We start from the raw sequence: 72089 nt of genomic DNA, 5'->3' as shown, positions 1-72089 counted from the left end.
ATATGTTAAAGCATCATTACATAGTGTAGATTCAAATTTGTTCAAATCATGACTCCCAGTTGTAGGATGGGGTTACAACAGGGGGTCAAAGTTATACATAGACATCTATAGAAAATGTCTTTAAAATTTTTCCTCTTAAAAAGAGAAAAGCCATGATCAGTCATACTAATAGAGGAGCATCCCCAAATAGTTTAGATTCCACTTTGTTCAAATCATGATCCGCAGAGGTACTGTGGGTCACAACAGGGGATCAAAGTTATACATAGGACAAGAAACCTTGTTGTAATGACATTCTAGGGATATAACCAGGTTTTCCCACTTTAAAATCCAACATGCTCACCAGTATGCTAGCAGAACCATCACTTCAAATTAAAAAAATGACAAATATCTAGATCTAGAGTTTGCAATTGGATTAATCAATTTTGAAAAAAGATATATGTATAATTAGAATTCTAATAAGAGTCTTTATTTACACTACTAATATCAAATTTAAGAAAAAAAGAAGTTGAAAATTTCAACTTTTAAAATTCACCTCCTTTGAGGACTGAAAGTAGTAACTACACAATAAAAGGTTATGACTGCACATCTACATGTAATGACCTACCATGTCATTGAGTTTCATACGTATATATTTTGCTAATCTTAAGAAATATCACTGAAGAAAATTAATCTAAAAATTAGAAAATTGTCAATAACATTGAACTAGGATTGAATTTTTCATTTTTTTTTTATTATAGAGGATGCATCAATTTAATGTTTGTGATATCAACATATTTGTTGTATTACTTGGTCTACAGTATATGATTTTGTATTAAAACTACTCTTAAATAATGTTAGGGTCATACTTGGACATTGTTGCTCAGGTGAGCAGATGTGTCCAATGGGCTTCATGTAACTGTACTTTAATGTATATTATGTGTTTTCAGGTAAGATTTACATACCTTGAGGTTCCAAAAACAACCATGAAGAAAATTAAAGAAACACCTGCAAATAGACCTGGCTCTCTGAAGGTAGAGGAAGATGAACGTCCCTTATTTTTCTACAGTGAACCCTACAATTATCTGAGTAGAGAAGATAGAAAGATTATATTCAAAGCACTCATGCTTATAAAGAAGATGCAGTGTGGTTATGAGAAGATACAATGAATTGAGGCAAACAAGTTATGCCTTGACAGGTCCTAATTTTAATTTGAGTGAACTGTATATGTTGAGTACAAGTTGATGTTTACTCCTATGGCATATTAAGTACTGGTTCTTCCTATGTAAGTTTTTTTTTTTAATTTAAGAAAAATTGAAATTAAAATATGTTTTTCAGTTATATTTGTGTTATAATATTCCTGATATGAATTAAGGTTGAGAATCACAGCAATGCTAAATGCAGATATAACATCTTTTTATCTATAAAATCAGAAAAATGCTTGATATTAATGGGGGGAAAACATGCAGTGTCACAGAATCATGAAACTGGATTTAAATCAAAAATGTTTTGAATTTTGATTCATTCATATCCAGTTCACTTTATCAATTTGATATCATTGATATCGGAATGTTAATTGATACAATATCTTATGAACATTGTCTGCATCTTTTTCATTTCTGTGTATACATCTTCGACATCGCAATGTCAACAATGTTGATACAATATATATGTATATTTCTTTGTCATGGCAAAAATACAGGATATCGTGTTTATCATTATCATGTCTAAATTGTCAACATTACAATGTTGACAAAGTTGATACAATATCAAGTTCAAAGCATATGTATTTCTGTGTCAAAATATTTTGAACGTTGGTAACCAAACCAACAAAGAGGACAATGCAATGTTGATAATTTAAAAGTGTAAACTCATTTTCGTCGAACATTGTGATGCCGATAACGTAAATAATGTTAACATGATAAGATTTACTGCTGACATGATGTCAACTTGATGCAGTCCAACATTGTGATGTAGATGATGTGAAAGGTGTAAACAGAATAAGACACTTCAAAGTTGACACAATGTCAACTCGATGCTGACAAACATTGTGATGTTGCTAAAGTGAACTATCTAGATGAGATGAAACAGCTAGTTCAAGGTTGACATGATGTCGTCTATCAAAGAGTTACCAATGATGTTAACAGGAAACATGTAATAAGAGTGCCATATTCATAAAATTGTGTTGTAAAGTATGTGAGTGATGCTAGCAGGTTGAGATACCGCAATATTGACGATGTCTACTTGATATCCTAAAGCATGGCTAAGTTTTGGGGGTTATATAGGAATTGTCATGTCAATTTGTCTGTCCACCTGTATTTCTCTTATCTTTGGTCCCACACTCTACTAAACTCAAAATTGATTAATGAGTCATCAATATCAAATCATACAATAAAGTTCAGATCAAAAGATATGAAGTCGTTTTTAATGCAACATACATGATGATATCAAACAAATTGTAAATTGCTAATTAAAATATTGGAACTTTTCATTTCCTACACCTCATTTGATTTAATTAAATCTGGGAAAGGGCTTGAGAAATTTTAATAATTCAGACGATTTTATTGAATTTGCCATCGTGTTGAATTCCACACAAATACATGCAGAAAGGAGTTATCGAATACCCCCGGTATCTTGATGTCGACAGCTTTAATTTTGGAAAGATAAACGTCAAAACGTTTTGAAAATAAATACATTTTTTCTGGTGTTGATTGCATTGGGATTTGGATTCGGAAAAATTTTATAGAACAATTCTGATTTAAGGATAATAACACAAAACAAATAATTGATGCATGGATTGATATATATTTTTGAATGATTTTGGATAGAAGTTACATAAATAATAAATCCCTAAGATCTGAAGAAATCGTAAGTTTTCTTTGGTGCTTAAATATGCCACTTAGTGTCGTTTCTTTATAATTCTATACAAAACACTTATATTTTTAACATTATGAAAATCTTACAAAATTCTCCCACCTTACCTGGCAAACATTATTCAGGTTACCTATTTCAATATAAATCTATGAGAAACATTGCTGATTATGAAAAAAAATGTGTTATATATCCTTAAGGACAGATGATACAAAAAATAAAAATGGATAAAAATTGATCTGTCCTTAAATGATAATTTATTGTGGTATTTTATAACGATTGCTTGTTTGAACCCCCTAACCAACACCCTAAATTTTATCGAAGTATAAATAATCTTGTGGCATTTAATATAATGAATAAAATACCAACCAAAAACCACGGGCACTGGAAGTTAATGTAAATGTATATTGAGTTTGTGCATGTATAAAAAGGTCCTTTTTTATACATGCACATACTCAATATTTACATTAACTTCCAGTCTGAGCGGTGCACACAAATCTATTGTCGAATTTCGCCACTCATGGATAACACAGCGATAACAGAATCTTTCAGCACTTAAATTGCAGTTTAGGCAGTCTAACTTCTTGACAGTCCTTCATTCTTTTACTTTCAACCCAATACATCTCTGTTGTAGGAAAGGTAAGGACTCTGTCCATTTTTAAAGTGGATACCACACATGTTCCAGGGTTTTCAGAAAGCCCCCGAAAAGAAGCAAACTTAATAATTATCGGCAGTTTGACATTGTTAATATGTAAATTATCGGATACATATATCAATGATAACTGCCATTATTGTTCAGGTGTATGCAAGCTACCTGATCAATTGAACATGTAAAAATCGTGCATAATACATAAACCTGAACAGATACAAAGACACAGATGGTATAAATTCTATAACAGAGATCTTATAGGGGAAAAAATGAAATTCTCGGAGTAAAGAGAAATATCAAGCAGAAACTCGCAAAATTAGATGGCATCTAACCTTGCTTTATTGTCTGATTGGACGTCTCGTAACCACCCTTTTGCTATATATCCTGGGTGTTTTCAAAATTTATAAAATTCACTGGGATCTGTCCTTCTAGGCTAATCAGTATGTTTTGATAGTGTGGTTTTTACAGTTTGACTAGTCAATTTATACTTATTAGTCTATTTTTCGATAAAATCCCAGACTATTAATGATATAAATTCAAGTAATTTTCAAAGTTAATTTCTGGTTAAATGTTACTTTCAATATTGATGACAATTTCACATAATTGGAGTTTTAATAAATGACAATTTCACATAATTTGAGCACCAAGTCTTCAAAAGTTATGACCAAGGTTAAAGTTTTTTCAAAAGTAGGCAAAACTCCTAGGACAAGGACAAAGGGTCAAAATTGTTGGTACCCAAGGAAAAGTCTTGCACATATAAAATACTGTATGAAAGCCCTGGTACCAACCGTTCAAAAGTTATGGACAAAGGTTAAAGTTTATGTAAAGTGGGTTAAACTCCAAGGTCAAGGCAAGAGGTAAAAATATTTTAACGCAATGGAAGATCTTGTCACATGTGAAATATGAAAGCCATAGCTCCAACCAATCAAAAGTTATGACCAAAGTTAAAATTTAAAAACTCATGAATCAAGTTTTCTTGTAGAATATATTAATTATAACATAAAATCTTGAACAAGTAATCATTTACCTCTTGTGTAGTCTTTTGACATATCTAACCTCTAAATAAACTGCTAATGCTTTTAAGTCTAAACATGTGCTATGCGTCCGAAAATAGAAACATACTTCCTATATGTTTACTTTTGCTACAGAATAAAGTGGGATGAACAATTTAAATGTCCTACCATACCTATAATATAAAATAAAAATGTCGATAACTGCTTATTCAAATTGTCACATTCTGTATACACGGATATTGTCAAGGTCTCTCATAACTGTTTTTGTTCTGAATGTTTAATTCTGCCAGTCATCGCGATTACAAGAAAAATGTAAGCGATCGGAACATGCTTTCCTGGAAAATCCATTTCTTGTGTATGAGTTTCTTGTTTCAGTGTCGGATGTACATTTTCCCCTACTTTCATATCTCCACTTCAGATATATCTTTTACCTCAAATAACGATAAGTGAAATATGTTCTATGATGCTTTATAAAAAGAATTTCTTTTTGTAATTGTACACTCTAAGCTGCTTTACGATCATAATCAGATTTTTAGCTCAAATTGAAGAAAATGGAGGGAGAAGTTTTCCGAGATTGCTTTGCCCTACATAGATTATTAACAATACATCCTTAGTACTTTAGCAAATTATCAGAATACAGAATAAGTATTCTGTAACTACCTTGCATGAAAGATTTGTCCTAACACGCCGATGATAAAAAAAAAAATGAGGTAATACTCGATCACTTACAGGTGTAAAATGTGTATCTCATATCAAAGGTCAAATTACTGTTTAATTTAGAATAGTTCCTTGCCAGTCTAATTAATGAACATTTTTAAATTATCGTAGATAAAAGCATAGACGGAATTTCTGAAATAGATTTCTTATTTTGTTATGTAAACTAATATATCCAAAACTAAAAAAAAAAAAAAAATAAATTCTTGGAATACAAGAAATAGACTCAATAATTGCATTGTTATTTGTACCATGTACAGTATCAAAAGGTTATCATAAATAGGATGGCTATTTTTTAACTGATTTTGAAAATAATATGACTTATTATGATTCTTTCATCATCATCCAAGTGTTTCTAAGTTGATTTATATAGTAAAAGTGATACATGTAATATAATCAAGCCTGAATCTATTCTAGCAAACATGTCAATGGCTCTTTAAATGTTGAAATTGTTCTTACATTTTGTTCTGATGAAATCCTAATTTTGAAAAGAACCGCCCTACAACTTTTTTTAGCCAATGAAAAGTCATGATCAAAAGTAGAAATAACGATTTGGGGGAAAATACACAAGGAAGCTTAAATGCAGTTCGGCCTTTTATCTAAAAATCTGCACATTGAGTGGGTGCTAGTGCAGATGACCTCTGTCCTGAAAAGAAAAAAAAATGGAAACTATTCAATTCATGAAGTAGGTGTAAATTCTGTGAAAATATATTTAATCTATGACTGTATATTCAGGGTCATATAGTTTAATGTTCACATAGGATGTATTTATTGAAATAGAAGAGCATATAAGTTAAAAGGGGAAGATAACAAACAGTGATCGATGTAATGGTTAAATATACTGAAACGCAAAAGAAACGCAACAAGCAATAATCTACAAATATTTGAATGTTTTATCTAATGATTTTTAAAAATGAATACAGTAAGGTAAAACTCGATTTAAAAGCATCAAAGATTTGATAAAATGTTAAATGATTGTCTTTTAACTTTAGAAAGTAACAAATGACTGTTAAAACACCCCCCCCCCCCCGGCCATTTAATTACAGCGTGCAAGACTGTCATGCACAGCAATTGCAACTTGATTTCTACGATGTAATAGGTTCATCAATCTCGAGATCTGAGCGAAAGAAACATTCTTTGCCATTTTTAAATGCCTGTTTTTCAGATGATGAGTTCGAATTTTCTCTAGCCTAGCGCAGTAAAGTAACACTTGGACTTCCGGTCCAAGGACTTTCATTCATGCTAATGATACGGAAGAGCCTCTTGAAGCGTGATGTGGGTCATATTTGCATCTGCTACTCTCCATCACCTTTATTTTGAGATTTTCCAGCTAGAGCAATGGAAATACGTACTTTAGTCATTTTCAGGAAGCCTTGGCATCGCTTACGGAAAAGAAAGAAGAAAATTATTTTTCGGAATATTGCTGCATTACTTATGCTGAACAGATACAAACCCTTAAAGCACCATATTATTGCCAAATGTTTTGTTAAAAATACAATTTTTGATTTCTGTTAAGCAGACTCAGACTTAACTTCTGGTAATGGTATGAAAATCATTCAAGCGTCAAATTTCCGATATTTACAAAGTTGAAGATATCCTTACTTTTATATACAAAATTATATCCTGTTTATAATATTTCCCCCTAAAATAGGATGTTGCGTTTCTTTTGCGTTTCAGTATATAACGAACAGTGATCAATCTATTTAAAAAGTAAACAACACGAATCCTGAGAAGGGCAAAAACGCAGACCTCTGGACACATCAAAGGTGGGATCAGGTGCTTAGGAGGAGTAAGCATCCTCTCATGAGTACTGTAAACATTACTTACACAGCTGAATTTAGCTTAAATTGATTAACTATAAATCATTTTCTTTATAATCAACATTTGTCAATGAAGATTGTCTAAAAATAAAACAAGCTTTGTTTTCCACTTAGTCGAGGCTAAGGTTAAGGGGCAATAGGGATATACATGTATTAAACAAAGGCCCCATGGACCCTGATCACCACATGATTATCACGAGTTTATTCAGGCAACGACAGCATGGAGCTGGTCTGGCACAAATTGTATAATTTTGAAGGACACTTTAATCATTATCATATAATCTCTGACCCTTTTATATCAAAAGTTTAAGCCAAATATATATATATATATATATATATATATATATATATATATATATATATATATATATATATATATATATATATATATATATATATATATATGCTTTATATTAAATTTCAATACATGACAAACGTAGCTCCCCATTCCGATCCCAGTTCCCGATGGACATTGATTTTAAAATAACTGTACAGGACTTTGCGGTCTTTGTAATCACACATACAATTTACCTATATACTACATGACCTTGATTAGTGAAAAAAAAGATTTTTTTCAATATTGATCATATTTGTCTTATTTCTGGTACCTGAACTATGAAGATTGAAGATATTTTGAACAAATGACGAACTTGGCCCAATCCTTTAATTTTAATCACCGGAAAAAGAGGACATCAATTCTATAATTTTGGTTAAGGGTATGTAAAAGCATGAAACCATTTTAACTGGTATTAAACCTTCAATTTGTAATGTATTCTTCAACATATGACCTACTTATCGGTATCCAGGGACCAGGCACATGATTATCACGAGTTTATTCAGGCAACGACAGCATGGAGTTGGTCTGGCACAAATTGTATAATTTTGAAGGACACTTTAATCATTATCATATAATCTCTGACCCTTTTATATCAAAAGTTTAAGCCAAATATATATATATATATATATATATATATATATATATATATATATATATATATATATATATATATATATATATATATATATATGCTTTATATTAAATTTCAATACATGACAAACGTAGCTCCCCATTCCGATCCCAGTTCCCGATGGACATTGATTTTAAAATAACTGTACAGGACTTTGCGGTCTTTGTAATCACACATACAATTTACCTATATACTACATGACCTTGATTAGTGAAAAAAAAAGATTTTTTTCAATATTGATCATATTTGTCTTATTTCTGGTACCTGAACTATGAAGATTGAAGATATTTTGAACAAATGACGAACTTGGCCCAATCCTTTAGGTTTAATCACCGGAAAAAGAGGACATCAATTCTATAATTTTGGTTAAGGGTATGTAAAAGCATGAAACCATTTTAACTGGTATTAAACCTTCAATTTGTAATGTATTCTTCAACATATGACCTACTTATCGGTACCCAGGGACCTGACGGTGATGGATTTTCAATTCCTGTAAAGATCTGATAGTCATGATAGAGATTTTTGCTGAAAGTCCTTTGAGTAAAAAAAAGACAATTTTCAAATGTGTCATGTATAACTCAAACAAAAAAAATGCTTTATTTTGATATCCAGTAAATTCTAATACAGTGAAACTAAAAAATCACATTGACCCATAATTGAAACAACCTACGATTTTAAAAAGTCGAATATTTTAGCACCCCTAATGAGAAGCCCAAGCATGCAATTGAAAAAGTTTCTTTAATCTTGTAAAACTGGTCATCAATCTGGGCAAACAGAAAAATGCCTGCATTATAATTTAGATAGGTCGTCAGGGAGGCCTTCCCCTATATGTCTGCCGAAGAATTCTCAGAATGGTGGGTCCTAGCATATGAGAATTTCGGATGTTGCATGCTCGTCAATTTTATCTCCACAAACAAGTGTGTACAGATTGATTAATAGTAACAAGATAGTTCGTTGTAGACTGTCCCAGAACGGAGAGACCTAGGGATATTTATCCTAATTTCAAGAATAATTACTATAATAATCCAAGAGTTGCAGATATTTCGGCAGGTTGTGATCAATAAGCATGAAGACTTCCAAACATGTGTTGATGCATACATGTTTTATGGTTGTTTTTGTAATTCATATTCCATCAAATGATGCGGATATATTTGTCATTTTGATTATTTTATTTTTTGAATATTTTAAAATATTTATTCAATTAAAAAGCTGGTGTATTACAGCAATCAATCACAGATAGTTTTGATTGATGTTTATTGTTTTAGGCTTGTCTACGTTATTCAGATGTTAGGGGTCGACTTGAAATGGTTGTATTTTACATTTTGATAAGCTTTATGGTGCAAATAGAAGTTCCACACAATGTGTTTATCATAACTTAATAATTTCCGTTTGATATGAAATAAATTTATATAATTTTATAATCGACTTAACCAATTGGGTGATGTACCTTTGTAGAATAAATATGAGTCTTTTATGAAAGCCAGGAAAAAATGAGAGGTTTGAGTAAGATTATAATGTGTTTAATCAATTCAAGAATTGAAATTACTTATCCATATTTGGAAGGTATATGATTTTATTGTAAAACGCTGTTTTCACAGATAACATACTTGATGATATCGATACTTGTGTCGTGACAATTATGCCATTTAAAAGCTACAATGTACGTTAGAAATCGGAGGTTATTTTAAATTCAAAGATTTTCAATTTATAATTACTAAGCTTAAATTTTCCCCAAAAATATTTCATAAATATTTAACCCCAAAAGGAATTCGGGACGACATGTTGTTCTTGATTCAACCATAACTTGTCTACAAACGTTTTTGCAGATGTTTGGTAAGAATATTAGTAGTGAGTTAATACATGTAAGTTGAGGTTTGCTTTTCGTAAGAGTAATTATTAAAAAGTTACTGTCACGTGTCTTTGGTCTGTTGACATTCTTCAGGTACATGTTCTTTTGAAATATTTTAAAAACGTGGGTAAGGAAGTGGAGAAATTGATGTGGTATTTTAATTCAACCTTTTGTTTGCTAATTGAATGCTACAATACTAGCTACCCATCCTTATTCTAATGATATCTTTACTGCTTCAAAACCACAAAGGATCAAATCACGGCATTTGGACAGACCAACGTGGGGATAAACCTATCTGAATTAGCTCAGATTTCTTGTTCATTCTTCTCAAGTGCATTAAATTGCCCCTTATCTAATTTTAGAAGTATTCAATAATTCCTTTTATAACTCAATAAACTGTTTATTATTTTGTGTTTTTTTTTATTTTTTTTGCATGACAGAAGCCTTTGAAAGCACTGTTGTTTTAAAATGTATCTAAATCTATTCACAAGATTTCTTATTTAAAGAGAATAGGTGTTAAATTTATCTACCAAAAAATATGTCATAAAGCTATGAATAATGTTTACCATGAGATTCAAGGAAAGATCAAATGTGGTTTTCAACGGAAAAAAGAGTTAAACATCGAAAAGGTGTATTAAAAGAAGTTTCATATATGTGGGTGGTTTTTGTATCCCTATTTGCCAAACCTTTGCATTCCAAAAATAATAATATATAAGGCGATATTATACGTTACCTGTGGTACTTTTGTTAAAGACTTAAACAGGTGATGTATAAGTCAAGTAAAAGTTAAGATATGGAATGAAGCTTTTAAGGATTCCGTCTTATAACTTTTTCGAACTTTTACAATGTAATTCACATTCACAATTCTCATAGGCCAAATTTAATAGATGTTAGATAGCTTATACCTTAAACATTCGTATCTTCATAATAACTAAATATAAAGCTTTTAAAATAAAGCATGTACATCATGATAGAATAAAGGTATAAATGAAATTCAAATTGTTCAGAATTTAAAGGCAGGATTTTATATCAAATAAACAAGCGTTAAAGCTATACAAGGAAGTTTTTCTCATAGCCGCTTTATGTTTCATTACCCCTACGCATTAATTATCATTATTATTTCTCTAACTTTTAGAGAAAAAAAAACAACACCGACTGATTGATTGGTTGTCACGATCCTTGCAGCATTTCATTGGATGCCGAAATCACTAAGGTAAAGATCATTCACGAACTTCAAAGTAATTCCGCTTTGTTGAGGGAGGAAATTGCTATACGATACATAGATATACTCTCTAATTTAGGTTTTTTCCCTCTTACTTGAAATTGAAAATTAAATAACTTTAAATTGTCTAAAACACTTGGAAATCCTTGACTCTAGCCAATCTATATTTTAAGGGATTCGAGTTCGGGAAAACTCATTTGGACACGGTTATGGATCCTATATAAATTTTGTCGGTGGAGAACAGATATAAATGAATAATCATTTTTGATTTTCAAGGAAACCTATTAGACTTCGGACCATAAATATAGCTGTTAAAGCGTAACATCACACTTTTATGTAATATTTCGCAAAAAAAGAAGAATATTATTTAAAGGTATAAATTTAAAGACCTGAGCTATTCTCCCTTTTTTTCCAAAATGACAATTTATTGATCATTTAAGATGAGTAATGTAAAATTCTAGGAAGAGATCTCTTAAAAGAAATCTAAGACATCATTAGACACAATTTGACTGATTTTGTTTATAGAAGTACCAGTAGATGGTAGTACACCGAAATTCTTAAGCCATATCACCAACATTATTACAATACCAATGTTTTGTACTGAGATGATAGTTTCCTTCCCATTTCAAATTATAAACACGGAAGTTTTATGACGACTTTTTCTGGAAAGACTGATATGCTGAAACATTCCTTTTCTTTAAAATGCTGTTTTATGATGATCTACTGTCTACAATATTCAGAGGCTAGCTGTGATGGGTGAGTTAATGTTTGTTGTTTAATTTCATTTTTTTTTCCAAGTATTTTTTGGCTACAGAATTGATAAAAAAAAATGACATAACGACATGCAACACGTACATTTTGTATTTTGATAACAAAAAAAAGATACTTTTTCATTCTGGACAATCAGTTTCGGAGCACATTATGTTTTAATCACGTACTTTAATTTACTACAGACCTGAGAAATGTTGTGTGGGATTTAAATGGGACGAACAAATAGGAAACTGCACGAGTATGTAGATTACCCGGTTTTGATTTTAAAAAGAATATATCTTAATGCTTTTTTAAATATACTTTTGATATGCTTATGAATCTTTTCTCTTCTCTCTCTCTCTCTCTCTCTCTCTCTCTGGCACGCACACAAAAGAAATAAATTAAAGAAAATAGAATCAGGATTTTTGAGGATTTATTATTATGATATATCCAGAATGCGATATAGGATACACCGGGCGACATTGTGAAGAAAAATGTCCCTATCCAACCTATGGTGAAATTTGTCAACAAGTCTGCGAATGTAATCAATCCTTGTGTGATTTCTCCACAGGCTGTAAAAGTAAGAGACTAATGAACGCCTTAATAATTCATTTTCTGCATTTCAAAATTGTTTCATAACCATGTTTTAATTACTTAATTTTGACTATGAATTTCTAGGTAATATTACTACATTTTTGATATCTACAACTTCATCCCTATTTCCCCTCCTTGAAACAACAAATTTGGATGTATCTCATAACTCTTCATCAAGAAAAAAGAATTCTATTGTGGTCCTTGGTACTTCGATGAAATCATCAGCGAAGGAGAATAGAACCTATGACATATTTCTACATCCAATAGTACTATCGCTTTTCTCATTCAATATAGTATTTATAATCATTATTGTGATCCTTCTCACGCTTGTGTTTAGAAAATTATACTGCAGAACAGATTTCCTGCAAATCTCTAAAGGGGAAATTGAAAGTATGAAAATGGAATTTACTCAAAAGCAGGACGAAAATCAAAGGGAAACGAATATAGATTGCTTAATTCAACCTCAGTACACGACAAACATTTCAAACACCGTCATAAGGCTGGGTGTAAATGATAAAAGTTTGTGTAAAGATCCTTCAGAAAATGCGGAATATACAGATCCTAAGTCCATGTGTACGGAAATGACGTCAGTGACTCTTTCTGAAAATAAAGACCTAGAACGTAATGGACTTCTGCAGTTTGTGAGGCGACCTTGCCAATCTGTTGATGAAAATGTTTATATGACGACAGACACATTAACATTTGAGGGTGAAACTGAAACAAAGACATTTTTAAAGTAAAGATTTAGGATAATAAAATTGATATTTTTTAAGAGTTATAATGCATTTTATATACACTTAATAAAACTTCTAAGTGTTCACTCTAATAAAAGTATTTATTTAAAAACTACAAGATAGAATGGTATGATATTTTCAAATTATTATAACCAACGAGTCTTCTCAACAATTGTTGAAAGAAAATCAATTATCACCGATGAAAACCAATGTACCGTGACGAAGCGTAAAAACAATGAATCTGTACTTTGCGACAAGTGTTCTGTGTGATCAGCATCTTTTTGTGACCATTTTCAATTTTTGAAAGCTGGTTCAGCTAAAAAACACAAAACATTGGCAAAATGACCATTGAGAAAGGAGGGAGAGCCGTTGGAATGTTGTTATCCGGATCATCCTTGCACCATGTTTTACTCACTTTTATTTTAGTGTTTATTTGTCCTTGATATTACTTTTAAAAATTAACAACAAGTATAAAAACCCATTTAAACACATTTTTCTATAGGTTCTGCGTCATTTTCATCGCCAACTTGTCACAATTTGAAAGTTTTGGACAAAATTTCATCAAACCGGAAGTGATCTGGATCTTCGTCTGAGGCCAACGTTTCGCATCACAGCTAGGTTAAAAGTTTGTTACATTGTCCTGAAACAATTTTAGAAACATTAAAACAAACGACTTAAATGGTAAGAAAATGATAAAAAAATTGGTGCTGGTGGCAGTCTAATATCATCTCAAACAGTCTGAATCATCCTTAAAGAGGTACACTTACGTGCGAAACGCCGAAGAATATTGACCAAAAGGTATCTGTGATGATGTACTGTCAAATTCCCGGATCTGAATCCTATTGAATACATTTGGGATTTTGTAAGGAATGTCAAAGCAACCCCCCCCCCTCCACACAATTTCAACGGTTTAGAAAGATCCTTGCAGTAGGTGCGGCAGCAGATGGGTCAAATATCCTATTCAGGGGTACATGGTATCCATGAGAAAAGAATATGCCTTGCAGTAATTTAAGCGAGTAGGGGTCTTATTCCTTAGAGATTATTTTATGTGAATTTTCATTTTGAGGGTACATCATGTCCTTGACACTTTGCTTAAAATTCTGACGAGATACTTACACGAAATTTACGCAACATCGAACTGAAATATGCATCATTAACCATGAATTAAAGAAATTATTTATTGGATGCATTTGTTTTTTTAAAACTTAAAAAATGTTAGGTGAACACTTAGAAGTTTGGTTCAGTTTATATTAATTTAGTTAATATGGGCAATATATTCTTTCCAAGCCGTAAAAGGTCTACGGATAGGAAAAATTGGTTTACCGTATGAGAAGAAATTTTAGCGAGACGCAAATGTAGCGATTTATCCAAAAATATTGGTAAATATTTTTAGCGCGAAGTAATTTTAGCGATTTTTATAGTATCACGAGAGATAGCTGTAACAATCGACATGGAATAAATTGTTAGCGATACATAGAGAATAATATTACGTGGCAAAATCTGTATCACACCCCATATCAACCCGAAACTCCAATATAAGCCGAAGGCTAGAAGGCTGATATTGGTTGAGGGTCAATATGGGGTGTGATGCAGAGTTCGTCTTGTATTGTTGTTTTTATTATATATTTGAAAATAATGTCTAAAAATCATTTAAATTAATTACTGAATTTTTAATAATTGAATGCATGTGTTCTGTTTTTGTTGAATTTCAGTTTCTCATTTTTTTTTCTCCAAAGTCAATGCATTCAGGGATAAGAAATAAAATAATCATTAATTAAACAAATAATCTTTTTAAATAACATGGGTGTAAGTCATGCTAGATATAAGATGAAGGTGTTGGGTGTAAGTCATGCTACAGATGTAAGATGAAGCTGTTTGGTTAAAATCATGATAGGGGAAGATGAAGGAAAACTATGTAGCTAATACATGCACGAGGAAGGATGAAACTTGATCACTTTATATTTTTCAGAACTTAAAGATTATCACATTTAACATGAACAGCTCAGCGTGTTGAACAATGAAATTCATCAATAAATAAAAATATAAATATATGTGATCAAAAAGTACATATAGTGTTATTACAATCAGTGATTGTATTTGACAGAGTTTTTGGCATATGCGCCGAATATAAAGGTCGTTATTATTTGTTGGAAAAATTGTTTCCTCCAGGAAATAACTTATTTGAAATATGTTATTTCCTTTATTATTTTTGATACTTAAATTTCCTAATTAGACAACGCATGATTGTTCGAAACGCTTAACTTTAAATGATATTTTCCTGTAATGAATATACCAAGTTAAAACTTCCTCATTCTAAAATTTTATATATTTGTACATATGTTAGGCCGATCGACAAATGTGTTGCTTTTTTAACCGTTAGCGTTCAAGCCATGTGGTCAACAGAGAGACAGAGAACACATATTCCTTAAATTACTGAGTTAAAATATCACGAGAAACTTATTGAAAGTATTTAATGCATCATATTCATAGTAACCCCTGAGCTAACCATGTCAATATCCAGGGATCTGAAAGCCTGAACCGCTACATTCCTCCCTCCTTATCTTTGCAGTGTAATAATAATTTTATGGGATTGGGACCGTGAATATCGGCCTGGGTAGCTCATTGGCAAGGGTTCCAGATAACTGACAAGTACTGCAGGGTCTGAGGTTCGATTCCATGCCCAGCCATAAATTTTCTCCTACCCTGTTACATTTAAGTATGAAAATATGTAATGTGAAGATAAAGAATAGAGATCAAAGGTCAATTGAAACAATACAAAATATTAGCAGAGCCATCAGGGACCTCTGAAAAAGTAGTTCATTACTGCATGTGTTTTGAAAATTTTATGATATATAAAACATTGGGGCACTTCGCAAAAACACCTTTAAAGTCCTTAAGAACTCTTAAAATATGATAAATACGTACATTTATATATAAATATATAAATAAATAAATATATATATATATATATATATATATATATATATATATATATATATATATATATATATATATATATATATATATATATATATATATATATATATATATATATACATGATACATTGCATAACGCTGGCTCTTTGTGAAGTTCTATCAAATACTCATTTTAAAAACTTTGATTGTTACTAAATATTCTGTTATATAATTTACTGTTTAATTAAGAAATAATAAATTTAACTTTTGAAGATTCATGAGAACATGAACTACGCCTTAGCGCTTATGATAAATATGCCGGCATGAAGCGTTGTAGTTCATGCACCTCATAAATTTTCAAAAGTTAATTCATTTCTTATATTTACATTATTTTTCTGATGATTTGCCACTAATAACGCCATTCAACTGTCATTTTTAAAGCAAAACAGTTTGCACTATAGTTTTGACGTCAAGTAAGGTATTATGACGTAACAATGGAGACATTCATCCCCATTCATGGTAGTTCATGAGATAATGAACTGTAGGCTATTCTATTTTGTAAAGAATCAGTGGGGAAATTTATTGGAAATGTAAATATTGTAAAATATTTCTTAAATATGATTACATAAGTCTGCTTTATTTTGACTTAATAACAGAATAATTAGTTTCATGTTTTTTTTTTTTTTTTTTTTTTTTTTTTTTTTTTTTTTTTTTTTTCAATATACATGTATGTTATTTGTGGATTTTCGATATTTGTTTCTCTTTTTTTTTTTAATTTTGTATCAGTATTTTTTTAAAACAAAACCAGTATATAAAATTGTACATTATGTATCAAAAAACTATCACAAACGTACACATTAAATATCATAAAACTTTCACATGGATACTAAGCAATCAATGTTACTTAAGTGTGTTAAAATGAAATGCCTCCTATTTATATTTTACAGAATTTTACAAAACATTTTCTGTCTGTCTGTATGTCATCACGACAGATAACTGTACTGCAAAGTGTATTTTACACGTTCTCAAAGTTTTAGATACTTATTGATAAATATTTTTACTCATAAACATGTAAACGGACTCAAATTTTGAACAATGTGTTTGACATTCGTCACCACCGCACAGGTAAAGGTTTTCCAACTGTTTAACTTCCGCGTTCAAAAATAAAAGTTGGACACTTTAAATTGTGAAACTTAAAAACTATATAACAAATTATTTTCATAGGTAATGATGAATATCGACACACGAGTGAATGAATACAATACACTGAGGCACACATATAAATACTTTTAGAACAGCTAACAATAAAAATAACTCGGACGAATTGGAGGATGTCCTTGCAAATATAATCATAAGTGAAGTACATATAGACTACTTATTGATAAGTATTATTACTCAATTAAAAAAAAAGTAGTTGAAATAGTGGAAAAAAACTTATTAGATAGACATTCTCACTCAGCTTCAGTTTACGTAATTCAGAAATTTTCAATTGCATCATGAAAATTTTCGTACAATCTACTTAACGTAATAAACCAACAAGTATTACATTGAGGTTGGTTTTGTATGAAAAATGGGCAAGTATGAATTTATCTGACCAGTCTATTTATTGACTTGATTTTAGATTATATACATGAGATTTGTTATTGCCTTAATAGGTTTTGTATATACATGTAAATGCTGAAAATCAACAGTTTTCAGAATTTTATTATCTCTAAAATTTAATGTTCGAAAATGAAAAAGATATGCTATTCACTATTTCGTTTCATTATGCAGAAATTTAATGTTCTTATAGATGTCTGAAAAAAAACCCAGGCAGCTCTTTTGCAGTTAAATTTCCAAAAAATTAATACTTTCAAGGCACAAAATAATTGAAACACATCACTTCTGGGTCTGAATCCAAAGGGCAACCATTTGATAAAATAAGAAGGAAAATGGTCAAAAATGATACATGTACAAACAGCTACTCTATCGGATTTCCCTTATAAAGAAGAAAAACGATTTCAAAGGGTAAATGATTTTTTTAAAAAAATTGATGCCTACCTTTTGCCCAGCTAAGGGGCCCGAATGCTGCACCAAGGGGCCACTGACCTCAAAGTTTATGAATATCATAAAAATCTGCTTGCTTGATTTCAATAGTTTGAGAAAAATGTCAACGTAATTAACGTTCAAAATGCATGTCTGACAGACCTAACCCCGCTCTGAAACATAGAACTAGGAGTATCTGATTTTTTATGTTCATTACTTTCATGCAAGGGGCCTTGCCTGCTGAAGAACTATGAGCAAAGAAGAATATTTCTATAAATACTTAAAAATGATGATATCATTAAGAATATTAAACCCATCCTTGATATATATGAAAAAAAGGAACGTAATATTCACTAATATTGTAGAGTGCTTTTGCTCTTTGTTAGACTAAAGGAGAACCTGTTATCTGTATAAAAAAAAAAAAAAAAAAAAAAAAAAAAAAAAAAAAAAATAGCAATTTGGAAAACTTGCAAAGTTATAAATACTCGTAAATATATCTTAGTTGGCCACATGCTAGTATGAACTCTAAACCCAAGCAGTATTTATATAAAGTTTACGGAGAGAAATTACTGCTTAATATTATCTTGGAAAGAATCTGCCTGATCAACGTGTAAAGAAAATTTTCAAAGGTAGAAATACCTAATTCTTTAACAATTAGCTCCTGTACGTGTTAAGCCAAAAATGAAAGCAGAATACAATAATTGTTAATATCATCACAGATCGTCATTTCAACATCTCTTCTTCGTGCATTAAACCACTTTAAAAAACTAAATTGGATGAAGAAAGACAGAAAATTACACCTATCCTTTTCTGAAAGATATATCCTAAGATAATGCTGTTCACACACCGTCACCCTGTTTTTTCCCTGTTGCTGTTACTGCAACTTTTCTGTACTGGCTCTGCCAATCAGGTATGCAAAATATCGACAAAATACTATATAATCATAATTTATTAAATAAAACATACATGATAACAAAAGATTAATAAATTAATTTGATAACATTTTTCATGTTTATTACATTTGAACATATAAACCCTGACCTTTTTCTTCAATATGCAATCAGCCTTTGATGACGTGTCCAGCTTCCAGAGGCACCGTTAGGTACGTTGAGAAATGCCCACTGGACGAATTTGAATGGCTAAATGCTGCGTTGAGGAAAAACTGCTCAAAGATCTCCCAAAATTGTTCAAGTAATGACGAGTTCCTCTACCATTGTCTCATCAATTCTTGGGAAAATGCGACATTAGAAGTTTGTGCGAGAAGAGTCAATATAATAGGTATTCGAAATTATTTTTCTTTTTATAGATAAATTGCTTTATCTCACGGCAAAAGAAAAATAAAAATGAAATTTTCCATTACACTACTTTATTATTTGCAGGTAAGTGTGCAGAATACAATTTTGAGGGGGCTGTTGTTCAGGAACACATGAATGCTGACTGCAAAAATTTTGACAATCCATGTCCAGACGTTTATCTCTCTGATACAGCTTATTTGTGTAAGTTTCCATACACATATGTTTGACCATAGAATATAAATATTTGTTTGGTACTTTTTCATTTGTTTGCCTTTGGTTTGACTTACAAAATCACTCTGAAATCAATTGAAATAAAATAAAAAGGTTATCGTTGCCTCAGAGAAAGTTTTGCAATTATTCTACTGTGTTTAAAATGTCCTCGGTTTAAATGTTTTCCTATACATGAATTACTTTCACTTACATTAGTTATTTCCCTTTCTAGATCAGGAATGTTACAAAATCGTCAAAAGAAAACATTCTACTGATACCCCTCCCGTCATAAATGGGTAATTCAGTATATTGAGAAAAATTTTATGTATAAAATATCTAATGAAAGATCCGGTTTTAAATGTTCATATGACACAGGTTTGATTTTTTTTAGAATGTCGTCCAATCGAAGAATCCAAAAGTCCGATAACAGTATTTTTGAAGACTCAATAGCTATTCTTGTCATTGGCAGACTCTTTCTGTTTCTTTTTCAATAGAATCTTTGAAGAAATACTAATTAAATTAGGATTGCCAACAAATTCTAGGAAAAGCTGTGCATTCAGTGTGAAACTTTGTGTTCGCTCAGTTTGATTTTGTTATTTCATTTCTAAACTTTTTTTGTATTGTATATCTGGAAAGACGTCAGGTATTATGTAAATACAGCATGTACAATATCTGGGACTATAGTTCTTCCCGTGAGAGGTCAATCTAAATCTGTGCATGAAAATGCAGACGTTAATTATTAAATCAGTCTCTGCCATTGCTAGGGAACATTATTAACAAAATTCCCACCTTCAAATCAGAGATCTTATGAACACATATATAGTCCATGTATCGATGTTAATTAGCTATGCATCTTATGATGCTAGCACTGTATTTATTCATTTTTTGGTTTATTATAATGATCATATATATATATATATATATATATATATATATATATATATATATATATATATATATATATATATATATGTAACCATAGTTTTGATGTAAATATGCATTAATTTGTATATTCCCTATGTGCTTACCACATGTAATCACATCAAGTTAACATTATTTAATTATACTTACAATTAACTCTTGATGCTACAGATTACTAACTTTCTATATGTTAAATTACTGTTTTAATATCAGTTTGTAACAACGTATGAAAATATATAAATATGAATGACTTTGATTTTATCTCAATTTAAAAGAAAATGCACACTTTAATTTACCGGAATGTAAATAATAAATATTTGAAAATCTTGATTTTTTCGTACTTATTTTTGATGAATATGCAGATCTTAAGAAATAAAACTCAGTATTGGTGATGAAACAAAACATGAAATAAATGATTTTTGATACATCAAATCTTCTTATATGATTCGGAAAGGTTCACAAAAATAATGAATTATGCAAGAATAAAACACTTTAAATTTATCAAAGAAGATAAATGGAACCCAAAAATAGCTATCTGTTGAGGTAAAAGTTCATCAATATATAAAGTATATCTATAGAATTCATGTTTTATTTTTATATTGATTACCTTTACTCTGACTTACTCCTTCCCAAACAATTATACGTTACTGAAAATTTTCTGTTCGAGAAACGGACTTTTAAATCTGTTATTAAAATAGTGACACATCAGAATTATGAATGAAGGTACAGACCTAAATATGTCGATTTCGTAATAATAGATTACGTGTTAGCTGTTTTACCTGTGTAATTTACATTAAAATATAGCACCGTAAAGCACCCGAGCTCTACGGACATCAGGAACAGTAAATACGTACAAAAACAATAACAACATTATTTATTCAATAAATTTTAGTTCTTGGGATGAAATAGAAATTCAGGAAGAAGAAAAATAAAAAAAAAGACTATTACAATAATGAAGAAATTTTCATGAAGGTTTGTGTGTAAACAATACAAAGAAATATATGATACACATTAACGCTGCTAAAAAATATTTACTTTTATTAAAAAAAAAGATGATAAATGTATATAGATATCCATCGTGTTAGCCGATCACGCTGATTTAATCCTATTTACTACTGAAAAATTTCTGCCCCAGACACGATCCTTTAAATGTCCTTTTTAATACCGGCTCATCAAAATTATGAATGAGGGTGCACACTAACCTAGATTTATGTTAAGATGTAATTTAATGTGTCGAGTGTGTAAATTCCAGTATAATATTAGAATACATGTAAGCGGTTTTATCGGTGTGAATTTTTTAAGATACCGCAAAGTATAGAACTCGAGCTGATTTTGTAAATTGACCCTCTGACGTCAGGAATTGTCAACACATAAAAATCACAGAAATTATTTATTCAAGAACTTTGAGCTCTTCTTTGGGAAGTAGAACTTCAAAAAGAAAGAAAAAAAAATAAGACTACTACATAATGGATACTGAAGAAATGTCTTTTATGTTTTGAATGTATGTCTTTTAACAAAAATTAGCTCTGCTTAAAAGTGCCTGCGTTAGATCTTGATTCATATCCTTCATGATTTTTCAAGGAAAAAAAATGATATTACTTATATCCACATTTCTTTTATTTTTATATGTAAATTACCTCATATTTAGAAAACATATCAATTGAAAAGAATTATTTTTTTCTGTAAAATTAGCCTGTAAGGATATGGGTTTTCAAAGTAGCCACTCCATACTGTACATGGAGCATCCATAATGTAAGCCTGCATAGAGGAAGGATTCTTTGGGTGAATGTGACATCATCTTAGTGATGCAAGGGGAACGTTACAATATCATTCATCACTGGTGGTTCATGAGTGAATGAATTTATAAACTGTCAAAGGAATCATGAGAGTTGTTTTGAAAATACACCTAATATTACTGTTTATACATAAAATACAACTAGTCTAGTCTGTATCAAAAACCAGTATGGCATGATATTCTAAAGTCTGAAGAAATTTGATATAAAAATTTCGGTCACGCTCTAAAGTACATGAGGGAGTTGGTTATTATCCGCGTTTTCATTGACCAAAAAATTCATATGATTTAGAAAATGTACATCATTATGATACTGGTGGCCAGCAACTGCAAATCACAAATAATTTTACATTCCTTTCCGATGTGGCGGCCGTTTTTGCTTTGTTAAATCTCTGAAGACTTTGCAAATGATTGAATACACAGTTTGAACTTGATGGTTACTACAAAGCAGTCAGTTTTGAGAAAGAATGATCTACATGTAAATGATCTCGATGATCAAACCTTTTTTTTGCAGGACAACCTTTTGATATTTCAAAATATATATAAAATGACGTTGATAGCCTGGAACAGACTATGACTACCTTAATGCTAAATTTTAAACTCTAAAATTTCTTTTAGTTGATTTTGTTATTGTTGCTGAAAATTACCAAATTTTAGAAAGGTATAAAAAGTTGCAGAAATCAGCTTTAGTGTAGGTAAACTAATTTCTTTTGGAATAAAATTGTATATCTTAATCGCTTATCATAGACACATAATTATAATAATAATAATAATTATAATGCATAAATTTATAAAGCGCTAAATATAATTTAAAAAAAATATTCTTAAGCGCTGAACAATAAAATGCTAATAAACACAATTTAAGAACTATTAGTAAATTAATTTGACATATATATGCTAGAAATCATAACATTAAAATTATAAATCTAAAATTACATACATACAATCGCTTAAAAATATAAATATGAAAAAGATGATTACTTATATATTTATTGTTTTATTTTGCTTTCTTTTCTGCTGATAAGACAACCTAAAATATTTTAAGAATACATATCTTGTCGGACAAAAGTTTGATCTGAACAAAAAAGAATAAAAATAAAGAAAAGCATGGAACATCCAACAGTATGCTAGAAATGAACTTTTTTTCTGATTTTCTTTCTGAATTTCACTGTCCCATGTGAAAGATAAAGACAAGTTTATTTTTATATTTAAAATACAGATATAAACATTCATTTTCGTGCATAATCTTAACAAAAATAATTATTGTGACTTTGTGTCCTTCCTACTCATTTTTACATGAGTTGAATACGATATATTAAGGTACTTTTTTTTTGATTTATGGATATAAAAATAAAAATCTGAACAAGGAAAAAATATGGGGAATATTGACGTTAATAAAGGATTTACACAAGTGACATGGAACAATATATTTTGAGATATTTTGAAAACCAAAATTAATTTTTATTATCATGTTATTATTATGTTATACGTTTTTACATCAGAGAACATATCTTTGTATAGTACCCATGCTTTAAGCTTAATACAATAAATATGATTAAAAGTTAATTCTGTATCCAAATACATTGATACCAAGGGAAATATTCCTGAAAGAAAATTGATTTAATATTTTGTCTTTGACTTGACATGGGGAGTGTCAAATGTTTTAATAAGGATAAGAAGTCAAAATCTAAAACACAAAAATCTTTGATTTCATATGCCTGAAATAAAATCAACCAGAAAAAGGCTTAAGAATCGGTTAAAGAGAGTTGAATTTGAAATTACTTGCAATTAAATGCACCATTTGAAACAGTAAGAATTCTGAATCAATAACGTCATCAGAATAAAGAATAATAATCCGTTATATTAATGTGAAAACAAATGATTTAGAAATGAATTTAATTTTTGAAGATTCATGAGGACATGAACTACAACGCTTCCCGCCGGCATATTTCATGAAACGCGTTACTGCTTCATGAAATATGCCGGCGTGAAACGTTGTAGTTCATGTACCTCATGAATCTTCAAAAATTAAATTCATTTCTTATATTTACATTATTTTTCTGATGATTTGCCACAAATAACGCCACTCAACTGTCATTTTTAAAGCAAAACAGTTTGCACTATAGTTTTGACGTCAAGTAAGGTATTATGACGTAACAATGGAGATATCCATGCCCATGCATGGTAGTTCATGAGAAAATGAACTGCATTCTTATTTGTAAAGAATTATAGGGGAAATTTATTGGAAATGTAAATATATGGATATATACGTTAAGATAGTTAGTGTTTCCATAGTACCTTAACCGAAGTCGCTATTACTTTTATTCAAAAAAGTAATTTGGAAACCAAATTAGCAGGGTCTTTGTGCCTTACTTATACAGCGACCTTTAAAATGAATTTAAAGAATGCTTCAAATTAAATGCCTTTTTATATTCGTGGGATATTAAAATCTTTTTACCTCTTTGATGACTTTCATTACGATAAATCAGTATTTGATACACAAAGTCAGGTATATTGCTTGAATAAGTATTTCGAATTAAAATAAAACTATTTATATCTATAGGTAATGCATTATAATAAAAAAGGGTCTGATTGATCATTATCTAAAATACATTACGGTTGTTCCAGTTTTGACACCACCTTAGTAAGAACATAGACAAAATTTTAGCTTCATATTTTAAACGCGATTTTTTGTGCATTTAGTAAGAACTGCCAGGAAATAATTGAGTTGGGAAAATTAACATTGGCAACGAAATAGTGATGTAGATTGTGGAAAACAAAGAAACGGAAATCATGCAGCTGTTTATACCTAAAACGTATTCTATATATAGAATACTTGAGCGGATTAGAGAATATATATACACGTTTTCAAAATCGGTATAGGTTGAACCAAATCTTACTTTCAGAGAAGCATTTATGCATACATGTATACCTGCATGTTTACTATAATGTTTATAAAACTTGTGTAAAAATGACATTCAAGGGAAAAAAATGCACATTGACAAAAAATTCCGTTTATTCAAGGCTACTTTCAGTTTGAATTTGAAATTGCACAAGCACTTTATAAAGTATGTATCACTAGAGAAATTTGAAAAGAAAGAAAACTTCAACTGTTGTTTATGGTGCTGATAAGTTTAAATTTTATACATGTGTATATCAAAATTAAATAAACTTTACGGACATTGCTATATAAGTAAGGAATGAATGAAAATCCCATTGTGTATTTATAGATACACTACATGTGTATAAGGATATCAATATGTATTAAAGCAATTTAAAGGGCGTATCTAATCATGCAAGAAAAAGTCCCTAGGACTCTTTTTTTTGACTGAAAATTTAATTTTCCGAGAAAATTTTTCATAAATATTGCTTCAAAACTATTATTTTCTTCAGTACCTTCATTTGCATCTTGACACTTCTACTTTACTGTGAGGTAGTAAGAAATCTATTTCAACAAACGTAGATTTTTGAAATGAGATTTTAAAGCTAACAGTTCTATTAAGAATTATTGCTCTTTGCTGTTTTAAATATGTTTCTGCACTCATTATCAATCAAAATGCTTAACAAAGTATTTAAATATTCAAATAGTGAATTTTAAAATCAGTTTATATATTTTTTACAGGTTTCCTAAAGGAAAAGAAAGAAAGAAAGAAAAGGATATGTTTATAAACTCAGAGGGAGTCTTTGTTGTTGCTGCTATTATAAACATAATTGTTGTTGAAGATGCTTCAGGCAGGAGGCAGGGAAATGTAGGCCATTAATAAATCATTAATATTACAGACCTTTATGTGAAAAACAGGATTTTCAAAAAACAAACAAACAAACAAATAAAAAAAACCCCAAAAAACAAACAAACAAACAAACAAAGGATAGTAAGAGAAAAAATACAAATATCTTGAGTTTCCCCTCTGATACTGGATGCACAATGTCACATATCATATAGACATTTAATTGATTTCATCTTAAGCTCATTCCTTTATTAACTCGAATATTTTTTTTATTTTTTGGTATATTTTTTTCAGATGAAGAATATTTATGGAATCTGCTTAAAATCTCGAGAGACTGCTCGTGAAGTCTCACACTGTCCAACAACACCCGATGAATGGAAAAAGAGAGCAAAACTCATGCGTTGTGGCTCTGTTGTTCAATCTTGTACCAGACCGGAACGTTTCGCTTATCATTGCCTACCAAATTCATTTTGGAACAAGACCATAGAAGTCTGTGCACCTAAAAAACAGATTCTTCTGCGTAAGAACTCAAACCTTATGAAAGCAATCTTCATCTTTGAAATGATTTTTAATTTTAAATATATTAAGAATCTTTTGACAGATTATTTATCGTTCCTCAGATTCACCGTTAAACCTGTTTCATCTTTTGAATTGCTTTTCTACTTTTGCTTTTCTTTTGGTTAATGATAAAAAAATCATTGCTTCAACATATACCAATTGATGCTTCCTGCATCCTGACACTTTTTTGCTTTACCATATTGATTCTAAAAGAGTCGTAAATGTGTTTTTTTTTTCATGCAGATAAATGTGCAGAATATAATGAAGAGGGCACCAGAATTCAAACCAACTTCGAGCACTCGTGTTTAGATGGTGATATCTCTTGTCCAGTTCATTATTCTTCAGACGAATCTTACAAATGTACGGTTATATGAAGGTTTTAATGAATCTAAATTTAAAACTTCTCAATTTATCATGTCCTTTGGATTGATACATTTCTAAACTTTAAGCATACTTTGTTGCATCGAAATTTAAAATATATGAAATCTAGAAGAAAAATTTTTAAGGAAAAACTATTCTCTGCAGATCAATCGTGTTACAAACTAGAGAGTAACAGTCGCACAACCCAGGTACCACCAAATGAAAGGGAAACAACACACGGTTGTGGGATAAAGTGAGCTTTTCTACATTAAGATCAATGACATAAAACTAAACATATGTTTAAAAGGCCAGGCAAAGACAATTTCATTTTATAAACATGTTATTTCTATGCGTAATATTTCATTATCCTCTTTAAAATAACAACTTTGTTGTCTCTAATGCAGGTGCTCCTCCTCAGCAACTGGATTGAGGTCTAACATTAAAGAAATAATATTACTGTCGCTCACTATAGGCCTGATGATTCGCCACATCTTTGAAACATGACGGATCCCGATAGCAATTAATAAAATAAAGCGATGGTCTCTCAACATCGAGGGAAAGTTTCAGACTGACCATCTGCGATGCGAAAAATTGAGGGGCATTTCCACACATAAGAAAGTTGTCTAGCACAGGAGAAAGAAAATTCACCATCAAAAATGCATTTTTGCATTTATTAAATGGCATTCCAGCAACTTTCCAACTACTGAAAAAACCTTCCTTACATTGCAAAGGAATATATTTAGAGTAATATTTTGTTTATGCATGCTTTCATAAGGAAAAAAAGTTACATCGTTTCTGTCCTCCAGTAAAGGAATGAAAATTGAAAATGTTGCAGTAAAAGAAATCAATTATGTATATGTCAATCAAAGCAAAAACAACAAATAAAATAAAATATTATCTGAGATATTTATTGTTTTCTTTTTTTGTTGTTTCTGTAATTGCATATTTAAACCTTAGTTACCAATTTGGCAAGAAAGGCTTAAAATTCAAGATATCATTTTGATTTTATCTTAAGCAAAGAAAAGGCGATCTAACTCATATCTCGGGATATGACTCATTAAGAAATTCTATTTTGGTAGACTTGAACTTCTTAAACAGGTAATTTTAAACACCTGATTTCATTTTAGAGTATTTTTAAATTTTATTATTAATTTTGGAAATTCATTGTTTGACTTTGAATATGCATATCTTATTTAGTTTTTTTTTTTTTTTGGGGGGGGGGGGGGGAGGATGAGGTGGTAATTTGTTTGTTTTAGTTACGTTCCTTTCTAGAAATTTTCACTCATATTGAGACGACACCTCTTGCCGATGGTTGACTGCAAATATAAGATGTATACTCGGCACTAAGAGCCATTAAGCGGTGACGGATCTTTTTTCCTTCTTCTAGTCTCGCAGTGGGATTCGAACCCGACCTAACGATCTACTACTTACTCCGCGACTATAGAGCAAACGCTCTATCCATTGCATCAAGCGGGCGACTTTTTTTTCTAGTAGTGTGTACATGAATTGTTTGATGCAAAAAAGTGTATTGTTAAAAGGCTTGAAGTGGAAAAGGCTCAATAGCCAAGTACGTTTTAAAGATTAAATTTAACAAAAAGGTTTTGTACGACCACTGAGAGACATGTTTGTGTTTTATAAGATCTCGGCGACTGTCAGAGTATGCAGCTCTTAAAATAACAAAAGGAACTCATGGGTTTATATATATGTAGCCACCATCTGGCAGAACAACCAGGTACTGGCTGGTTACATGCACTCAAAAAATCTAAAACAAAAAATCTATAAAAAAAAAAAAAAAAAAAAAAAAAAAAAAACTTACTGAAATGCAAAAAGTAAAATAAGCTGAAAAAAATTCTATTCAATATTCTGTTCAATATTGAAACCAAAGAGATGACATTTAAAGATTTATATACATGTAGCCACTATCAGGCATGACAACTACATGTAAGTACTAACTAATTACATGCACTCAAAAGACCCCCAAACCCTTATTGAAAAGCAAAAAGTAAAATATGCTGAAAAAATATTTTCCATTGAATATTCTTTTCAATAATGAAACAAAAGAGATGACATTGAAAGATTTCCGGAAAGCTAGAGTTGTTGTGTTCCTTGACTTTGTCAAATATTTCATTGAAAAGCAACCAAAGTTTGAATATCAGTGACTGACTTCTGATTTTTCTGTCTATTTGTTGTGCCAATAAGTCTGATTAATATAAGACTGAATGGTATGTCACTCAGTACATCATATGTTTCGACCAAATCTAGAGAGGGAGACGTAAAAATATTCTTCTTTCGTTAGGAGACATATATTTTTGATTTGTAGAGTTAGTTAAGTGATTTAATGTGTCGATCAATGAACCGCATTAAGTATACCCCTCTTTCATATACTTTGTAAGTTACACAAGAGTGTATTTGAAAAACTGAATTGTGGATCTTCTTAAATTAAAGTCATACAAAAGTACTTCTCAAAATGTTAATCATATAGTAAATTATATAATTTACAATTACGAAACACCTTGTAAGGATGTTAAATTCATATCATGATTGCGGTGCTTGAGAATTTTCTTTTCTGTTGAAAAAAGAAATTATATTTAGAAGTCTTAAAAAAAAAACAATTAAAGACTCACTTAAAATAAAGCCAAAAATATAATGACCATTCTTGATATACATTGAACGAATATTGCAAGAAATAGATTCCCTCCTTTTAAAAAAAAAACAAAAAAAAAAAAACTAAACATTCTTTTGGATACAGAGAGACATGGAATAAGGTGCTAATTTCCATAAGATTGGACTTCACTTGAGCAGTACATGTAGATGAGAAAAAGTCAATGATGGTAACATAATTTAGTCTTTGGGACTAAACATTATGTTTGTGTGAAACAATTATTTTTCAATTACACATAGCTAAAAAAAGAAAACGTTGCAAAATACTTCTGTTCTCATTAAGAACATTGACACTTCAAGAAAATTCAAGAAAAAACGTTATTAAACACTCAATTTATTACACGTGAGGAAAAAAAAAACATGCATCATGTGCAAAGTACATTAAACAGGATTTAATTAGTATGAAAAAGGAAAACATTTACTTTAACTAAGCTCACAATGTTAACATGTGATTACCCTGAATCTGTACAGGTTGTTTGTTGGTATAAATTATTTAGGAATTTGGAGATTACTTTTGGTATGACCCAATTGACAAAAGTGCAATGAAAACATTTTGGTAAGGTAAGGTCATTCCAAAAAAAAAAAAAAAAAAAAAAAAAAATATGTTTACAAACAAAGAACAGATCAAAACAATTCTAACGCTACCGTAGGATTTGACATTATGATACTTTTTTTAAGATCATGCATCCTTCGAGTGTGTAATTGTTATTTGTTCATTACAAGTGTCTGTTTAAAAGTTAATCACATATTAGCCTTACCGGAGTTTTTTTTTTTACAAAATAACTCATTTTTCCAATTTGGAAATTTGAGTAACAATAAATAGCAAATTTTCCAAGTCCTAAGCTGAACAGAATTTTACATATTAGCATACACTGCGTTTTTAAAACATCTGTGATATTTAAATATTGGTGACAGAACCTAATCTTCAAAATAGAATTCACATTTTCATTTTACAAGGAAAGTTTTCAAACCATGCACACATATTTCAAACCATATGTACATATAGTTGCAAATGAAATGCTAATTTTGGAGATTTTCTTCAACTTGAGAACTTTAACAGAACTTTAACAATCTTTGTTATAAACATCTATATAAATTTCAAATATGTGACCTATGGTCAAAAGACATTTTACATCGTTTGCAAATCTGATCATTAATTTTAGAACAGAGCTAAAATTACAATGAGGATGTAATTGAAAATTACTATTGTATTATGCATCTATACATTTATGTCTGCATGGGAGTAGATTTAAAACACAGAAATTCCCAATGCCTACTTTCTATTTAATAAGGATATAAATTGAAACTCAAATTCCTGAATTGACTAATGTCGTTCATTCATCTAAGAAGTGATAATAAACAGTACTGTAAGGTAGGTATTGACTCTCCTCCCTCCTAAGGGCCAAGTCTTAACACCATTCCATTTTTAAATTTAATTGACAGGGTAAAGAAAGCTTAATGGGATGGAAATGCATAGACAAAATACAAGACACGTGTCCTACATAATTATATCTGAAAACATAACAATGCATTTGACCTACCTAAGAGCTTACGTTCTTCTGTATTTGCTTACTTTAAATTTTAGTTAAATATGTGACATTGCAGATTATCGACCGGGATCATGTATAGTACACCGTACCGCTCAGCTGAAGTTATGTTCGGCGTTTTAATAGGGGGTTTAATTATTGATATTGCTGTAGGAAAAACAAGACATGGGAAAGTATGTAAAATATTTCTTTTGCTGAAATATTTTAAAAGAGTACCTGCTATATGTGTTTTTGAGAAATAAATTGTAAATAGTTCATCATACTTTGTTTTACATTTTATATTAATGTCAATGTAGATCTGTAAATACTAAAATATGGTCAGGAATAACTGCATAATAAATACAATTCATGACTTGGAAAATAAATAAAATCTTCTTGCCAAACAGCTTTGAAAGTAGATTCTTAATTCAATTTTAGAACATCTATGGAATCTGCCCAGAATCTAAGCGTACAGTTAATGAAGTGTCACAATGTCCAAAAAATCAAGAGGAATGGAATAGAAGAAAAGACGAAATGAATTGTGAATCAATTCAGCAATCTTGTACAACAGCAGAGAAATTCGTTTATCATTGCCTTCCTGATTCCAACTGGAACAAAACCATGGAAGTCTGTGCCCCAAGAATACGAATTGTTCTGCGTAAGTACAAAAAATCAAAAGTTCCAAAAAATGTAACGAATTCACTGGAAAGTCCTTGGGTATTACATGTATAAATACACTAGGACAAATGCTAGACAGCATTTTGTGAAATTCAAGCTCCTTAAAATGGTCATATAAATCCCTTATCTAGAGCAAGACGTTCTTTTTATATAATCCCTTATCAAGAATCCATATCAAGAAATTCCTTTTACATAATATCTCATCAAGTTCAAAATGATCATTATCAAGATTAAGAAGTTCTTTATACATAATCCCTTCTCCGGATCATGTAATTTTTTCTCATGTTTTTGTCTCCTTAGTATGAGGATAAAATCAAAAAAGTTTGTTTGTTGTTTAACGTCCTTCTCAAGAATTGTTCACTCATATGGAGACATCACCTATTGCCGGTGGAGTGCTGCAAATTTATATCTATACTCAATACTCAGGGCTATTGAGCAGTGAGGGATTTTTTTATGCCAATACCTACTGCGACACGGAAGCTCGGTTTATACTGTTTCATCCGAAGGACCGGTCTCCACGTCCCGCAGTGGATTCGAACCTGCGACGTAGGGATCAACTCCTTACTCCGTGACTCTAGAGCAAACGCTCAAACCACTGCACCACGCGGGCGAATCAATCAATGTAGTTAATGTGGTCCAAATAATAGCAGGTAGCATTTGATCTGATGTCACCTTTTCACTATGTATATTTCGGAGATTATGGTAAAGTTAGGTGTAGAATAACTGCTTAATTTGATAATAAGTTTAGGGGGGGGGGGGGTATACATGATACAATTTTGTTAAGGCAATCAAATTGGATATCAAATATTCCAAAATCAATGTTAATCAAAGGCCCTTTTAATGTGGCTTTTGAACTGAAATCTGTGCCAATCCTTTATATTAAATTTCCAATCCATAATAAATACGTCTTGAACGTGGTATTTATTCCAGCGTAGACGGTTTCATGAGGTAACGATGCAATAACAGATTTTTTTTTAAGTTAATTTAATTATTTTATGTACATCTTCTTCATATTTCCGGTTACAGTAGCCCATTATTAGTTAGAAAGTTTTTATCTAAATAAGCGTTGTATAAGTATCAAGAATGTCCAGCACATTTTAGATTTTATATGGCACTGTATAGTTTGGAATTCAGCATTTTGATTGAATGTAAATAACATGTAACATTGTGTCATAGATATAATATTCATTCAATGTCATATGTAAGATCAATTACACTGTATATGGTGCTGTTCGTGTTATTAATTCAAATCATTTCAGCAAGAAAAAAAATATTCCAATATTCAGTTAAATTATTAATGTTCTCTTTAAACTCGATAGGCACATGCCTTCAACTTTATCTTTTTTACTCATCTTGTTAACAGCTGTATTGTATTTTATTTAGAGGTGATTATAGCATCACATTTTCTTTTAAACATATGAAGTATTTTTTTTTTTCCCTATAGAAAAATGTGCAGAATACAATGAAGAAGGAATGAGGATTCAACCTAATTTCGAACATTCATGTTCAGACACAGAAAACCCTTGCCCAGTTCATTATTCGTCGGAGAACGCTTACAAATGTAAAAAATCTTCCTAGCTTGTTATCTTCTTGAATACTGTAATTGGCAAAGAAATATGTTGCCGTGCAGGTTTATACTTACTATCATCATTTGTAGATCAACAGTGTTATAAGAAGACAAAAAGTAAAGTTTTAATAGGTAAACCACAACCTAAAGAAATAAAGTTAAAACCCACATTGGAGATCAGGTGAGGGAAACATTAACAAACTTTATTAAGAACATTGTTTTCATCTTTTTTTTCTTCTTTCATGGTAACAAAGGGATTATTACCCTTAAATTATTTCTGGGTATGTTCAGGAAATGCCAAAAGTGATCAAATTGGAATAAAATGTTACATAAGGGAAGACTGAAGATTAAAATTATTTATATACAATGTCTGTTAAAATTATTAATATTTCATACTTGTTCTAATATGTATATGTCATGCTTGTCCAAAAATTATAATTGCCATAAAATTGAAAGTCGAATTTTCAAAACATGGAAGAAAAACTCTGTGTAGGTGATATACGTAAACTCGTTATCTAAAGTAAATCCTTACCATCGATTTTTTTCACTTTTTCCCCAGAAGTTTTGTTTTTTTTTTAGTTATAAAGAAAAAAAATATCTTTAGAAAAATAATTTAATTATACGTAGAAAAAAAAGAAGTAACCAAGTATTCAAAACAGGTAAATTTAGTTCTAATGTCCTTTTCAGCTGTTGTTCATCTGGAGATAGTTTTCAACCTCTCTGTATGAGAACAGTATTGTTATTGACTGTTGCATTAAGGATTTACCATGTCCACGTCATCGTCACATGAAGAATTCCTGTGGCGGAAAAAAAATGAGAAAAAAGAAGAAAGCTAGTCTTAACTCGTTGGATGAACTTGCCAGCTAGATCCCGATCATGGCGTTACCATAAACAGAGACAAAGGATGGACAAATCAAGGGAGAGATAGCTTTCAATGTGTGTTTTTTAGCGGACAGTTTTATCACAATCATAGAATGAACATCTGAATGCCATTGAGATGATGCTTTAGGATTATACTCATTCAAAGCACTGAAAAAGTTAAACTGTTTTAATTCAGACATCATTAAGAAAAAAAAATATCAAAAATCTTACGAATCAATCATGCATTTTTGAAAGAATATTACAGAAAAAAGAACTAAAAACTTGTCAATACCAGACAAAAATACATCCATTAAAAGCAATGCATATATGCAATAAATGTTATCTAATAATTGTTTTAAATGCTTCATTAAATGTGTTTGTCATTTATTTGAACTACTAAGAAAGGCTTTACATTGTTGGAAAGTATAAAGTTAACTTATGGTACTTAAAGAGGGTCACTTGCGACACATTCTAACTTCCAAAAATTAACGTATTATATTTAATTTAATTTAATTTATATTTAATTTTAAAATTACCAATATTTAGCAAACAAATGAGAATTATTAGGAAATGCGTAAAACTTGGTTAGGTCACTGCATCTCAATTATTCTTTCTTGATTTTGGACAGAAACAAACAAACAAAAAAAAAAACCTTGTGTACATGCTTTATTTAGTCTTTAAAAGCATTTTAATCCTTTAAATGTGGGCGACATATTGTATTTTCACGGTAGAGTAGATACACTTGACAACACTTGGAATTTCAGCGATTTTTAAAGATAAATAGGTCAAGGAGAGGGTTATTAAGAACAAATTACATATCGTACCGCCGCTTATCGACTCTTAAAAAAACCCATGACTTTCCAAAATGGAAACAGTTTTCTCCGTGCGATATATAAAATTACTAAACACTAAAAAATTACCTCATTGCTTGCATCTAAATGTGAATCCAATATCCAAGTAAATGTTATTTTCTAATAGATATGTTCCGACAACATTTTATGCTTTTATTCAAAAGTGTCAGTTGTGTTGCTTTCATAAACCAGAAGTCTCTGTCGAGACTGTAGCTCTACTGGTTTGATCAAACAGGCATAAAAGGGGAGGGGGAGGGGGGACTTATATGTTCGACATTCTATGTAATTATCAGTTCTTCATGCAAATCAGTGGATCATATACCAGTACAAGTACCAGTAGTCTTAATGAGTTTTCTGCCTGCCTTTTGTTCAAGATGAAATGATTCTATAGTCATTGTGATAATTTAAATGTAACCTCTATAGCTATGAAGTAACAACTGAACCATCTAACTAAACTCATCATTTAAAGCATGATTATTTTTCATGTCCTTTAGACAATCTGTACACAAGCTTGCAATGAGAAAAGACAAAGGACAAAATGAATATTGTTCAATTTATATATTCTGATTTTAGGTTATAAAAAAAGTTCATAAAAAAAATCAATTTTGTAATCATTATAAGCATATAAAGAATTCACTGTTACACAAACTCTGATTGATAGTCATGAACTCAAATTGTACACAATACGGGACAAAATAGTTTTTGAAGAATGATACATTCAATTTTCAACTTTCAATAATACACTTAACATCAATTGATTTAGTGCACTACTACAATATGAAAACTGTGTGCAATCCTGTAAATTACATGACACAGAAGCAGGACAGATCATGATTTGAAATGTGCTCTTATATTCAATATTATCTGACATACAAATCCATGTTCAAATTGTACTTATCAAAGTATTTTGTGATTAATATATACATGTTTTTCATATGTTTGGAAAACAGTCTCATGTACATCATCATAGTATATACTTGATGAATAGTGTATGGAAAATGTGTGAAGAAGAATGGTTTACCTCCCTTTACGGGCTGGCCAGTGACCTCCTTCTTCCAATTATACTCACCTCTCAATACTTATTTCATCATCATAGTATATACTTGATGAATAATGCATGACTCTTTTTAAAGAAGGATGGTTTACCTCCCTTTACATGATGGTCATGCAGTGACATCCTTTTTTCATAATATTCATTTGTCAATAAATTTGTTATGCAATTTTTTTTAATATCTATATATACTGATGATAATATATAGTCAAATGTTCAAAATACAGACTACTTTCATAATAGTATTTTGAAATTCAAAGAAGTGTGAAATGCAGTCAAAGGATTGTTTGACAAATCAAAACACAATCTGTCCTTGATGGAACACTTAGTGTTGCATGATTTTAAAAATCATAATAAAAAGCATATAAAGTATCAAAAAATAATTATTATTGTATTTAACTAGTACAATATAAAATTAAATCAAGTAACATATATAATGTCTTTTGACTTACTAAAATGTTTGTGCAGTATCTTGTAGTATTAATCCATAAATTGGTTACCAAATTAATTGAAATTTTAAAAATTGTTACATGAAATATTTCAAATATACTTAATTCAAATCTACACCACATTGCTATAAGCATTAATACACCTTTTTTTAAAAAAAAAAAAAAAAAGTTAAGAGTGTGATATAAAATAATCAAGAAGATTAACTAAGAGGGATACAAATGTGTATGTCATAAAATGCAATATTGATATTGTCATATAATTTCAACAATTATGAATATAATTATATGAATTCAAATATTGGTCAGCTTTAATTAATGTCGTATTTCAACAATAATTATTTTAAGTGTACATCAGCGCATGGATACATACATTCAATATTGTCTCAGTAAGTATCAAGAATTGTCAACAAGATGCTCGGAATATACAGCATATACACAAGCTTATTCATTTATAACATATTAACATGATAAATGTAATAAGGACCTAAGCATATTATTTGGAGCAAAAATTATTGTCTATATTCCTGCAAGTATGTCACATAAAAAACCAGTACATATGTCTTTCACAGTTTTATGTACTAATGCATATCATATAATGTATATTCACAGTTATATCAGTTTTTGAACCATGAAAATAACAATGAGGACCCCCCCCCCCCCCCAAAAAAAAAAGAAAATCAGATCAAAACAAAACATATTGCATAAACCTTTTCAGAAAGGTTCATTAGTACTAGTTAAAATATTTACAAGCATGCACAACTCTGTTATTATGATCAAGCCATTACAATAATTGAAATTAGCAAGTACAGTAATTATACATATCTTTGGGAGCTAATATCACATTTTAAAACAAATATCACTTAATGTGTATCCCTCAGCACAATACTTAAAAATTATTCTTACATATAAACATTCCTTATGATTTTAAGCATAAGGGACTTCATATTTTCATCAAAAGCATGATATACATATAGTTGAGTCATACATATATAAAATATATAAGCAGAGATTTATGCACTTGTGGACACCCAAATTCATATTATGAATATAGTCATATTATGTATCACAAATAACATAGGAAGAACAGAATATCAAAGATAGTTTTTTTTCAATAGCTATCTTACAGATGTAATATTTATACTTGTAATTTAAGATAATATTAACAATACTGTACCAGGGAAACAAAAAAAAATTCAGTGGGAAATAAATACTGAGGGATAAATGCACTTTAAGTGAACAACACCTTATGAGAATGACTTTCAAAACCACCTGCATCACCAACTTAGTGATGGTACACTCTCTGGTGTACAAACGCACGCAGCGAGTCAGGTAGTGGCGCCTGCCCTGCTTCACACACTTGTGAAGGTACACTCGCTGGTGTACAAACGCACACGGCGAGTCAGACATTGGTATGTTACCCCTCTCTGGGATAGGCAGACATCATTGAAGAGGCATTGGCTTCAATGCATTAATAAAAATATAAAATGAACCCTTTTTTTTCCTCCAAGATGTTCCTTCAAAAATCTCTAGCTAAAGATGTATATATTATTTTGTGGTCAGAATAAACACTTTCAATGACATCAGTGATACTATTACATGTCATGTTTGTGTAAATATGGTCTATCAATGATCCAGAAGAATGGGTTGTCTTCGACACAATTTGTTTACAACTGAAAGCTTCAGACATGTATGTTGCCACTGAAGAGCCTCCATTACATAGATCTATATTGAAATCCCCAATAATGATTATATTCTGATGATTCTTTACTACTTTAGACAATTTGTTGATAAAGTTGTTTTTTGCTCTTTCAACAGTAGAACTTGGACTTCTATACAGCACAACAACTTGATAACTCTCATTTTTGAACTTTATTTCACTGTACTGCCATTCTATGTCTTTGTCTGAGTGGCTAACATGATTATTGATTTGACAGTCATTTCTTATGTATGTAATAATTCCTCTATGGGGTCTGCCACATTGCCGATTCAATGCAAAATCCAACCTGAACATGTTGTAATTCTCCAATTCATAGTCTTCATTTTCATCTGATGCTGTCAACCAAGTTTCCGCCACTCCTATGATATGACACTGTTGAAGATTTGGCTCAGTCTTGAAACTGGCAAAATGGGCATGCAGTGATCTCACATTCTGAAACGCAATGTTTATGGTCTGGTTGTTTGTCGAATCTATTGGCTTGAAACATAACTGTAAAGTTGCTTCTGTGCGTAGTCTACACATTTCTTTTTTCACCTTCTCAGACGCACAAATTTTGTTTTCATTTAAACTCAAAATATGAAGTCCTGTAATCTTTGTTACCCTACTTAGTGCAACATAGTGAATGTGTGGCAATGTAAATTTTGGATTCATATCAAGATTAATTACAGCTTGAACCATTGTGTCCCCCTGAGATTTGTGTATAGTCTTGGCTGCAGAAAGTCGCAATGGAAATTGTATACGTACAACAGTGTGTCGCAGGTACTGAAAGCTTCTTCTCACGTCAAATATTGGTGTCCAAGACTTATCTACTTCAGGCCCAAACAGATGTCTATACTGATATCTCCATAATTTTCCAGTATTTCTGTCATCAAAAGAAACCCAAATTATACTTGGTCTTTCAGTGCTTTCTTGTCTCCTCTCTATGTACTCCACCTTACATGATGTACCATTTGTCAGCCCATCCTCCACACATAAGTTAGCAGTGATTTCATATTGCAGACGAAGTGCTATGGGAACATTTTTGGCCAATCCAGCTGTTTTAGAGGAGTCATCTGGCAAATTCAAGTGCTGTAATAAATTTTCCCTACCCACTACAGAATCATGAGCTGGTATATTAACCTTTTCACCATCAGCTAGCAGAAACACTTGGTTGTTGTAGGCATTCACACTTTCATTTCTTGTATACAATCGTGGAGCATCTCTGGGATATACTGGTTGTGACTCATCTACGCAGCGCTGCTTCAATGTCTGTATATCAGCTTCAGTTTGATTTCCTTCTCTTAAACGGTTAAGTAACTCAGCAAAATGAACATCATCTTTCTGTCTCATTATTTCCGTAAGTTCATGCATTGTGAACAAGTCCCGCCATAGGTTAGTTGCCAATGGTCCAAAGTTTTTCTTCAAGTCATCAAAAACCCATCCATCCATGACTGGCTTTAACTGGAAAAGATCCCCAATTAAAATGACATTGATACCTCCAAAGTATTCTTTACTGCCTTTAATCTGCTTTAAACGCTCGTGCACACAATTCAACTGTGAATTTCCAACCATTGAAACCTCGTCAATGATGACCGTTGACAAATATTTGTACATTGTTCTAAGGGTGTTCAAGGATTCACTATCAAGTGGCTTGCAGTTAAATCCTTGACTTGCAGGAATTTTGAATGCTGAATGTATCGTCTGTCCCTTTATATTGAATGCGGCTTTTCCTGTTGGAGCACAAAGTAAAACTTTACAGTCATCTGGATTTTCACCTTCAGTAGAGCAATAGTGTCTTGTGAGTGCCTCATACAAAGCTCTTACAACAACAGACTTTCCAACTCCTGCACCACCAGTTAGGAAAACTCTAAGTGGTTCTTTTTTAGTTTTAATCCAATGAAGCACATGAGTAAAAAACTCCATTTGCTTTTTGTTTAACTTGCTAACTAACTGGAAATACTGCTCATTGGTCATCTTGTACTGATGAGTTTGATCATCATTGTTAGAACTACATGGTAATCCAAGATCCATTCCTATGTCATAGGTCTGGTGATTTAATGGACGCTTAGGGTCAAAATACACAAATGCTTCACTTTCCCTACTCCCTTCATCCAAGTCCTCTTCTTCAGTTTGTTCTGTGCTAGGTGCTACTCTATCAAATTGTACATCAACCTCTTCAGCTTGTCTCTGTGCCTTTTCCAGCTCCTCTGCATTGCGTTCGTACTTCTTAACTTTAGCAGCTATAAAACTCTTCAGTTGATTGTATTTTTCTTCATAAGTTGAGTTTCCTTTAATGTCAATTTGTTCCTTTCTCCATGGATGGAAGAGTAAAATTCTTTCTCTAAAATGATTTTCAGAATCAATTTTGATGGAGTAGTTGACATAACGGATGCATTTTGCCTTCTTCCTTTGTCTAATAATGATGCCATTTTTCATAACAATTCTAATCAATTCTGAATCCATTTCTTCATCTTCCAAGTCTTTCAATTCTTGTTCATCTTCAGTATCATCATTTTGCTCTTGGAACTCCTCATTTTCTTTAAATTCTTTTGGGTATATAATTTCTAGTTCAGCGGCATAATCTGCTAAACACCAGTTTTCAAGCTGCCTTGGTCTCTGTGAATAACGCTTGATTATACTGCTTGCATGAATGTCTGTGGAATTCTCTGGCAATTCTTCTAAAGCAGATTTACTTTTTAACAAGAAGGTTCTTTCTTCTGGAGGTGAAGTATTTATGAACACAACATCTCTTGAACTTTTTGTCAAAGGTAATTGTAAATTTAAGTATGCAGCTTCTTGTGCACTGATTTCAACTGCATTCAAGAACTTGTTTCCCATGTGTCGAACCTGTTTTTTCAAATCCATATTTCCTTCCCTTGCTTCCTTACATGCTTGATCAAGCAGATTACTCATACCACGTTGAGACTTGCTAATGTAGGACACAATGTACATGGCACATGCATATGGGTCTAGGACAAACTGCAAATCATGATTAGCTCGCCATGCTGACAAAACATTTTTCATGTAAGGATTCACTCTTATTTCACAAGGGTTTCTCTTCAGAAAAAGCTGTGGTCTATCAATGGAACTTCTAACTGACTTTATGTAATCTTCTTTCTCCAGGTTCAGTGATTGTAAAAATTCACTGAAAGAAATTTTTTTCCCTTCTTTCATATCTGCTAATTCTTTCTTCACCTTCGTAAAAATTTCTTTGTACGTCATTGCATCTGAGTCATCTGCTGATAAAGGTTCCAAGATCAAAGTTGAATCCATAGGAGGCTGAGGAAATCCAAATCGACAAATGTCTTTTCCTTTTTTCCTGCAAGTTCTGGAATGTTTGTGAATTTGTAATTCTATAAGTGGTGCAATTTCATCATCACAATTTGCAGAGCAAGATACATACTTATCTATGAATTTTGCAATGTGAGTAACTGGATCTTCCTTAAATTTTGGAGCATCTTTTATCCACATGAGCATATGAATGTGAGGTGATCCTCTGTGTTGAAATTCAACACGATAAAAAAAGTCTATCAGTTCCCCAACAGGATGATGCTCACTCTTCAAAACTGTATTGATAAACACATGTACTCTATGATCAAAAAAACGAACACATGTCACCGGATCTTTTTGCACCAGGTCAGTTTTTTCAGCCCATGTCATTTTGTCTATTTCCTCATCAGTAAGTGATTTCTTGAGATTAAGTTGAGCAAGAGTTTTGAGCAACTCAGGCCATCTTGTATCTGCTGCTGATAAAGATGAAAACCAAGTTGGTAATCCCAGTTGTCTAATCATGGCAAACAACTCCTTCTTTTTTGCCTCTAGATAGGGAGGACTGTTTCTCAAAGTTCTAAAAATGTAATATCCTTCATCTAATCTTGTTATCTTGTCAAGTACTTCCTGATTGAGAACATCACCAGCTGTTAATTTCTTCTCTGTGCCCTTGCATCTTCTCAATACAAGATTGACTTTGTCCGATATCTGCTTCATTTGAATTTTCTTCATTTTGAAAAATAAATTTGGCACACTATTTGCTGCACGTCTGTCAATGTTTCTTAGTTCCCATTTCACAAGATCACTGTAATGAACTTTAACTTCACGATCATCATTTGAAGCCATCCTCTGACCACAGTAAATGGTTGGAAAAGACAAGAATTCTGCATCCTTATCTGTGTACAAACTCAATGGTGTCTGTCCTTCTCCTGGAGCAAATGTATATACCTGATCTTGAACAGGATTTGCATCATCCAGTAATGTGTCACAGCTGCCAGAGTGTCCTTCTCTTTCATCAATTTCTTCAAAAGTACTTTCTTCTAACACATCTGATGTAACACCAAAGTTTGTATTCCTTCCTTCAGTACACCCAGATGTACTTGTGTTGAAATATTCTGAAATGATTTCACTGCTATCAGCAGTTATTCTGGCTTCCCAGTCCTCATCTATATGAATATTTGCATCTTTGTACATTTGGCTATTTCTCATCAACCAGTGTAATGCAATGATTACATGCTGTGGTCTCACATTTTCCACAAAATCACAAGTTTTGTAACTTAGTCTCCTCTTTAAGCGGACTGGAACTGTAATGTCATTGTTAAACTGTCTTGGTAAAGAATTTACAGTTGGTTGGATATCTACTGGAACATTAACAACATTTCCTTTGATAGATAATTGTCTACCTCTAGGCAACTCCCTTATTTGCATAAATGGAATCCGTAAAGCTATGAGGCGTTCTTCTAACTGATGAAGTTCAAGTTCTTCTGATTTGGGAGGAAACTGTACATTGTTTGCTATTGACAACTTTGGCATTTTCCTATCTTGTATTGATTTCTTACATGTTAAGCATATCCATTCTTTTCCACCAACTGATATATATTTGCTGAGGAATTTTGCAACATCTTCAGGTGGTAAATCTTTTTTAAGAAAGCTGCTATCAACAACTGAATGAGAAAACCAAGTCTGCTGACAGCAAGTGCATACATATAATGGCCCTTCTTCTGTTCTTTTGTTAAACACTGATATTGCTTCTGACAGTGTTGAACCATACTTTCTGCATTTTCTGGCAATCTTTTCTATCCTACAGAAATGTGGATCTTTCCTTTTATGGGCTTTAGCACTCTTTTCTCTGAATTTTTCTTTCACACGATAATCCACATTATTTCTTTTCACAGATTTTCTAATGCGTTCCAATTCAAGAAATGTAGAATCTTCCCTACTCTTTCGTTTTCTTTTAACATCTCTGTCACGTTCATTCTTCATTACATCTATATTCTTCCTTTCTTTTTGCTTAGCAATTCTCCCTTTTTCTTTCTCAGAAAGTCTAAATATTGGGTTATTCCTCTTTCTTTGCTTTGCTGCTTTGTCCCTTTCTTTCTCAACATTTCTAATCTCTTTGTCTAATCGTTTCGCTTGCCTTGCTGTTTTGTCCTTATCTTTCTCAATGTTTCTTGTCTCTTCATCTAACCGTTTTGCTTGTCTTGCTGTTTTGTCCCTTTCCTTTTCAATGTTTCTTGTCTCTTCATCTAATCGTTTTGCTTGCCTTGATGTTTTGTCCCTTTCTTTCTCAATGTTTCTTGTCTCTTCATCTAATCGTTTTGCTTGTCTTCCTGTTTTGTCCCTTTCTTTCTCAATGTTTCTAATCTCCTTGTCTAATCGTTTTGCTTGTCTTGCTGTTTTGTCCCTTTCTTTCTCAATGTTTCTAATCTCCTTGTCTAATCGTTTTGCTTGTCTTGCTGTTTTGTCCCTTTCCTTTTCAAAGTTTCTTGTCTCTTCATCTAATCGTTTTGTTTGTTTAGCTGTTTTGTCCTTTTCTTTTTCAATGTTTCTAATCTTCTTATCTAATCGTTTTACTTGCCTTGCTGTTTTGTCCCTTTCTTTCTCAATGTTTCTAGCATCTTTGTCTAATCGTTTTACTTGCCTTGCTCTTCTTTCTCTTCCTCTCTCAATTTTTCTTCTTTCATTGTCTAACCTTTTTTCTTGTCTTGCCACTTTGTCTCTCTCTCTCTCTATGTTTCTTTTTTCGGTTTCTAATCTTCTCTCTTGCTTTGCTACTTTGTCTCTTACTTTCTCAATATTTCTAGCATGTTCTTTATTCCTCCAGTTTTTCATGTAATTTTTTATGTACTCTTTTCTAGAAGTATTGATCTTTCCTTCCTCTTTCTTTTTGATCATGCCTTTCTGTCTACATTCTTGATCATCAAAATACCTGTCAAGAAGACTGTCATTTTTTATATGTTCTGCTGTTCCATCAGACGAAATTTCCCCCATTACTTGTAGGGCATCTGTACCTGATTCAGTAATATTTACTGGAGTTATTTCAAACTGAGAGTTCTGGTCAACAGAGAGAGATAATGCCAAATTCAAACAATGTTGTGCCACACCCTCCAATGTCTCTATTCCAATCAATGTACTTTTTCCATTGGCATCAAGTAAACCTTTATGATCTCGTGCATGGGAATCAAAAAGAAAGTATCGTTTTCCAACTTTCATGACAGAAAAGGTGTTTCCTCCAAAGCAAACAAAGGAACATTCTGCCACTTCAAAAGACTTCTGCAATGCTTCTAGAATTGAAATGCCATATGTTTCACCATCAATTTCTGACTGTTTATCATTTCCAATCAAACCAACATGTGATTCAAAGATCTGCATAGAGAAGCACTTGTCATAAACTTCTATCTCACTTGGTAGTTCATTTATTAATAAATATTCATTCTGCACAGTTGAACTTGCTTGCAGATAACCATACAGTTCATTCCCAGTTGTCAAAATCCTATCAATGTCTGATGATGACCAAACATTTTGAATTTTTACCTTGGAAAAAATTATGCTTGATAAGGCATTAGCTACACATTGTTTACCACTTGAAAATCCAAAAAGATCAGAACAGCCTTGATGAAAGTGTCCTTGCACAGATAAAAACATTCCAGTGTCAATACCCTCACCTGTTTTCCTTTCCTTTCTTTTTTCTACTCCAGCCTCTAGTTGAATATTCCTTGTATGGGGGTACATTTCCTGGCTTTTATCATCATGTGTCTTCTCTGTTCTGTTCTCACCCATTTCCTTTTTTTTGTTTTCCAATTTTTTTATTTTGATCTCATGTATTTCTTTCTCATTTTTGTTCTCTATATTTTCCTCATTTTGAATCTTGCACCTTTTCTGATTTGTCTTACTAACTGCATCACCCACTTCTGACAGTGATGGTACACTCGCTGGTGTACAAACGCATCGCGGCGAGTCAGTTAGTGGCGCCTGCCCTGCTTCACACACTGGTGAAGGTACACTCGCTGGTGTACAAACGCACGACAGCGAGTCAGACATTGGTATGTTACCCCTCTCAGGGATAGGCAGACTTCCTTGAAGAGGTACCAACTTCAAGGCATTTAAAGGATCTTCACCTGAAATAGAATGCTTACCGTCCTTTGATAGAGTCTCTGCTACCCATCTTGTTTTAGCCATATCTCTGGCTCTTTGGGATGCTTTCCCCTTTCTTGGCATCTAAGAAAATTGTAAACAATAACAAAATAACAATAACCTAAAACCACAATAACCTAAGGCACATAAAGCACATAATAAATTACAGGTACTGTGAGGGAGCTTACAAAATAATACCCTCCTTATAATTGTTTTTATGGCCCATTCAAATTTTGTTTGTTTGTTGTTTATTACTCCTCTTGAGAATTTTTCACTCATATGGCAACACCATCACTTGCTGGTGGAGGGCTTCAAACTTAGATCTACACTCGGCACTCAGGGCCACTGAGCAGTGAGGGATCTTTTTCATGCCAGCACCTAATGCAGCACATGACCATGGTTTATACGGTCTCATCCGGATTGTCTCCACATCCCGCAGTGGGATTCAAACCTGCGACGTAAGGATCAACTCCTTATTCTGCGACTCAAGAACAAACGTTTTGACCATTGTGCCATGTGGGCGACTTCAAATTTCGTAAATGAGACCCTGAACTTGCCAAAATTACCTTGGTTAAAAAAAGAACACATCCATTTGTTCACAAGTAATCTTTTAGTGAAATGTGGACATCCAATTTTCTCCATTAGAAAATTTTAGACCTGAATTTTACACTTTTTCTACCTGTGACCTTGAACTTTGCCACAATGACCTTGCATCAAGGTTATGACTATTTTTTCACAATGACTGATTTATAATCGATCATCAATCAGAAACGCTGTCATTTTAGATAATCGATTTGAGATTTAACAATCCATTATAATCCAGATAATACAGCACTTATCTTTTTATTGTTTTCTCACTTTTATTTAAAAAAAAAAGAAGCTTTTGTTATCAATGTATTATTTCCATATATATCTTCTAAGTATTGTCATTCACCATTTTAACATACTGAAAATCTGAATTTAATATGAAAAACTGGTTTCCTTACCGATAAGTACAACTAAACTGCTTGTATAAATAAATTATATTGGTTATCAGTGTTTGCGGGAAAAATCACTTTCCATTTCATATGGACAATATACTGTCAAATAAACAGTTTAAAATTTAATTCCATATTTAAAGTGAACATGTTGATTAAGACTCTGTCAGCACTTGGATTTTTTTTTACCCAGGTCAAGTTAATCTTAATCATGCAAAAAATATGTATTAATACTGAAAATGATACTCAAACTGCATACTGGATTTAGAATTGTAATCTGTATAATACACTTTTACTTGTATTATTATAAAATTAAGCTTCCACATTTTATATAAAATTTAGAGTCTGATTATCAGTTGATTAGAGTCAATCAATACTGCCGATTAATCGATTCTGATTTAGAACCGAATTGAAAACCCTAGTTTGACACACTCTCAGGTCATAAACAATCTTTGCAACAAGTACGAGCTTCCAATGATTCTCCTTTACAAAACTAAATCCCAGACAAGTTTTTATACTTTTCTGCCAGTGACCTTAAACTTGCAGGAATTACCTTTATTCAAGGTCAGGACACATCCTAAGGTCATAAACAATTTTTGTGTAAGTATGAGCTTCCAATGACTCTCCATGACAAAATTGTAGGGTGGACAAATTTTTCAACCTGGGCAGAGGAATCAATATGTAAAACAAAACTCTGCCTCCTCTTCCCTTTAAAAGCAAGAGCATAAAAATTGTACCCTTGCTCTTCTCAAGATTCTTAAAATACTTTACCCTTATTCATTTATGTAAAACTTTGAGCATAGATGCACTCATGGTCATAATTTCAACTAAACTGAATGTTAATAATATGAGATGCTTGCATATTAACTCGGCGAATTGTTGCTATTTATTACAAAAAATGTCTAGAAATTTTTTTTCAAGGTCACTTTGTCACTTTATAGATGTCTTTTTCTGTCCCATCCAGAGCCTAAAGAGTTCCAAGTTTTTCAACACTGAATCTACATTATAAAGAACATGAAATTCCATGTATTTTCAAGATCCTGTAGATTCCTTATTTTTCTCAAGTACTCATTGTTGCAGAATGCTTCTTTAACGTCAAATCGTCGCAAGAACAATAAATTGCGAGTGGATGGTTGATCAAGAGATTTTACATGGAATTTTTGTGACATTACAACTCCTGGTGTTTTCAGTGATATCACAAACTAACTAAACTTCTATTAAACAGTTGACACTTTTTCAAACTAATATTCAGAACTTTTCAAATGCCCCTCGTATATTGCAGATATATTGTTTAAATAATCATCAATTGCTCCTGCCTTGCATAGTTCTTAATTAGTTCAATATAAACAACTGTCTTTTATTTTAGTCTATGATGTAACCTATGTGCATAGAATTCAAATGCTATCTCAACTTTTGATAGCAGAATAGCCATTGTCCAAAGTTTTTTGAGGAGTAGATTGAAAACACTTAGGTTGTGAGACGGTACAGCAAAGCAAGACATAAAATCAAAAGTCTGATATCATGGTTCACTTGCACTTTCTTTAACAGCAAATTCTTGAGAATCTGAATTTTGTAGAAATCTTGTCACTGTATTATACCTTACAGGAAAATCATGAACTTAAAAGGTAAATTAAGTGTCTGGAATAGAGGTAAAATATAAAGCTAAATAATGAATACCATGCTTAAAGTAGGAAAACGCATAAAATACAAGCAATAACATCCGAAGCCAGAGACAAAAAGCAATGCCGTAAACATGATAAATGGAAGTTTTTTTAACAATGCTCGGTAATATAGCTGTCTAGTTTTTCTTTCCAAATTTTCTCAAACAGAGAGCTACAAGTTCCGCAGGTAAGTTTTGAGATCTACAGCATTCAAAACACTTACTTGTATACTTTCAGATTAATAACTAGACAGACAGTAGATAGAATGTTCTATTAGTAAAATTACATTGTTCTACCAACCATGTTGAAGTAAAACAATAGAATATGTTCTGTGTATTTACAATGTAGCAAAATAAACAGAGGCAGATAATTCTAATCTAATCTAATTCTAACTTCAGTATCTCGAATACGAATATCTCGAATACCATATCATAGATATGTCGAAGTGATTTTGAAGCCCAAAGCACTTATTTCTTAAGTATTTTACCCTGGATATCTCAAAGTATTCTTGTATTTTCTTGGTCCCATAAAGTTCGAGATAACGAGGTTTGACTATATATATATATATATATATATATATATATATATATATATATATATATATATATATATATATAGTCAAACCTCATTATCTATCTATCTATCTATCTATCTATCTATATATATATATATATATATATATCTATATCTATATATATATATATATATATATATATATATATATATATATATATATATATATATATATATCAGGGCTGTCCCTAAGACCCGGGGGCCAGGGAATTTCCCAGCCTATAATGAGATTATCCCCGTTACTCTAGTATTCTTCCTCAACCTCAAGTTAGGAGAGGAATCCCAGACCCCCTTCTACTTTTTGAATTTCCCCAGCTACTTAAATTTTTAGGGACAACCCTGTATATGTGTGTGTGTATATATATATATATATATATATATATATATATATATATATGTGTGTGTGTGTGTAAGTGAGGTGAGGGCCTGTCCTGAGACACAGCTTTTTCTACCTAGACAGATGACTGTAAGGCACCCATTTAATTATACCTCTGTCTGAAAAATAACATATATTATAAAGGAATCGCAAACACAGCTTGTCTAAACACAGACAATAGGCCCACATAAGAATAAAAATTCAAACCATCCATATAAATTTTATTATACATAAATTTTATAATACTACATTTTTAAAGACGCTTGGTCTGGTTGCTATGGTAAAAAAAATACTGGTGGTTTGTAAAAAACGATTCCCTGTTGAAAATTTTCCTCTTTCGTAAAATTATATTCTCAAAATTGTTTTTTTTTTTAAAGAAGATTTTAATATATTACATTTTGAAAAGTAATTTTTGTTGGGTCACACACAGAAAAAACAAAAAAAATAGAATTAATCCAAACCTTGCACAAGTGCAGTTGCTTTGTACACAAATAGCACGATGGAAGTCAAACAAATGCTTGGAGATCAAAAATGTTTGACTCCGACAATAAAAAAAAGAAACCTAACTGGAAAAAAGACCGTATTGGGAAACGCCATGGCCCAACTGCAACTCAGAAAATGATACAATTATGTTAAACAGTAATTTCATGTTTCTCACAAATTGTTTGTTTAGCTTTTGGAAGTCATGTGCTCCTACCCATTTTAAATACCTATAATGTGTTTGTTCTGACAACTTGGTTTTAGAATGAAGATTTCTCTTATAAATGTTGTTAACTGGAAAAAAAAACAGTCAAATGATTTATTTAAATGCATATTTTAAGTACATTATATATATATTGCTTAAGAAACTATGCCTGCAAATCAGACCAAGTGACTTTAAACAATGATTTATTGTAGTCAACGATACAGCTTGTACCGAAGAAACATGTGTACACTACTGCTGTATAATGTGGTTTTTGATTAAATAACAATAACAAAGTATACAGTGTATCACATTTCTTCTCATATTCTCATTATATTCTCTTTGTAAAAATAATACTGAATACTTCCAAAATTTGCAGAGAGAAAGAAGATACACAGTCGTTTTACCAGTAACGAATCGGTTAGTTGTTATGTCTTGCACGCAGCCTACATGGTTGAAGTTCTAAATGTTCTTGGTTGTTATTTAAATTGTATTTCTATGCTTTTCAAATATGTGGTACCAAAATTCCCAAAATATGAATGGTACAGACACAGAGATGTCAATTACAACATCCCCCATTTTCCTAGTTTCGAATTGATTTTTCAGTATCGAATCAAGAACCCTTTCCTATTGCTGACCCAATAAATAAAATCGACAGGTCTAAATAATTGTTGAAATATGCCTTCAAGAAAATTCTACGTAAAGTATATTAACATAACTTGTTGATTTAAATGATTTTTTTTTCTAAATCTAAACAGTATGAAAAATTTTGCATTTTATGATAAACTTTTCGTGATATGTTTTAATAAAATTAAATCAATCATCTCAGAGACATAATTTTCATGGAATATCTTTGCTTGTAATTTATTTTGGTAGTACTTTCACTTTTCTGAGCTTTTCATGTTCTTGCATCCCGTAAAACGACATTTTTCAAATTTCAAAAATTCATGATTCGAAACTATAGCAAAACAACATGTGGTTAGTTTGGATCTTATAATTTCATTTAAAAGTCAATTATTGTTCAATTTAATATTTAAACTTGTTACATTTATCCTAGATATTGATAACATAATCTGGATCAACAACACACTGAAAAGTTTGATTTAGATGCATTTGTTAACACACTTTCGTTTTCTCTGACTTGCACTTGCACGTGCTCAAATCTGGGACATTGTTTCAGATTGTAAATAGTGTGAAAAATAATCATGCATATGTTACATAGACACAACACAGGGATAGAATATTCATCCTTTTATTGTATTTACCTATTAAGAAATTTTTAAACCTGTCAATATGTTTATGAAGAATAATTAGATTAAAAAATATTCGATACTGGCAAATATTCGTTTCTGGTAAAACAACTGTACTTCCTTTTTAAACTCTTTGAATCTACCATTATTTAATTGCACCAAATAAACATATCTGTGAATGCATACATGCTGATGCATGAACTGTGTAAAGACTTTGATAGTACAAGCACTACTTCCAATGTCACATTGTAATCATACTTGGATATATATATTTATATATCATCGGTCTAAATTCGTTACGGTTCTAGACTGACCTCGAGTCGTGCCCCTTTTGTTTTCCTCAAGAATCTTGCATGACTGTCACGAATACAAGTTGCGCAAAACCACTCAGGTCGAACACGTATTTGGGACGTAACAACTCGTCACCGTTCAAGCATAGGTGTTCGCTTGTGTTGTTTCTGTCACTGGTATTTTTTTTTAATATTATACAAGTAAATTTTACACAAGATCAAGCCCTTGTTCAACACGCATAGAATATTGCATACATCAAAGCAATAAAACGTAAAATAAAACATACCATACAATAAATACCTTTTAATAGCACAAGAGAAGGTATTATCAAAGACTGTTTATATCCCTCAAATTTCTAAAAGAGAGTAAATGAAACCTGCAACTTCTGACCACGCTGTCTATCGTACAATATGGCGACTGTATGCAAATTTTTGTGAACATCGAACCCGACTAAATTTCATTTATCGTTAAATTTTATAGGTTTCACGACAATTGGATTCATAATTGAAAAAAATTTAGAGATACGTAATATTTCAACTTATTATATTTTGTTTACTTATGTTAGAAGTCTTATTCAAATCAGATCAGACCTTTAAGAGAAGTAGCACTTTAAACAAATTTCACACTTATAATAATACTTTTGTTAGTAAGGCACCACCATTTATCGAAATAAAAATTGAAAAGTAGCATTAAGTTCATTTCCTTGTGTATAAATTTTTAATAAAATCAGATAATTACTGTGGGAGGAGAAGGGTTTTAAAAGTATTTCACATATTTTTTTATTTTTTGTAACCATGGCAACACCATTCATCAAAATCAGAATCAAATGCACTAAATCATGTATCTTAGTGTAGTCTACTTGTGCGCCAAGTTATATTGAAATCAGACCAAAACTGAAGGAGGAGTAGCGTTTTTAAAGGAATTTCACAGAAAATTCTATTTTAAGTAACCATGGCAACACCGTTCATCAAAATCAAAAACCGATGCACTAAATTATGCATCCTAGTGTAGTCTACTTGTGTGCCAAGTTATAATGAAATCAGATCAAAACTGAAGGAGGAGTAGCATTTTAAAGGAATTACACAGAAAATTCTATTTTTAGTAACCATGGCAACACCGTTCAAAAAAATCAAAAACCGATGCACTAAATTATGTATCCTAGTGCAGTCTACTCGTGTGCCAAGTTATATTGAAATCAGACCAAAACTGTAGGAGGAGTAGCGTTTTAAAGGAATTTCACAGAAAATTCTATTTTTAGTAACCATGGCAACACCGTCCAAAAAAATCAAAAACCGATGCACTAAATTATGTATCCTAGTGTAGTCTACTTGTGTGCCAAGTTATAATGAAATCAGACCAAAACTGAAGGAGGAGTAGCATTTTAAAGGAATTACACAGAAAATTCTATTTTTAGTAACCATGGCAACACCGTTCATCAAAATCAAAAACCGATGCACTAAATTATGTATCCTAGTGCAGTCTACTTGTGTGCCAAGTTATATTGAAATCAGACCAAAACTGTAGGAGGAGTAGCGTTTTAAAGGAATTTCACAGAAAATTTTATTTTTAGTAACCATGGCAACACCGTTCATCAAAATCAAAAACCGATGCACTAATTTATGTATCCTAGTGTAGTCTACTTGTGTGCCAAGTTATATTGAAATCAGACCAAAACTGAAGGAGGAGTAGCGTTTTAAAGGAATTTCACAGAAAATTCTATTTTTAGTAACCATGGCAACACCGTTTATCAAAATCAAAAACCGATGCACTAAATTATGTATCCTAGTGCAGTCTACTTGTGTGCCAAGTTATATCAAAATCAGACCAAAACTGTAGGAGGAGTAGCATTTTGAAAAAAATTGTTTACAGACAGACGGACAGACAGACAGACAGACAGACAGACAGACAGACGGACGGACGACGGACACCTTACTATCGCATAAGCTCTTCTGGTCTCTGACCAGTAGAGCTAAAAAAGTTTACTCATTTTAAGGGCTCAAAGACAACAATCCAAACGTTTCATGTACCAAAAATACACATTTTTTTTGAAATCCTCATTGATGAGCGGCTATCGCGTTTGTGATACAGTTTGAGAAATAAAGTTTTGTCCATTCTAGATTGCAAAGGTGAACAGAGTTGTCTTTCTTACACTTCATGTAGAAGTGCCAGTTTTAAGGACGAATGATCAGGGGATGGTAATTGCTTTTCAGTAATGTTTTTTCTCATTAACACTTGCATTTTAAGGGAAGGAGGGGGCAGTAGAAAACTATCGGACGCTCAAAACCTTTTTAAAGTGATTTAGGAAGTCAAAACCATAAATTTACGACGAATGCTAAACATGTAATGACGAAAATAAAAAGGAAAGGTTCTTCTCTTTTAAAAGAAATTCAAAAAATGGAAAATATCGATCTGCTATGATAAACTCATCACTTTTATTTAAATTAAAAAAAAAAGACTGATGCATGTAAGTGTACTTACGTGTTTGTTTTAATAAAACCCTTAATCATTAAAAACAAAAATATCAGGACACAATTCCAGCCATTCTGTTTATAATAAAAATTGTGATGATGACGATGATGATGATGATGATGATGAATGATGATGATGAATGATGATGGTTATGATCAAAGAAAAGGTACAAAAGATGAAAATGAAAAAAAAAAAAAAAACAACAAAAAAAAAAAAAAAAAAAAAAAAAGTGAGCATGCTATCCTGCAGAACACATTTATGTGGTATATCGATGATACGAAGAATGTTGACTTTAATGTGGACAATTTCTAGCGGCGAGAACTGTTACACAGTTTAAAAAAAAATACAAAAATGCAAAATATTTCATGTTGAACAAATCCACGCAAACACATCTCATCATAGCATATAGAAACGAATCCCGTAAAGAAAAGCATTTTAGTTTTTCGTATAAATTGAAATTCTAGTATGTAAGTGTATATTGATAAGTTACAGATCAAGTTAACATTTTGTTCCGCTTCAAGGAGTTTTGACGGATTTATGGCCATTTTGATTTTAAGGGTTCTCATCACTTTTCCTTAAACGCTTCCAATTCAGAGACAATTTAAGGTATGTGGGTTTACCATGATGAGTTATAGATAAGGTTTGCAATTTTGTTAAATGATTTTTTGATGAATTTGCGGCATTTTCAACTCTAAATGGGAACCAGATTACACTTGCAGGTAGGGAACTAGTATTGTTAATGCAATACTCTTAGAATGAGTGTTGCATTAAAAAAGTAAGGAAATTTTCATAGATCCAAGAAGACAACATCACTAGTTGATGGTATCAATTAGATTTGATTCGACTGTTAATTTTAGAGGCAAGGTATGTTTAATTTGTAGAATTTTTTTTTTTTTTACTTATTTTCACATATTGTAAAATGATCATATAAAGATATTATGTTATACAAAAATACAACATTAAAGGTTTTGAACGTTTACTTAGAGAAAATTTTTTTACTGATTTTTTTTTTTTTGCTCAAATCTGTTCTTAGACTGAACGCTTTCAAAAGATAACAAGATTGAAGTTTTTTTGTAAAATCACATTCATTTGATATACTTAAAAACATAAGTCCATTATTATTATTTTGAATTAGTAATTTTGAATAAGTAATTTTGAGAAGCAGAAAAGATAATTTTATTCCACCAAAAATAGAGTTCCTCCTAGATTTCAAACTTAGTTTTACATTTCTATTTAAAGTAATACATTTATGAGGAAAAGAAAGAAATAATGTGATGTTTTAAATCCGTTATATTTAAGTATGTATGACGTATAAGCAGGTATACTTAATATGTTTTATCTACTCAAAACCAGGCGAGAGATTCTCCCTTATATGAGTAATTTATGATGCACGAAAGAGTTGTATAAAAATACACGTGTGAGAACTTGATCCATGTCATTCTTGAATTAAAAAAAAGATACACATATTTTTTTATTAGATGCTATCCACAAAATATTTTGGGAATTAAGAACTCCTTTAAGTAATGTTAAATGCTGAAAAAGTAATCTGGTGGCCCCAAACATTGATCAGGATAAGAGAAAGATTAAGTCAGTGAATAACAGAAATCCTTTTCTTCCGGAATCGTGCATAGTACCCAATGACAGTATGTCGAGGAAGAATTTCGAAGTCTGAGTGAATGCGCCATTGTGAATAAATACTCTGGAAGGATGATAGGTTTCACGTTCTTGTTATGCACCAAAACTGACTTTTTTTCTGTTTTAAATTTTGGAAAACAAAATCATCAAGCTAAAACCCTACACTGTATACCTGCAGAAAACCCATATTCTGGTGTTTAGAATAATTCCATATGAATGAACGTGAACAATTGTTAGTTAATTTCATGAATACAATAAACAGATTTCACACGAAATTACATAATCTAACAAGTGAAGCGCAGAATAGTTACAGTGGCTGCAACGTTATTGTTGACAACTTACACGAACGATCACGTTACACAAACGATTCCGCACGATTAACGCACGATAAAATCTGTTACACGAACGATCCTTCACGCACACGATTCTACACGTTACACTATCTTACACGATTGCTAACGCGAACGCACGATTCTTCACGCAAAATAGTTCAAATTCTTTTGGAATGGATATTTTCAAAACTAAATAAAGCTTAATACTTATTTAAGATTTCAAATAATTATTTATATTATTTCATCGACTTTGAAAAACGAAAAAAAAAAATAGAAATGGTTATTTCTGGAATTAAATACATGTTATACTTATTAATTGTTTTAGATTACAAATAATTCTTTACGTAATTCTCAGACTTAAGAAAACTGATTTTTTTTTTTCGTTCTATCAGAAGATGTACATGTAGGTGAACCATGAATTTTGATTGAAGTGGATTTCATTATCTACAGAAAGGGATAAGTTTGAAAAAAAAATGGCATAGGAATGATTGAAATGAAATTACAAGTTATATCCATCTTTCCATTTGTGAATCTCTAAAATCAACAATTATTTTATAAATCATTTATTTGCAGTAAATATAAAAATAATTAAAAGTAAGCTCCAGAGATAAACACTGATAAACGAAACTTCGACAATCATGTCGTGTACATGTACATTCGCCGACTAAATATTTATGTAATCATTGAGAATTAATTGTTTATTTATTTGTAAAAATATCTATTTTTGATCTATTGATTTTAAAAATATCTTGAGCATAATTAACAGTAAACATAATTAACATCAGAGAAAAAATCCTTAAACATTTAAGTACGGTTTATCACAAAAAATCACGCTATTTGACAAGAACACAATATTGTACGACTTACAATATTGCTTATTTCCAAGCGATAATTAGTTTGTTCTGCTTTCAATTATGTAAATCGCGCTGCATTTGTTTGATTTGGATTGAAAAATATCAGACAAGCGAAATGCTTTTATAACAAGTAACATTCCGATAAAACCTGACAAAACGAAATTTACACGTTTCTTAACGTACGATCACGCACGATTAAAACCGCAAACGATTGATTCTGATACACGCACGATCACGCACGTTACACGAACGATACTACACGACTGGTTTGTCAACAATAACGCTGCAACCACTGTATTTTCGTATCTAAATATGCGGAATTAACTGTTTTCACAATTATATTTTGCATATAAAGCAAATTCATATCAATATAAATATATGTTATTTAATGATTCAAAAATTGAAATTTGACTAGAGACTAGTAACAATTATTTGTATATTGAAAATTATTTTGAAATAAGATTACCCATGGTTAGTTTGTTGTCGTTTAGTTTTTACTTACAGGATAGCATTACGTATACAGTTTGGACATTGTATCATGTACCATGGTAGTTTTACATAAAGGTATGTCCGTTTATTACAAGGAACATTCCTTAAGGTATCTTTACCCACTCAAAACAAATTTAAAACAGCCAGTTTAGAGAGTTGCTGACACAAAATCTTCATAAATGACGAGGTATCCATACATATGTTTATATTTAGTAAAAAGAAGGGGGATTATACTTCATTGTTTCATGGCTATATAGTTTTAATTACTTTAAAAATTAAAAAAAAATGGTGAGTTAAACCCCCTGAAGCCCTCTCTTCTAGATCAAAGCTTCAATGATTTTATTCGCGCTCTTAAACGTTGAAAAGGAGGGGGTAATTAAATACGAGGGGTGATCAAAAAGTTCGCGAACTAATTGAATTACTTCCTTAAAAGAAATGATTGTTATTTTTCAAAGCAGTCCTCTCCGATTTTAATGCACATCTGCCTTTGTTCTGCCCATGCGCGAATCACGTGATCAAGGCGGTCACGTGACATGCTCCGTAGCGGTCTGTTCACAGAAGCTAAAAATTTTTCCGACTCTTATATTTCTTACCATGCAAATTATTTTTTATAACAAGAACAGTCCATCTGTCAGAAATTGCCAAATCTCGGCATTAGGATAGGTAGATAAGGATATCCCTTCCCAGAATTAACATGGTGACCATAACAACCCGAGTCCTCTGTCTTGGGAGCGTCGTTTATCCAATGTGGATAAAGTATTGACGCCTTCTCTTTATCATATCTTATATGTTTAAAGTGTAAAGTAAACGATATTTTAGGGATTTAATAATTATATTATTGTTAAGATATTCAACTATTTTTCTAATTGTAACTTGACGATGTTTCATAACAAATTGCTCAACTACTGACACGTCTTTTCCCCGGCTTGCCTTCGCTGGGCAACAGAACAAACATTATTTTTAATCATCTCCCTGTCTTCACTAAAATAATCAGTCTAATTAATGACTGTACTTCTGGTAAGTCTATTGTCTTCATAAACCTTGTACAAATTATCATATGCTACTGCAAAGGAATTTCCAAGATATAACGTTAAACTTTACAGCCGTTCGTGTCTCGACTACTACTGAGTCAACAATTTTTTGTCACAAGTCACCTACATATTGACGTCATTTTCACTTTGTGACGTCACAAACACGGAGCAAAATATTATTTAACATCTGTTATTTATAGAACATGTGCATGAGTATATGTGTGCCAAATTTCATTCTGATCTTAATTGTGGTTTTGTAAATATTGAGATAGTTCGCGAACTTTTTGATCACCCCTCGTACTTATGCAAATCCATTCAATGTTTTATTTCCGTATATGACAGACAAACAAACAAGCATAATTATAAGCATATTCATATGATTTTTCTTCGTTGGATACCAACGGATGACAGCGTCTTTTACTTATTTCGGTGAGTTTGCTCTAGGTGATAAGTAAAAGACGAGATTACATGTGGGTATCCAAAGGTTATAATTTTTAAATTGTTGAGATATCAAAACTTTTAATGTACCATTTCAATCTACTGGAATCTCCCACACTGACCAGTCTTAGGTCTGTCTATAATGTGGCATATTTCTGCCCCTACATGCAAGATAATTCAGGTCAACATGTAAGAAAAGTATGACAACTTGCAAGATAATTATGTTGACCTCTAACTTACTAATTATTTAGCGAATCTTATTCAAATATGGGTAAATTTACTTAGTAACGCTCGCATATTACTTCATACAATCAAGATGCAACAACATTTTTTGACATGCGACTTATTTCTGTTAACATGCAAGATAATTAAGTTAACATGCAGGATATTTATATCAACATGCGACTTACTTATTTTAATGTGCAACATTATTATGCAGGCAACTTTTTTTTTTTATTACAACATGTAAGATAATTATGTTAACATGCAAATCATTCATGTCAGCATGCGTCTTATTTATGTCATCATGCGAGTTTTGTATTAATATGCAGGTTATCTATGTGATCATGCAACATAATGAATTGCACATCAGCATAGATATCTCGCATGATGACAAAATAAAATCGCATGTTAATATAATTATCTTGCTTGTTAGCATAAATAGGTTGCATTTCTACATAATTATCCTGGATGTTAAAATAAATAAATCGAATGGCTACATAATTATCTCGCACGTTAACATAAATCAGTCAAATTTAAACATATTCCTGTTGCATTTTGCATCTTGCAATTGTCATACATGTACAATGGCTTAGTAAGTAAGTTTACCAAATTTAAAAATCAGATTTTCTAAAGAGATTGGTAACTTGCATGCCAACATAATTATTTGGCATGTTGAGATAAATAAGTCGCATGTCTACATAATTATGTTGCATGTTTAAACTCGAGATAATAAGCAACGCCCTCAGATTTACCTGTAGCCCTTTTCATAAAAAATCTTAAGTTTTTGCGCAAGATTTTAACTTAAGAATTTCTTACGACAAATCTTAGGTGCGTTTCACGAACGCATTCGTAGCAGATTGAACTTAAGATTTTACTTACGACAGACTTCATCCCTAGCAATGACTTCAATATGCTTTATAATCCTTAAATAAGTGGGTGAAAATAAAATAAAACTTAGTTTTCAACAAATGTCAGCATAACAAACATTATTGAGAACAAATATCGAATGCAATCGTTTGCGAAGCAAGGAAGTTTAATCTTCACAAGTCTGACGTAAAAGTAGGTCATACGAAAATCTTAAGTGAAACTTACATCGTAAATATTTTGTAGTGTATTTCATCTAATTTTTCGAAAATGATTGTGAAAAAAATATAAAATATTATTGGAAGTTGCTTTAAAAAGTTTAATTAACGTGTATTTTGTTTTTTGCGGTTATATTTTTACAATAAAATCGATTTTAAAATACTTAAGAGAGGGTTGGGGCTCTCGTAAAGTTACGACAGATTTTGCACTTACGACTTTCTTAAGATTTTTTGTGAAAACGATTTTTATCATAAGTTTTCACTTAAGATAAAATTATGTCGTAAGATTTTTTGTGAAAAGGTCCACTGGTCTGTACACCCCTGTCAATCAAGTGAATTAAGGTCCATCACTGGGTTTTTGAAATTGATTGACATTTAGCTACTAGTCCCATGTATATTGTTCGAGGCTCAGATCTTACTATATTTACAATAATAATTTTTAAAAATTTGATATGGAAAGGAAGGATGAATATCTTACTTTTAAAAATATACCTGTATGCGTTAATTTTTAACAATGAACTCAACTCATTGCTACAATGACATAAGGTACATACTATAAGATTTTTACAAAAAGTTATGGGATTTCCGTTTGTTTGACTTTGTTTGACTTAAGTTATAAGTAGGAAATTATAGAATTTTTCTTAAATATTAGTTATTACTAATGGTATTTTCTATCGATGTAGAGATCTAATAATTTTATCTTCGGCTGAAATGTAGGCCAAGCAAGCTGTACAGGTAATACTTATGGACTTCCTGTGTATAGTGTTTGTGTATAGGGATTAGCGCTCTGCACGGTCTGCACGACCGTCAATGCCTCGGGGTACCATGCATGTAAAACTAAGTCCCTCCCCTTACCTGAGAAAACCGTACGATTAAATATCTCTTCCTTTAACATAATTTAACTTAATGTAGGGGGGGGGGGGAGGGGTAGAAATGTTGCCACTATATTTACGTCAAGCTCTGTTTTGTAAAGAATAAAACAAGGATCCAGTAGGAAAGGATCCTTTAAATAAAATTTCCCTGAATACCTCGTTTTAAATTGTACCTACATACTTATGAAAATAAGAATGTCCACTTTGTGTATGTGTATTCCGTGTGTTTTATGGTGTAAGGCAGAAAAATTCAGGTTGCATTTTTACAAAATTGAATTTGAATCAAATAATAAATCAGATTAAGGGAAACAAAGCGTTATTAATTTAATAAAAACCCTTTTCTCCGCCGCTGTACGAGTATCTGAACTTCTGCTGTAATTTTAGCGATTCGTTCTGTCATTTTCTGTGTAAACTTTTCATCAAATCATAACATTCAAAATTAAGATTAATAATAAACCCTTCTCACTTGTCCAGTGTGACAAGTTTTGGATCGAAGGTCCCACCTCACACATTGGAGGACATTCACATCTTCTGAAACAGATCACAATCTTATCAATTCTTTTGGGGAGTTTATTTAGCATCAATAGAAAAAGGCTTTCAAAACTTGACCCCCCCCCCCGATGTTTCATGAAATAAACCGAACAACTTGAACATATCAAGATGGAAAAATATATCTTGAAATTTCAAGAGTACAAGTTGAAAGCTGTATTGTAATCATTGGGGAAAAATATGTTGCTTAATACATATAAATTTTAAACAACTGATTAACTAAATAAAAATTAGTTTAGTTTATCTTTTAAATGTCATACCTGACAAAATTTCACTGTTTACTTATAATTAGTATATAGTTCGTATAGTGGGTGTAGTTAATGTTATACAGTTTTAATTTATGGTATTTTGGTGTTCAAATATTTTTTTTTTAATGGAACTGATCATAAAGCGCTAGTTACTTCTTTCAAGAAAATTAAATCATAAGTTTCTCATCACCAGAATCTTGTGTAAAATGCAATAAAGAAGAAGAGGGATTCAACTCAATTATGAACATTCATTGCAACAATGAATAATAAATAATAAATAATATACATACTATTAGATTTTTACAAAAAAGTGATGGGATTTCCGTTTGTTTGACATAAGTTATAAGTATGAAATTATAGAATTTTTCTTAAATATTAGTTATTACTAATGTAATTTTTATATATGAACATTCATTTCCAGGTGCGGAAAACGCTTGTCCAAGGCACAAATCCCTGGAGAACGCAAAAAAAAAAAAAAAATAATAATAATAATAATAACTAGATGAGATCTCGTTGCGAGCAACGAGTGGGTCTTCCGTCTGATTTTGGATAAGATTAGTCAAGATCTTGACTGAGATATTTGTCTGTAAAAAGTGAAAGGATGCATATTGTTTAAAACATTATTCTGAGCTTCTTTTGTTCATTATTGCTTATCAAAATATTTCCCCTTTTTTGAGGTGTCAGAGATTTAGCATTCTGGCCCCTTATGGCCCCTTATTACGTAACATATGATCAAAATTTTATAATATATAGTAGCAGAATATTAAGATGAACATTTTTACTTCAGTAATTTATAACAAAATATTGATCATTAAAGAGTTATAGATAAAAGACTTTTGGCCCTTCTGAGCCCCTAGTTTGAGGGGTCAGCCCCTATTTCTTGATATCAAATGAAAGGTCTTGTGATTTTGAAGACTTTTTGTTCAACAGCTATTCAGAAATTTCCTTTCGTTTAAGAGATATATAGAATACCAATATTTAGGGGCCAGCCCTCCAAGTCCTTAATGGGGATGTCTTGCAAAAATTAAAAGGGTGTATATTGTTTAGAACATTATTCTGAACATCTTTTGTTCAATATTGCTTATCAAAATATTTCTCCTTTTTGAGATACAAAGTGTCAAAGATTTAGCATTCTGGCCCCTTAGGGCCCCTTATTACGTAACATATGATCAAAATTTTATAATATATAGTTGCAGAATGTTAAGATGAACATTTTTGCTTCAGTAATTTATAACAAAATATTGATCATTAAAGAGTTATAGATTAAAGACTTTTGGCCCTTCTGAGCCCCTAGTTTGAGGGGTCAGCCCCTTTTTCTTGATATCAAATGAAAGGTCTTGTGATTTTGAGGACTTTTTGTTCAACAACTATTCAGAAATTTCCTTTCGTTTAAGAGATATATAGAATACCAATATTTAGGGGCCAGCCCTCCAAGTCCTTAATGGGGATGTCTTGCAAAAATTAAAAGGGTGTATATTGTTTAGAACATTATTCTGAACATCTTTTGTTCAATATTGCTTATCAAAATATTTCTCCTTTTCGAGATACAAAGTGTCAAAGATTTATTATTCTGGCCCTTATGGCCCCTTATTACGTAACATATGATCAAACTTTATAATATATAGTTGTAGAATGTTAAGATGAACATTTTTGCTTCAGTAATTTATAGCAAAATATTGATCATTAAAGAGTTATAGATAAAAGACTTTTGGCCCTTCTGAGCCCCTAGTTTGAGGGGTCAGCCCCTTTTTCTTGATATCAAATAAAAGGTCTTGTGATTTTGAAGACTTTTTGTTCAACAACTATTCAGAAATTTCCTTTCGTTTAAGAGATATCTAGAATAGCAATATTTAGGGGCCAGCCCTCCAAGTCCTTAATGGGGATGTCTTGCAAAAAATTAAAAGGGTGCATATTGTTTAGAACATTATTCTGAACATCTTTTGTTCAATATTGCTTATCAAAATATTTCTCCTTTTCGAGATACAAAGTGTCAAAGATTTAGCATTCTGGCCCCTTATGGCCCCTTATTACGCAACATATGATCAAAATTTTATAATATATAGCTACAGAATGTTAAGATAAACATTTTTGCTTCAGTAATTTATAACAAAATATTGATCATTAAAAAGTTATAGATGAAAGACTTTTGGCCCTTCTGAGCCCCTAATTTGAGGGGCCAGCCAGTTTTTCTTGATATCAAATGAAAGGTCTTGTGATTTTGAAGACTTTTTGTTCAATATGTTTTAACAAAATACTTCTATTTAAAATGTTATTATCAGAAATGTCTCTAAAATTCACTCATAAATCACGTCCTAAATTTTGACCCCTACCGAGCTTCCATACTTCGCACTTCCGGAAAATATGAAAACCAAGGTGCACATCTAGAACATGTCCTCTATCACCACTGAAAGTTTCAACACTCTAGCATTTGTCGTTCCTGAGTTTTTGTGCCGACACAAGGTCTATCTAAAAATCGATCAAAGGGCGATAACTTCTGACCGGAAGTGATTTTTCAAAAACTGACAGGGTGTTATAAACTTCAGATACCAACGCATTAACCCTGAAAATTTGAAGCAAATCGATCGAGCGACCTCCGAGAAATCTTCTGCACAAAATCGGTAAGGAAAAAAAAAAAATAATAATAATAATAATAAGAAAAGTGAAAAATCAACAATAGAATAATAGAAGGGTCTTCCGCAGAAGACGGAAGACCCTAATAATAAAGGTAAAAAAGAAACCGAAGAATAATAGAAGGGTCTTCCGCTGAAGACGGAAGACCCTAATTATAATAATAATAATAATAAATAAAAAAAAAGGAGACGGTCTAGGATATTTACATATCAAAGAATAATTGGCATTCAGATAATAATTGTGTATCCTGTAATATATTGATTAAAAAGAGTGAAAACTAAAGCATTGTGTACATTTTAAAAATACATCTAGAACAACAATGTTATAAGACAGCTGAAAGAGTTCCATGAGCAAAACACAACCTAAGGAAATAAGAAAAAGGACCACTGTCGAGATTGGGTGAGTTATTTTATTAAATTAGATATTTTGTTAGTAATACATATATTCTATATACAAAAAGGAATTCATGTTTCAAATATAAAGATCCATTGCTGTATCAATCCAATGTATCTTTAAATATTGTCCCATAATAAACAACAAGGGAATATGATAATATCATGTGTGAATGTTCAGAGAGTTTTAATGTGGATCTAGTCAACAAGTAAATCGATTATCCACGGCTAAAAATATCTTAGATTTTTCTTATCATTAAAATATCAGCCTTGTAATTGCTGTATTTTTTGTTGTACAAAGTTTAAGTTGCAAAACGCTTAAAAAGAGCTTTGTGTAATTAAAATATGACTATGACGTAAATCTTTTCAGTGTGTCCTTCATTCTATAGCTTATTGTTGTGCTTACTCCTCAAGTAATGGTAACCGTGTATTTCTTATCACGAAAAAAAAAAAAACCCTGAAGTGTCCAATCCTTTTAAGAATGGACAGTTTTTTCCTCAAAAAGAATGGTCAGTTAAAACAAACTGTATGAAAAGTTACATGTAATGACTGGTATGTACCCAAGAGGGAAAAATTAATCTGACACATCTGTTTCATACTTGGATGTTTTATAGAAAAAGACGTAAATGGCAACCTAACAACAAAGTTTTGTGACTAACTTTTCAATCATCAACTTCCCTTACTTATACAACAGTACATCCTTATCACCTACATACAGGATCTTTATTTTTCATTTGATTCTATACGCTCAGTTGATTCGGTACATAAGAGCATGCTCTACGTATGAAAGATTTAGAGGCAATTTATTGACAAACAAGTTGATAAAACAAGAATATCAATAGGCTCGTTTAAAGTCATCATTCCGTAAGTTCTATGGTCGATACAATGACCAAAGCAGGACTAAATTCTGTGCCTTTTCAATAAAGAAGTTGTTACACGAGTCCTATCCGGTTTTATCTTGTCGGATTGAAATAGCTCCGAGAGGCTGCATTATTGAAAAGACATGTGCATGCACGGTCGTCACAGTAGGATTTGACCATCAACAGTCTTTAAAATATGAACCAAAATTAGTCCTGCTTGCAGAGAATACTGTTGTCCAATTTATAACATTACGAATTTCAAAGCTATCAGCCTTCCGTTTGCAGTTTTCATTACGATGCTTATAAAATCTGACTCTTCCATAAAGCTCTGCAATAGAAACATATGTACGAGGGTTGTTCGGAAAGTTTGTGGACTATGGAAGCCTTCGATATACTCTCTTCAAAGAATTTAAAATGAGCACATTACCATATGCAAATATATTTATTTTGTTGATATATAAAGTTTCATTTCATGTGCTTTAATAGAATTCATATTATTTTTAATTTTAAAATCAACACGTTTGTTAACCACGGAGCAAACTCAACAACACTGTAACGTCAAAAACTTACCGATATGAGGTTCTCAAAAATACTATCCCTATACATTCCACACAGTATTGCCCAATACCAGTGAACTCATTAAGAACATTTTTCTATCACTTGAAATCTATTTTGTTAGCAATTGCTCCAGTAGCATCATTTTGTTTGTCAAAGTTATATATTTTTTCACTGCACAAGTGTGCTTTCACAAGATCAGAATCTGTGAAGCTCCAAACTCTTAGCGTGACGTTACTAACTTTTCAATGTTTTTGATAAGATTTTTTTCAGATAATCCGTTTTCTCACAGATTACCGTCGTCTAAGCCGAGTAGTCTATCATTCAAATACCGCTCGTACCATGTACACAAATATGGCTCGCTTTTGACATATTTCCTACTTCCTCAGGCATTTTCAGAGTTTTTTTCTGGAGTTTTCCAAAGTACAACACAAAATTGATTGGTTAACTGCTGCTCCGTGACGTTCTACGACGTCATCTTTTTTGCCTTTTTCAATGAGGACTACCTATCTTCTGAAACTGGTTTCTTTTCAACAAAGCAAGATATTAAGTCAGAATTGGGAATCAGAAACCATGAAACAATTCTGAATTTGAACGTGTTGGATTTTTCCGTTTTTGTGTCATTTTACAGAAGATATGACTTCAGACATTATTTAGGTCTTGATTGTAAATTACGAAATTTCGACCTGCTCCGGGGTCAAATTTTCGCATTTTTCAAGTCTAAATAAGTTTAAAATAATCCACGATATTTAAAAAAAAATATAAGACATCATTTGAATTTACTATAGAAATATATTTTCCAAAGTTGGATAAAATATGACGTTAAGTAAAAAAGTTATGACGGTAGTACACAAACTTTCCGAACAACCCTCGTACTCAGTTTAACTAAACAGTTTACATGTAGCAGTTTTGTTGTTGCCAGACTCTGTTGATCTGAGACCTTTGAAATCCGTGTGTGGGATCAGAACAAAGGCATGAATAGTCCCCTTGCTCTAATACTAGAATTCCTCATTAAATTTTTAACAATCTTGAAAAATTGTTCACCGCTTTTGCAAGAACGAGGGGACATTAATTGTCATTCGTCTGTCAGTCTGTCTGCTTGTCACTCTGTCAGTTTGTCACAAACACTTTAACCTTGGTCATAACTTTTGAATAAGTACAGACATGACTTTCATATCTCACACGTGCATTACCTGTGACAAGACCTTTCCAAGTAAGTCATATTTTAAACCTCGTGACCTTGACCTTGATGTTTGATCTACTTATCAAATACTTTAATCTTGTTCATAACTTTTGAATTAGTACAGAGAAAACCTTCATATTTGGCATGTGCATTACCTTTTCAAGTGGGCGAGAAAATACAACATTGTATTCCCAAAGAAACTTTTATGTGTACTTCAGTATTTTTCATGTAAGATTGACAGACACAACAGACAAGACCGTTAAATATACCCTAGATCATTGCACACCAACCAATAAGACCCTGAATGCGGGGGACAGCAGTTCTCTGAATTCTCTTGTTTTAGTGCAGTTACATGTAAGAGAAAAGTTATTCTGCAATTAACTTAATTGCGGAACTTGATAAAACTGATGAAAACCAATCAAATAATCCAGTGCTGCTGATGTAATATATGTTGGCCATCATTTAATTTGTGGTACCGTGCGGTAAGTATCTGTTCTATAAGTGGGATAATGTACTCTTTGCAACATTAAAACCAACCGCAAAGGTATACTGTGGTATATCTTCTTCCAGTCGTCAAATTTTCTTCTTTTGTACATCATTTAGATGTGGCATTGCAAAAAAGCAACAAACTTCAGAAATACAAAAATAAGAAAAAAAATCGAACACAATCTTCTGACAGATTGTTTTTACCTGAACGATGTGTATCAGATAAAAAAAAAACAGAACAAGAGGCCCAAGAGCCTTATCGGTCACCTGAGTTTAATTATCGTAGAATATTAAAATAATGTGTTCCAATACGATGTTGCGAAACAAGAGGCGCATGGTCCACAACGCTCACTTGAGTCAAAAATGGCCGTGTCGCTGCACATCAGCAGATTTTCTTCATTTATTTCTATTCTAAACTTTGTTTCCCTGCTGTGACCCCAGCCTACCCCTAAGTGTCATGTTTTGAATCTAAAGCACCTGAAGATACTGCCATATTCCTATGTAATCATGACTTTGCTGCTTTTGAGAAGATTTTTAGAGATGTGGCCCCCGGTCATGATTTGAAGAAATTTGAATCCACACTTCTTGAGATGGCCGTCAAGGTAACTCAGTCGGTAGAGCGCTCGCTCCCTGATCGGAAGGCCGTGTTTTCGAATCAAGGCCGCGACTGACCTAACTCGATAAAAAATAGGTAGCAATTCTTCCTTCGCCAAGGGCTCGGCACTTTGAAGTGAAAGTTTCTGGACCTTCGGCTAAGACCTTAAAAATCGAGGCCCCGTGTCACGGTAGGCGTTGGCACGATAAAGAACCCTCACTTCTCAATGGCCCTGAGTACCGAGTAAAGTTCTAAATTTGAAGCCATTCACCGGTATATGGTGACGTCTGTATATGAGTACATTTTTTTCGAACGAGACGTAAAACAACATTAAATTAATCAATCAATCAATCCTGAGGATGCTTTTACATCAATATGACTGATTATATCTTCGATGTTCTTTTTTCCTATTTAAAACTTTGAATCCTTTGGACCCCAGTATATGCAGCATAGGTATGGTCACAAAAATACAGAGCTTAATTTTTAGGGGAAGTATTATCGAAGACATCACATAAAAATTACTGGGTCCTGAAATACCATAAAATGAAATGATTAGAGATTTTAAACTACAGGAAAACATTCAACATATTTTATTCATTGAATCTTCTTTCTATACAAGTAACATAGGAAACTATGTCCCCACTAACCAACAAAATTTTGCTTACACACGAATATTGACCCTCACGAATTAAATGATTCCACGGTATATTAGATCACATCTCTTTTCATAAACATCAAGGGGTGTCGAAAACATTGACAAACTGTACTTAGAAATTTAATGTTGTCCTCACACTATTAAAATTAATAGGTCAACTAAATACTGCATGCATATTTCAAACATCACGTGACAGCAACATCAAGTGTCAATTTTTAATGGAAATCCAATTGTTCTCAATACATGTACGTAGTTAATAACCATACTACATTTTTCCGATGTTAGTTAAGTTCGAATTCGAAAACGAAATCGCTATCCGGATTAAAAATGCCTTTTCTGTCACAAAAATTCGCCGATATTTCCATATCGCACCTTTACTGTACTGCACACTGCTTCCTACAAACAAATTGACTAATTTCAAATTCTTTCCCTATATATTCTTATATAAAAAAAGTGGCACATTCTCCTCCAGGGGCCATGATTTGAACAAATTTGAATCTACATATATATATACAGTACCGACCAGACACAACCTAACACCAGAGCGAACCCAAAGCGCACCCGGGGTTCGCTTCCTGGGTTCGCTCTGGGTCCGCTGCGGGTCCGCTTTCAGAAAATTTGGGACCGATCTGGGTGCGATTCGGGCACACTCTGCGTTCGCTCGAGGTCAGCTCGGGGTGCGCTAGAGCGAACCCGGCGTTCGCTTTCCGGGTTCGCTTTACGCACTCATGCGTGAAGCGGACCCCGTTTTAATCTTGCCGCCAGTAAGACCAGTCCCTTGTATATTCCAAATACAGTAGTGAAATCGATATTTACTGTTTTTATGGCGATCGAAACATGTACATCTAACTGACAATATGGAGAACGTTGATAAATTTTCAAGAATTTCACCGTACATTCGACGTAGAATTATCACTTTTATTTTTTTCTTAACTTACAAGCTAAGTATATCTCGAAAGAAAAAGAAGAAAAGGTGTTAAATTTATTTTCGATGTATCGGATGGAGTGAAATTTATAAGAATATCTTAATAAAAGAAGCTTTCAAATTCATTTGTTTACATTATTCATGCGTTTTTAAATAAGTTGGAACTTCCAATTGTAATTGCAATTGCTAAATCGTAATCTAAATGTTTGAAAGACAAACAGCTGAATTATGATAATCACTAAAAATTCTCATACAGTGTAACTTGAGTTTCATTTTACAGGTCATTTATAATTTACTTCCATGCTATAAATCATTGTTTTATAAGGCGAGTTTAACGGAAGACTTATGAAAAAAAACAACAACAATCAAAAAATCAAAACAAACAAACAAACAAAAACTAATAACTGATCCACTGAAAAGAATATATTATTTTTTTCAAGTTGTTTTCAAATACATGTAAATGATCACTTGAATAGTTTGTGTTCCTTACTGGTTCATGACCCACCCCCCACCCTCCGCTCCACTACATACATGTACATAATGAAGCGGCATGTTAAATGTTTAAAAATGAATAAAAACAAGAATAAAAAAAACAAAAAAACAAAATAGAATTCAATAACTGTAAACTCGCATGATTAAGTAGATGAAATTAAGATAATAACGTCCGATGTTTGTTTGTTTTTTCTCTTTTTTATTGTTTTATTTCGATGAGCCCTCCACCACTCTCCGTACTCGAATTGTTTTCTATGGGCCGGTTGTAGCGGATTTAATTTCAAATAATATACAGTGTTCTCTCTCTCTCTCTCTCTCTCTCGTAAAAGCTATTTTACTGATTTTCAGCATTAAGGTGGCAGCAAATTACACGAACATGTACTCTTCATTTAACGTACCAAAGAACTATGACGTTTCCAAATTCAAAAATTAAAAAAAAAAAAAAAAAAAAAAAATAAGAAAATAAGAATAAATATTAAATTTCTGATGGATAACGTGCCCAGAGGAGATACATGTAACTTAAGGGGCATCGAATGTAGGGGGAGTATATTGAGGTATACCGTGACCATGGAGACAGTATACATCCAGCTAGCAAGTGTCAATAAAAAAAAAACAATCGTATTTACTCTCACCCGCAATATCTTCGAAATAGGTGGATGTATATATATATATATATATATATATATATATATATATATATATATATATATATATATATATATATATATATATATATATATATATATATATATATATATCTCGACGCAAAGGAAAGTGATAAGCATTTCTGCGTTTTGGTTTTGTGTGTGTGTGTGTGTGTGTGTGTGTGTGTGTGTGTGTCTTTGTGTGTGTGTTTTTTTTTTTTTTTTTTTTTTTTTTTGACTGACTTGCAAGTAGTTACAAAAATTCAAAAACAAATGTAAGGTCTACACGTAGGATAATTAGACTTTCCCTAAATACATGTATTTAAATCAAGCTATTTATTAAATTTTGGTAAAGGATTAATTAAAAAAAAAATGTCTTAGTAATTAAAAAAAATTGAGATTTTTTTCTCCAATTTACGTATTGACATAATGCACATTTTTACCGTACAATGTACATTTAATTTTTTCATGATCAATTAATAAGATCGATAATTTCAATGTTGATCTGGATAAATTAAAATGTAGATGTAAATTGAAATGATAAATGAAAAATAATTAAATTAAAGCACATACATGTTCTGATACTGTATCTTGAGGTATTAAATCAGTTTTTTTAATTCTTTTTGTTTTTTAGTAAAAATTGTTATAACCATTATATTATCTTCTTTTTTTCTATTATGAATTAAATACTTATTGTCTGATAAATTTACGCAATGTATATTTATATATTAATGGATTTTAAAAGTATAAAGAAAATAAATATGTAACTATACATGTAACATGCTACCTGAATAATAAAAATATATAATGTATCAATAGATTTTAAAAATAAAAAAACTAATGAAAATAGATGTGTAAATATTGCATGTTGTCTGGAGAATTAAAATATATAAATATAAAATCATGTTTAAAAATCATATTAATAATATTT

The 72089-nt window shown here is 31.6% G+C and overlaps 3 protein-coding genes and 1 pseudogene across 3 annotated transcripts in view; 3 read left to right on the top strand and 1 right to left on the bottom strand.

The window, feature by feature from the left end:
• LOC133176212 (uncharacterized) overlaps positions 1-1259 on the top strand; it is a 13226-nt gene extending 11967 nt beyond the window's left edge. Inside the window, exon 6 of the mRNA XM_061311369.1 lies at positions 927-1259. Coding sequence (XP_061167353.1) covers positions 927-1145 — 219 coding nt within the window. The 3' untranslated portion in view covers positions 1146-1259. The remainder of the gene's footprint in view (positions 1-926) is intronic.
• Positions 1260-19159: 17900 nt separating this feature from the next.
• LOC133176259 (uncharacterized) lies at positions 19160-26080 on the top strand (the record flags this gene model as incomplete). Its single annotated transcript, XM_061311407.1, has 4 exons — positions 19160-19379; positions 19481-19597; positions 19839-19902; positions 25942-26080. Coding segments are annotated over 4 exons (540 nt in total), but the record flags the coding sequence as incomplete, so codon positions are not given.
• Positions 26081-38125: 12045 nt separating this feature from the next.
• LOC133176258 (uncharacterized) lies at positions 38126-45754 on the bottom strand. Its single transcript, XM_061311406.1, has 2 exons — positions 45473-45754; positions 38126-45358 (listed from the first exon to the last, which is right to left on the bottom strand). Exons 1-2 carry the CDS (start codon positions 45752-45754, stop codon positions 38126-38128), a joined length of 7515 nt encoding a protein of 2504 aa, XP_061167390.1.
• Positions 45755-68437: 22683 nt separating this feature from the next.
• Positions 68438-72089, top strand: part of LOC133176235 (uncharacterized) — a 5393-nt pseudogene continuing 1741 nt past the window's right edge.

Source organism: Saccostrea echinata, unplaced genomic scaffold, assembly GCF_033153115.1.
Source record: "Saccostrea echinata isolate AGI-Se365-2 ecotype Australia unplaced genomic scaffold, CSIRO_AGI_Sech_v1 ptg000072l, whole genome shotgun sequence".
NCBI classification, from domain to species: Eukaryota; Metazoa; Mollusca; class Bivalvia; order Ostreida; family Ostreidae; genus Saccostrea; species Saccostrea echinata.
This window is presented reverse-complemented; position numbering and strand designations above follow the sequence as displayed.

What these genes read in the sequence shown, in the direction of transcription:
- LOC133176258 (XM_061311406.1), bottom strand. Translation starts at nt 45,754, where the DNA reads ATGGCTAAAACAAGATGGGTAGCAGAGACTCTATCAAAGGACGGTAAG. An exon ending in TGTCAGAAGTGGGTGATGCA is followed by an intron (nt 45,359 to 45,472) that starts GTTAGTAAGACA and finishes AACAAAAAAAAG; the next exon opens with GAAATGGGTGAGAACAGAAC.